The sequence below is a fragment of the Salmo salar genome, chromosome ssa04 (assembly GCF_905237065.1).
Source record: "Salmo salar chromosome ssa04, Ssal_v3.1, whole genome shotgun sequence".
In the NCBI taxonomy this organism is placed as follows: domain Eukaryota; kingdom Metazoa; phylum Chordata; class Actinopteri; order Salmoniformes; family Salmonidae; genus Salmo; species Salmo salar.
Window position 1 is genome coordinate 71,267,289 of NC_059445.1, and position 72,089 is coordinate 71,339,377.

Genomic DNA, 72,089 nt, shown 5'->3' on the forward strand with positions numbered 1-72,089 from the left:
ATGCTAACTGGGTCTCATTAATATGGAACAATCAATCAGGCTTCAGAGTGAAGTTTCCCCTAGGTGCAGATGTAGGACCAGCTTCCTTTCCCCCAATCCTATTACTTAACCATTAGTGGGGAAAATGCAAAACTGACCCAATATCAGCGCTTAGGGGCACATTCAATCTACTCATAGAAGGATGCCATTAACAGCAAAAAACAAACTATAACGACACAGTGCAACATTTTCTACACACGTGCCTCATTCCTTGACCTGATGATGGACAAGTTGAATTTGACTGACTCCCAGAATACATCAATTATTAGATCATCTGTCTGCATTCACTCAGGCTATGGAATCCACATAGAAGTTTTCACCCTGGGATATTCCATCTATTCCATGTTATCAATCAGTCATAAACCAAACCAACTACTATGAAGTTGAACTAATGTATCGTTCTTTTTCAAGCTTGAGAAGGGATTTAATGTAATGTTATTTGTAGAACACGTATAGTTATTGGTGCATGACTCACCTTGGCATGGACTCACACTCGTTGTAAATCATTTAACGGTTTTATTTACCTAAAATTGCTCTGTTTATGATTAGTAATCTGACTGGCATCTGTAGAGTTTGTGGCCTCGCCTCTAATACGCGTCATGTGTCAAACCCTGCCTCTTTCAGCGAAGAGCGTACAACAAAATCATTAGGGGTGTTTGTTGTAGCTTTCAGTGGCGTACACGTCGTTTCAGAGGGACGGACTTATTACACACTTTTATGTCTAGAAAAATTATGGGGAATAATACCATTCGAAGTTGACAATAAAGGGATCGCAATCAAGATTCGCCCAGAGCTCGAATAGCCTACAAATCAATCAATTGAATAACTCATCAATCGGCAGCGGCTGGGACTGATAATTGGATCAACGTTGTGAAGAAGCTGCCGAGATGACGGTCGTTCTTGATATCAAACCAGCGTTAACTTTGATGAAGTCCGAAAAATTCGATTGTAAGTAGCTTTGTCTATTTATTTGTATTACTGATATGACATCTAGGCATACTTTGAGTTTACACAGTCAGACAACCACCAATATTAACCCTATTGCAGACTATTTATGTTGAGTGCCATAAAAATGTGTAGCATCAAAATGCCGTTTCATTTGATAGCTTTTATTCCATTTAGCCTAAGTAAATGGAGAATACGACTTTATCATACATGCATATATATATTTTTTTTATAACGCAACATTTTATTTTAGCTATGCACATAAGTGATGATTTAGGCGCGTATCAGTAATTGTGCACAACATTGTGAGAGAAAGAAAATCCATTAATTACTGGCAGCGTTCGATTAAGATTAATCGGTGCACCGGTCTATCCCTGTGACAGTGACCTCAAATCGAACAGTATAATCTGCGCTGTTCGGTCAGGTTGTCAACAAGGCATCATGGTGCATCGTTCAGAAATCTGTTTTCCATAAAATATATGTTCAAATTAGTTTTCATTGGGAATGCAGATAAAGCGTTTTTATCAAAAGCAATACTTTTTGCATGTGAAAACACAGAATCCTACTCATTACTCCAGGTGCTTAACCTATGTCACTTTTGTTTTGAGCCGACTTTGCCGTCGGCCAGAGCTCACCTTGTTCACGCGCGGGAGGCAGCCCGGTTCCAAAACGAATGCTATCACTTTTCAGACGAAATAAACTCCTTCCACCGGGGCAACCCAGGTCGGATAATCGAATCCCCTCACTAGCTAAAATCGACATGGATTGGCTTGCCTATTTTCTCAGATACCCTTTTTAGCAAAGGTTACTGACTAGTTTACACGTTCTTACCTGTTTTTAGATGTACTTGTTAGTTTTCTCTCATCAGTGTTATGATATCTCTCACATTTCCATAGTTGCCCTATTTGTCACCCATAGACTCAGTTGTCAATAGGTTGCCAACACTTAAATATCAGATTATGTAGTTTGCTCCCTTTCATATTTATTTTTCATATTCTACTTTCATTGATATGATTCAAACTATATGACTTCTCAGATATTTTTGCTCAAGACTGTTGCTCTGTCAATGCAGACGACAGAAAACGTCATGGAAACTAGGCTAGTCAACACCACATTCACACATTCTTCAACCACATTAAAGATTCAAGTGTGAAAACAGAGTACCGCACGCACACACACACACACACACACACACACAATGTTCATGTGATCAGCAGAGTGTGAAAGTGCTGATAGTTGCAGCATTGTCTGCAAAAGCTTGCACCATCCTGCCAACTCTCCCAACAACCAGCCTCTTCACTCAAGGGGGAGAGTTCCCACACTGAGTAACACAACCATGATACTTTGGTCATGTACTTGCTTTATTACACTTGTGCTCAGTGACAATGGTATTGTAAAAAAGCACTATAAAATAAGATGGGAGAAATGAGTTAGAGGTTGAATGTTATGTCTATAAGCCCTAAATGTCTAATGACGTTTGTTGTGATGGGTTTAGTCTGTCACATCTTTCAAAGACGTGTCGGGCTGGTAAGGTTCTGGCAGGTGTTGGACATCTAGAGCCTTTTCCACCACTTGGCATTGAAGTGACACACGTTACCTCTCTGGTCCTGGAGATGTCTCACTTAGGATATGTACACTAGTCACTGATGGGAATCTGTGTCCCCATCTGATCACTGCCTGTGATCACTAGACTTCTGGAGAATGTCTTTGCTTGAAGTAAGCCGATCAGCCAGGTACATGATGACTGAAACATTAGCTATCAAAATAAAGCCAGCTACTGTGGATAGGGGCCACACCTGTGGAGGCCGTGTTTACCTTTTAGATACTTTTTTGGGCAGGATGCCCCTGAATCAAAATGCAAAAATGATTAGAATGTTACATTTGTTTAAATAAGGGGTTCATGCTGAGACCAAAGTCTCTTTCAGATGATCACTGTATACACATCAATATACTCTATACCAGGGGTATAGAGTATATTGTCGCCCGCAGGCCTGGTCTAAAAATAGCACAACTCACTAGTGAGCCGCTCTGAAATGTAATTGTATTCTGTTGCTATTCTTTTTAATCACACTTGCATTTATATATATTTAAAAATGACTATCTTCATTATACATGAGTTTAGGTGAACTCTGACCTACTCTAGTTCAAAGGTCAGTATTGTGCGCTCGAAAAAAACAGTGCTCGTGGAGAGTAAGCTAGCGGGCGCAGCGAAGATGGTAGCTGAATGCAGTTTCTGGCGAAGTGCAGCTGGTTTAGCATCCAGTGCGACGAGTCCGTGGATAGCAGCAGTATAGCGCAGCTGTTAGTTTTTATCCGGATGGTGTTTGAAGATTTCTCCACAAGAGAAGAACTCCTGGCACTACTGCCCTTAAAGACAACTACGAGGGGAGTTGATATTTATAATACGGTGAAGGAGTTTTTCGTGCAGAAAAAGGTACCATTGGAAAAGCTGGTAGCGGTGACTACCAGCTTGATCGGCCGACATTCAGGTTTCATCGCTCACTGTAAAAGTGACCCAGACTTCCCAAAATGTCTGCATTACCACTGCATCATTCACCAGCAGGCGTTATGTGCAAAAGTGATCGGCTTTGAGCACGTGATGACTCCCGTTGAAAAAATCATAAACAACATCCACTCCAAAGCAAAACAGCACAGGATTTTCAAGGTGCTATTGGAGGAGATGTCAGCTGAATATGGTGACCTGCTGCTACACACAGAAATCCGATGGCTCAGCAGAGGACGAGTTTTACTTCGTTTTTTGTCACTTTTGGGTGAAATCAGAGTTCAAGCAGTCCAAAGGCGAAGACGTCTCACTGCTAGAGGACACAGAGTGGACACTTGACCTTTCATTTTTGACGGACGTTACTGGGAAACTAAACGACTTGAACTGCAAGCTGCAAGGCAAAGGTAAGACTGTTGTTGATCTGATAAGTGCTTTAAATGCATTCAAAGCCAAGATGAACATTTTCTCTGAATTTACAGAAAAAAAGGTGCTGCACTTTCCCTCTGTGCAGTCGGTGCTGAAAGACAATGCTTCTACATCTGAGACATTTGACAAAGTTGCAGAAAAGTACTGTGAAGTCATAAACAGACTTGGGCAAGAGTTTGAGAAGAGGTTTTGTGACCTTCATCAGCTTGAGCCATGTGTGTCCTTCATTTCCAATCCTTTCATGAATGTGGACACAACATTCTTTGCTGAGCAACTAAGTGCCACGTTCAACTTGGATGCTGGACAGGTGGAGATTGAAATCGTAACATTGCAAAATGACCTCCACCTCTAAGCCTACCAGGCTGCACCAAACTTTTGGTGCCTTGTTGACACAGAGAAGTACAGTGGAGTATGCACAGCAGCTATGAAGGTTGCTAGCCTGTTTGGTTGAACCAATCTCTGTGAATCAGCGTTTTCTGACATGAACTTCATCAAGAACAAACACAGAACACGCCTCACTGATGCACATCTGAAAGACTCACTCACAATTGCAGTGTCAAGTTACACACCAGATTACAATACACTGGTGAACAGCATGCAATGCCAGTCTTCCCACTAACAGATACCAGATGTTGTCAGTGGCAACATGGCAGTGCCATGGCGAAGTTGAATTAAAATATTGAAGAATTGTGTTCAATTTAAGTGTTAAAAAATGCAGCAGATTTGGTCATTAGTTCAAAATGTGACAAGATTTATTTAAAAATAAGTAGATTTTTCTAACATTACATAATTGATAACTTTTTGAAACAGTGCAACATAGTTCATGATTTGATAAAAGGGTTTGTCAGTGGCTAGTGAAAATGTGAAATTTTTCCTATGAAATGTAGTGATGTAAGTGGTCATCTGAAAATTTAACAATTACTGAGATTAAAGTGCTGAATATTGATATCTGTTTCCCACCTTATTGTCATTGTTGATAATTATTGTGAGAAACTATTATCGTGATCAGTGTCTTCACATAGATGAGTATCATTAATCATTATTAATAACGTATAACTAAAGGCAAACTGAGCAAATTTGTTATTTCAGAAGAGCGTATCAAACTGGTAGCCCTTCGTATGACTCAGTACCCATGAAGTAGCTCTGTTTCAAAAAGGTTGGTGACCCCTGCTCTATACTAATCAACATACACCAATGCATGAAAAGAAAATCACAGAAAAACAAACACATTCTTCACCAAAAGGTTCCTTAATCAGCCTTTTGAATTGCCCTAGAGGCACCAGTTAATTCAACTTTAGAGAGCCTTTATCATTCCACAAGTAAGGTACAGAAAAACTAAAAGCAGATTTACCTAACGCAGTGCAGATCGAAGGGATCTACTAAGTTAGCCATCCCTGAGACTGGGTCTGGAATCTTGTACATCTGTAAGTAAACAATTAAGTTACAGCGGAAGTTTATGCAGGAGGGCTTTATAGACAAAAATAATGCAGTGCATCGATCTACGAGACTTAAGAGAACCAGCCTTCTTTTGAAAACAGTGGCAGCTGCATTCATATAGATAATATTGCCATAGTTTACAGATGTAGGATCTTAATTTGATCACTTTTGTTGCTGAGATTTTGTGCAGGAAATCCAAACTTGTATTTTATTCAAGCTTTAAAAAGGATTCTACATTTTTATTTCCACTTTAAAATGTTAGACTTGATTTGAACTAATGAAAAATGTATCAACCCCTACAAAAAATGTCCATTAATTATAATTCACGTTTCCTATTGCTGCAAGATTATTTTCCTGCTGTAGCAAACTGGCTCAAATTAAGATACTACATCTGTACAACGCTTATGAATGTCGACTGAATATTTTTTTCTTCTGCTATTTAATGAAAGGTATGACTTATTCCTGTAAAATAAGCCCATCTTAATTAGGGCTCGGAGTCACTGCAGGTAGCCTAGTGGTTAGAGCGTTGGGCCAGTAACCGAAAGGTTGCTGGATCGAATCCCCGAGCTGACAAGGTTAAAATGTCGTCCTGCCCCCCCTAACCCACTGTTCCCCGGTAGGCCGTCATTGTAAATAAGAATTTGTTCTTAACTGACTTGCCTAGTTAAGTAAATAAAAATACCAGTATCGCAATATAATTTTTTTCCATGGCAAAAAATTAAAACACCTTTTAAAAACCTGCTGTATGTAAAATATGATTTACTCTATCTTGGAAAATAAATAAATGTGACTTTGGATGACAACATAATGTTTGTTTCCAACATTAGGGCTGTTTTCCTAAGGAAGTTAAATCTGCTTCGTTTCTTTGCCATGATACTGGTATCGGCCCTAATTTTAATTTTCTTAAGTAACTCAACATGCTTTTTGAAAGAGAGCTTTTAGTCAATCCAAATAACCGGATATTTATAAGCGGGGACACGATCAATGAGGGCACCATCCAATGTACATATGGATAAATGATCAGATACATTTTTACATGATTTGGAAACAATGTTTAATTCAAAGTCAAACACAGATCTTGAGTGATATTATTGCAAGATAATTTGAGTTGAAGTGAGCTATTTTAAGTTGTTTTTAGGCTTTCCTACGTGCATTCCATGTATTGTTTACTTCACGGGGCTGTCCGTAGTGCTTGTATAGCAATTCTAGGACAGCCGCGTAACTCCTCTTGTGGTAAGAACACGCAAGTCGTCTGTTATACTGTGAAAGGTGGCAGTTAAATATGAAATGGCCATGCCTCTACAGCTTTGGGTATCGTAATGAATGCCAGAGTCAAAAGGTTCGGGCGGGCCGGCAATGTTTTTTTTATTTTTTATTATTTTGATATTTTTAGGACTTCGTCATGTGACCTAGTTAATTATACTGATAAAGTGACTTGATTAAATTTTTTTATAGAAAATAAAAAAAACTAGTCACACTTTGATGTGGAGTTCCAGGAGAGGAGGTAGAGGCATTGTCCGGCAAGGGTGGCTAGGTGAGTCATTCACGTGTCATGCGTGGAAGAGGGGGGGCTGCATTCCATTCCCTCTTGCTTGGCCCTCTTACACCCTGGCCTTGGTGTGCTCTATCCAAACAGTTTAGCTCTCTTGGCATGCCAGTGGATTGACTGGACTGCCTCATCCCGCCTTGTAACGCTTAGTCATAAAACACAGGGTGCGTCCCAAATTGGCATCCAAATCTCTATAAAGTGCACTTCTTTTGACTGAAGCCCTATGGGTTCTTTGCAATGTATAGGGTACCATTTGGGATGTAGCCACACTCCTAATCTGAGATATATTATCAGCTCTGAATGACAGCCATGCCAGAGAATGATTAGGGTTTAGAATGATCACAGAAACCCAAGCTGACTGGTAACTGGCATAATGGTTCTGTGTGATATTTTAACCAGACCACTGGGGTAACATGACTGTGTGTGGTTGAGGGTGTCACCTCAAGCAATACTCACAATGGGAGATCATTGCTCAGCCCATATATTGTGTGAGGGTGTGTTCTTGTTTCCCTCTCCCAGCACATGACACACGCGTGAGTCAGGCTTGGTGGTCCAAGAAATCCAGCAATGTCATAGAGGGGGTCAAACTAATTCAGTGTTTTTTTTCATTTTTTTCTCCTCCATCTCCCTAACCACTTATTCATGCTCTTTTGGATCTGTTTCATTTGAGTTTTTTTCCCCCAGAACGTCCTGAGGAAATGGTGGCTATCTTTAGAAACTAGATTTTCACCCCAAGTAATGTTATTATATGAAAGGTTTAATCAAAATGTAATACATTGCCTATATTGATTGATGCCCCTGACTCAAAATCTGTTTGACTCTGTCTTCTTCAGTATCCAAACAGACATCAGTATTTTTAAACAGAATTTATGATGTTTCTCGGCTAAATAATCTAAAACTGGTGATATCGCCCAACTTCGTTGACACATACAAAGAGAACAAAAGTCACAAGCTTTAGGCTAGTTTGCAATTCAAATTAACAGCATGTTTGAATGTGTCAGTAATGAGAAACTTCTTTAAACTAGGGCTGTGACAATGCCAGTATCCCAATTATTTTGTCAATAAAAAAATAAATACAATTTGGGGCAAAAAAGAAAACATGAAGCAGACCTAACTCTTTGGTCCTTTTAATAACCTGTATGTAAAATATTGTGTGCTTGGTAAATATAGCTTGGTAAATAAATGTGACTCTGGATGACAATATGAAGTTTGTTTCCAACATGAAGGCTGTTTTTCTAAAGAAGTTAAATCTGCTTCTTGTTTTGTGTCCTTGCCACGATACTAACTAGTATCTCTATACTGGTATCGTCCCGGCCCCAATATGAACCTACATGTTTTTAGCAGTCACCATCTCTGGTAGCATTCAAAACGAAAAATACACACCAACTAAATGAAGTTAGCAACTTTTTGGCAATTGAAACTATCTGCTTATTAGGTCATTGTTAATGATTTCCGGGCTAGTGCAGGCAGTGGTAATGTCCCAACAACTCTGACCAGGACTGTGTTGTACACCATGACTTGAGATTCCCACTTGGGCCCTTGTGACTTCCTGTGTCGCTGTTGGCAGACGGGCGGCCAGACTATCCCAGAGACATCATAGCAGGATATCCAACATGTGGTTCCCATTCCCTGTCTCTCCTTGCCACAGATTCCAGGAAATTTCCACAACTCTCTGAAAGAATATCGTAGGCTAGACTGGAGTGTTTGCCAGTGACATGTCTGGCTTTGATGGCTGCCCTTTTTACATTTTTTTTTAATCATGTTTTAGAACAGGAAGTTAAGGGAGGGACTGAATTGGATGGTGGGTGTTTTAGCAGTATGTGCGATGATTGGGATTTTCTGTATCAGGCAGGACAATAAAGTGTGCTGAGAGTACGATGAAACAAATCAACCTGCTCACAAACTTGATACTGAGGGGAAAAAACAAGTTCTCAGTGTAATTCTTCTCTCCTCAACCCTAGCCCATCAGGAACCAACCATGTGCTCTTCTGTTGGCAAGCCACAGAATGCAGATTTCACCCCCCCTGACCCCTGGTATGTTCAAAATGGAAACTGTTAATTATGTTCATGTTTTCGCTTGATGACTCTAGATAGACTGGCCATAGCCAGTGAGACTGACACTCATCAGTCTGACTGGTTTTAAGGAGGGTCTCTGGTGCATTTCTATCTACTGACATTAGTTTCAATGTCACCGGAGGGGATGGCTGCCGTTTAACCAGTTGTGCTATTGTGTTTTTCGCATTATTTGTCACTTATTTTGTATGTGGTATTTCTGCCACCGTCTCTTATGACCGAAAATAGCTTCTGGATATCAGGACAGTGATTACTCACCTCGTACTGGATGAAAATCCTTTTTTTTTTTTTTTTTCGGACGGAAAGGATTTACTTCAGACACCGGACAAGGTCCAAATCCCCGTCATTTGCATGAAGAAGAGACAGAGATATCGCGGAAGTAGGTCGGGGTGTCTTGTAAGGATCTGATGGCGAGTGAGTAATCCGGCTCTACCATCAGTCCTATTAGCCAACGTGCAATCATTGGATAATAAACTGGATGAGCTCCAATCAAGACTCCCAACGGGACATTAAAAACTGTAATATCTTATATTTCAGAGTCGTGGCTGAACGACGATATGGATAACCTACAGCTGGGTGGGTTTTCCGTGCATCGGCAAGATAGAACAGCTGCCTCTGGTAAGACAAGGAGTGGCGGTCTGTGTCTATTTGACAATAACAGCTGGTGCACTAAATCTAATTAAGGGACTCTAGGTTTTGCTTGCCTGAGGTATATTATCTCGTGATAAGCTGTAGGCCACACTATTTACCAAGAGTTTATCTATATTTTTCGTAGCTGTCTATTTACCAGCACAAACCGATGTTGGCACTAAGACCACACTCAACGAGCTATATAAGGCCATAAGCAAACAAGAAAACGCTCATCCAGAGGCGGCGCTCCTAGTGGCTGGGGACTTGAATGCAGGGCAACTTAAATCAGTTTTACCTCATTTCTACCAGCATGTTACATGTGCAACCAGAGTATAAAAAAACTTTACTTCACACACTGATGCGTACAAAGCTCTCCTCACCCTCCATTTGGCTAATCTGACCATAACGCTATCCTCCTGATTCCTGCTTGCCTCTCTGTTTATTATCTATGCATAGTCACTTTACCTACATGTACATATTACCTCAACATTAAATATATCCAAGATGGTGCTTCTGTCTCTCTGGTTTCGGGGACAGGGACAGGCACAGTGGTGCTCTCAAGCATCAGGGCAAGGCCCCTTTTCACACTGTTTGTGGTATAAACCACTGTGTTTGGGCCACGATGAGTCGCTGGAGAGGACATACTCGGGACGTTGTGACATACTAAACAAGTAGAACCGTCAATGCATTCATTTAACAATGTTTTGTTATTGTCTACTCTACTACTAATGTTGCCTGGAACCCAGTTTACAGTATAGTGTCAGATTGGTGACCAGGGTACTAGCATTGAGGCTGTGTGGGGCTGATTTGTCTTTTTTGTTTGTATTGGCAGATGTGGACTTCAGTGACGTGCCCCTGCTCACCCCGGGGAGCAGGGAGATGATGTCACAGGCCCTGAGGGCCACGTTTAGTGGCTTCACCAAGGAGCAACAGAGATTGGGCATGCCCAGAGGTAAGTCCACCCCCCCTGCACAGCATTCAGAAACACACTGCCTGTGGCACCCAAAAAAACAGGTCCCTGTTTAGGAGAGCACTACAAAGTTAAATGTTCAGGGCCCAAATTCAAAAAGCATCTGAGTTAGTTTGCTGATCTAGGATCAGTTTGCATCTAAAATCACTGCTATTCTGAGACGCTTTATGAATATGGGCCCAGATAGAAATTAATTGTGTAGAACAGATGTCTGTACATGAAGTACAGTGCTTTTGGAAAGTATTCAGACCCCTTAACTTTATCCACATTTTGTTACGTTTCAGCTTTATTCTAAAGTTGATTATATTGTTTTTTTCCTCATCAATCTACACACAATACTCCATAATGCCAAAGTAAGAACAGGTTTATAAATGTTTGCTATTTTATTACAAATAAAAAAACGGAAACATCACATTTACATAAGTATTCAGGCCCTTTACTCAGTACTTTGGCAGCGATTATAGTATCGAGTCTTCTTGGGTATGACACTACAAGCTCGGCACACCTGTATTTGGGGAGTTTCTCCCATTCTTTGCAGATCCTCAAGCTCTGTCAGGTTGGATGGGGAGTGTCGCTGCACAGCTATTTTCAAGTCTCTCCAGAGATGTTTGATCACTCCTGCATTGTCTTGGCTATGTGCTTAGGGTCGTTGTCCTGTTGGATGGTGAAACTTTTCCCTAGTCTGAGGTTCTGGGCGCTTTGGAGCAGGTTTTCATCAAAGATCTCTCCTTGATCCGTTCATCTTTGCCTCGATCCTGACTAGTCTCCCAGTCCCTGCCGCTGATAAACATCCCCAACGCATGACGCTGCCACCATGCTTCACCGTAGGGATGGTATCAGGTTTCCTCCAGACATGACGCTTGGCATTCAGGAGATAGTTCAATCTTGGTTTCATCAGACCAGAGAATCTTGTTTCTCATGGTCTGCGAGTCTTTAGGTGCATTTTGGCAAACTCCAAGTGGGCTGTCGTGCCTTTTACTGAGGAGTGGCTTTCATCTGGCCACTACCATAAAGGCCTGATTTGTGGAGCGCTGCAGAGATGGTTCTCCTTCTGGAAGGTTCTCCCATCCCCACAGAGGAACTCTGAGTGACCATCGGGTTCTTGGTCACCTCCCTGACCAAGGCCCTTCTCCCCCGATTGCTCAGTTTGGCTGGGCGGCCAGCTCTAGGAAGAGTCTTGGTGGTTCCAAACTTCTTCCATTTAAGAATTATGGAGACCCCTGTGTTCTTGGGCACCTTCAATGCTGCAGACATTTTTTGGTACCCTTCCTCAGATCTGTGCCACGACACAATCCTGTTTCGGAGCTCTACAGACAATTCCTCATGGCTTTGTTTTTGCTCTGACATGCACTGTCAACTGTGGGACTTTGTATAGATCGGTGTGTGTGGTTCCAAATCATGTCCAACCAATTTAATTTACCCAAGGTGGACTCCAAGTTGTTGAAACATCTCAAGGATGATCAATGGAAACAGGATGCACTTGTGCTCAATTTGAAATCTCATAGCAAAGGAATACCAATGTAAATAAGGTATTTCTGTTTAATTTTTTTTTTTTTTATCAATTTGCAGACATTTCTAAATGTGTTTTCTTTGTCATTATGGGGTATTCTGTGTAGATTAAGTTTTTGAATAATTAAAAAAACCTTATTCTAAAATTGATTTAACTTATCGAAATGTGGAAAGTTGAGGGGTCTGAATACTTTCTGAAGGGACTGTACAGTGAGGGAAAAAAGTGTTTGATCCCCTGCTGATTTTGTACGTTTGCCCACTGACAAAGAAATGATCAGTCTATAATTTTAATGGTAGGTTTATTTGAACAGTGCGAGATAGAATAACAACAAAAAAGTCAAGAAAAACACGTCAAAAATGTTATAAATTGATTTGCATTTTAATGAGGGAAATAAGTATTTGACCCCCTCTCAATCAGAAAGATTTCTGGCTCCCAGGTGTCTTTTATACAGGTAACGAGCTGAGATTAGGAGCACACTCTTAAAGGGAGTGCTCCTAATCTCAGCTTGTTACCTGTATAAAAGACACCTATCCACAGAAGCAATCAATCAGATTCCAAACTCTCCACCATGACCAAGACCAAAGAGCTCTCCATGGATGTCAGGGACAAGATTGTAGACCTACACAAGGCTGGAATGGCCTACAAGACCATCGCCAAGCAGTTTGGTGAGAAGGTGACAACAGTTGGCGCGATTATTCGCAAATGGAAGAAACGCAAAAGAACTGTCAATCTCCCTCGGCCTGGGGCTCCATGCAAGATCTCACCTCGTGGAGTTGCAATGATCATGAGAATGGTGAGGAATCAGCCCAGAACTACACGGGAGGATCTTGTCAATGATCTCAAGGCAGCTGGGACCCTAGTCATCAAGAAAACAATTGGTAACACACTACGCTGTGAAGGACTGAAATCCTGCAGCGCCCGCAAGGTCCCCCTGCTCAAGAAAGCACATATACATGCCCGTCTGAAGTTTGCCAATGAACATCTGAATGATTCAGAGGACAACTGGGTAAAAGTGTTGTGGTTAGATGAGACCAAAATGGAGCTCTTTGGCCTCAACTCGCCGTGTATGGAGGAGGAAGAATGCTGCCTATGACCCCAAGAACACCATCCCCACCGTCAAACATGGAGTTGGAAACATTATGCTTTGGGGGTGTTTTTCTGCTAAGTGGACAGGACAACTTCACCGCATCAAAGGGATGATGGACGGGGCCATGTACCGTCAAATCTTGGGTGAGAACCTCCTTCCCTCAGCCAGGGCATTGAAAATGGGTCGTGGATGGGTATTCCAGCATGACAATGACCCAAAACACACGGCCAAGGCAACAAAGGAGTAGCTCAAGAAGCACATTAAGGTCCTGGAGTGGCCTAGCCAGTCTCCAGAACTTAATCCCATAGAACATCTGTGGAGGGAGCTGAAGGTTCGAGTTGCCAAACGTCAGCCTCGAAACCTTAATGACTTGGAGAAGATCTGCAAAGAGGACTGGGACAAAATCCCTCCTGAGATGTGTGCAAACCTGGTGGCCAACTACAAGAAACGTCTGACCTCTGATTGCCAACAAGTACTAAGTCATGTTTTGCGGAGGGGTCAAATACTTATTTCCCTCATTAAAATGCAAATCAATTTATAACATTTTTGACATGCGTTTTTCTGGATTTTTTTGTTAATCTGTCTCGCACTGTTCAAATAAACCTACCATTAAAATTATAGACTGATCATTTCTTTGTCAGTGGGCAAACGTACAAAATCAGCAGGGGATCAAATACTTGTTTCCCTCACTGTATATGAATTGTGTCAATTTTATAAATTTCTGAAATGTTTTGCACATTTTACACACACACACACACACACACACACACACACACACACACACACACACACACCGGGTCAATCCAAGTTTTTGATGAAACAGAGCAATACCTGCCATATTTCTTTTTCTGAGGCAAATTTTTTGACCCAGCAGGAATGTGCTGCCTCAAGTGTTTACAACATGCCGGTGGCAGCTGTCTGTCAAAGCCAAGTTGGTTGCAGTGGTGTAAAGTACTTAAGTAGTACTTGAAAGTATTTTTACTTAAGTTGTTTTTTTGTGGTCTGTACTTTACTATTTATTTGACTACTTTTACTACACTACATTCCTAAAGAAAAGGATCTACTTTTTATTCCACACATTTTCCCTGACACCCAAAAGTACTCGTTACATTTTGAATGCTTAGCAGGACAGGAACATTGTAATTCACAAACTTATCAAGAGAACATCCATACTGCCTCTGCTCTGGTGGACTCACTAAACGCATGCTTCATTTGTAAAGGATGTCTGCATGTTGGATTGGATTTAAAATGAATTAGAAAATTTGTCTGTATGCTTTGCTTAATGTAAGGAAACATTATTTGTACTTTTACTCTTGATACTTAAGTATATTTTAGCAATTACATTTACTTTTGATACTTCAGTATATTTAAAACCAAGACCTTTACTCAAGTAGTATTTTACTGGGTGACTTTCACGTTTACTTGAGTCATTTTCTATTAAGTTATCTTTACTTTTACTCAAGTAGGACAGTTGGGTACTTTTTCCACCACTGGTTGGTTGTTAAACCAACTTGCAATATACCTCGACATGACAACCCATTCACTCCCTTCAGAGCAGGCATGAGACCATGTGACCTTGTGGGAGAGTTGGAGGAGCAGCCTGTTAAGAGTAAACAAACGTGTGTGGCGTGGATAGACAGTGAGTCACTCCGTCTAGGGGGTGTCTGTTAATAAGCGCCTATGAGTCTCGGCAGTTGCTGAGGAATTTTGGTGCAGGGAGTTAACTTTATCTGCCAAAAACTCTAAGGATTGGGATTCGGTGCGAGAGGGTTATAACATCTGCTAAACACCACACTATACACAAGTGTGTATATAATGCTCCTCAAACAGTTTTGAGAATACATTTTATTTTTGACTTAAAGCCGGAATCCCTATTTGTGAAACGGCTACATGCGTTTTAGGATGTTACAGCAACAAAGTTAGTTCAAACAAAACAGTTTTTTCCCCCTCAGACATCATTGCACGCGCTCTAGAACAGCAGAGTTTTTTAAATTTTTTTTTAATTTCACCTTTATTTAACCAGGTATGTACTGCGAATAGTTTTTTCCACAATGCTGGATGCCTGTTTCTCCAACAAAAACATGTGCTGGCACTGTTTCACTTATGCGGATTTCAGATTATGGTTGACCTGCTCCCAGTGTCAAACCGTTGCTGTCAGTGTTTTGTGGTATTTTGTACAAAAAATGTGTTATTTCAAGTTTTAAGCTGGATGTACACTATTGCTCCACAGATGATGCATTGTCATGAATGATGCACAATTTATCATTAATAATAGCAAAATGCTTTTATTTTATTTTGTCACTGTCCCAGCCTCTTGCTCTGTTTTGGCCCTTGGCAGAAATACTGTATTGATCCAACACTGTAGAGGGTAACTGTTAAGTAATCAACGTATCTGCATACACAGCGACATATGATCCAGATAGTTAGTGAATACACAGGGATCACACTAAGGAAGTTTTTGATGTTACACCCCTTCCTCCTCTGTGTCCAGACCCCAGGCACTGGTCAGAGAGCCAGGTGGGCCAGTGGCTGCTGTGGACAGTGAATGAGTTCAGCCTGAAGAGCGTGGACCTGCACCGCTTCCGTATGGCCGGGGTAAGCCTCTGTGCCCTGGGGAAGGAGTGCTTCTTGGACCTGGCGCCTGACTTTGTGGGGGACATCCTGTGGGAACACCTGGAGATGATGCAGAGAGGTAGGTAGCACCTATGTCATCGCTAGGATAGCAACAGATGGCTTTTTACATTTCTATTAGCATCATTACTAGGCCAGCAACATGCAGTAGCCTATGGCTATTCATAGCATTGCTAGGCCAGCAACATTTAGTTAGGCTATTAGCATCATTGCTAGGCCAGCAGCATACAGTAGTAGCTGTACAGTAGTAGCCTGTGGCTTTTAGTATCAATGTTAGGCCAACAACGTCCATTAAGGCTATTCGCTTCATTGCTAACCCAGCAACTTCTAGTAAGGCTATTAGCATCATTGCTAGAGTTATTAGCATCACTGCTAACCCAGCAACATCCAGTAAGGTTATGGGCACCATTATTATTTATTAAGGGTCAAAAGCTGAATAACATATGCACATCCAGGTACTTTCCGCAGGTGCTGGAGCAAACTCATGGAAAACACCTCACTGCTGCTCCACACCGCACACTGCTGCTCCATGCCTAATGAAGACATAAGGGTTGAAATGTTGTTATAAATAAATATCACATTTACATTTACATTTAAGTCATTTAGCAGACGCTCTTATCCAGAGCGACTTACAAATTGGTGCATTCACCTTATAATATCCAGTGGAACAACCACTTTACAATAGTGCATCTAAATCTTTTAAGGGGGGGTTAGAAGGATTACTTTATCCTATCCCAGGTATTCCTTGAAGAGGTGGGGTTTCAGGTGTCTCTGGAAGGTGGTGATTGACTCCGCTGTCCTGGCGTCGTGAGGGAGCTTGTTCCACCATTGGGGTGCCAGAGCAGCGAACAGTTTTGACTGGGCTGAGCGGGAACTGTGCTTCCTCAGAGGTAGGGAGGCGAGCAGGCCAGAGGTGGATGAACGGAGTGCCCTTGTTTGGGTGTAGGGCCTGATCAGAGCCTGAAGGTACGGAGGTGCCGTTCCCCTCACAGCTCCGTAGGCAAGCACCATGGTCTTGTAGCGGATGCGAGCTTCGACTGGAAGCCAGTGGAGAGAGCGGAGGAGCGGGGTGACGTGAGAGAACTTGGGAAGGTTGAACACCAGACGGGCTGCGGCGTTCTGGATGAGTTGTAGGGGTTTAATGGCACAGGCAGGGAGCCCAGCCAACAGCGAGTTGCAATAATCCGGACGGGAGATGACAAGTGCCTGGATTAGGACCTGCGCCGCTTCCTGTGTGAGGCAGGGTCGTACTCTGCGAATGTTGTAGAGCATGAACCTACAGGATCGGGTCACCGCCTTGATGTTGGTGGAGAACGACAGGGTGTTGTCCAGGGTCACGCCAAGGCTCTTAGCACTCTGGGAGGAGGACACAAGGGAGTTGTCAACCGTGATGGCGAGATCATGGAACGGGCAGTCCTTCCCCGGGAGGAAGAGCAGCTCCGTCTTGCCGAGGTTCAGCTTGAGGTGGTGATCCGTCATCCACACTGATATGTCTGCCAGACATGCAGAGATGCGATTCGCCACCTGGTTGTCAGAAGGGGGAAAGGAGAAGATTAATTGTGTGTCATCTGCATAGCAATGATATGAGAGACCATGTGAGGATATGACAGAGCCAAGTGACTTGGTGTATAGCGAGAATAGGAGTGGGCCAAGAACAGAGCCCTGGGGGACACCAGTGGTGAGAGCACGTGGTGCGGAGACAGATTCTCGCCACGCCACCTGGTAGGAGCGACCTGTCAGGTAGGACGCAATCCAAGCGTGGGCGGCGCCGGAGATGCCCAGCTCGGAGAGGGTGGAGAGGAGGATCTGATGGTTCACGGTATCAAAGGCAGCAGATAGGTCTAGAAGGATGAGAGCAGAGGAGAGAGAGTTAGCTTTAGCAGTGCGGAGAGCCTCCGTGACACAGAGAAGAGCAGTCTCAGTTGAATGCCCAGTCTTGAAACCTGACTGATTAGGATCAAGAAGGTCATTCTGAGAGAGATAGCAAGAGAGCTGGCCAAGGACGGCGCGTTCAAGAGTTTTGGAGAGAAAGGAAAGAAGGGATACTGGTCTGTAGTTGTTGACATCGGAGGGATCGAGTGTAGGTTTTTTTCAGAAGGGGTGCATCTCTCGCTCTCTTGAAGACGGAAGGGACGTAGCCAGCGGTCAAGGATGCGTTGATGAGCGAGGTGAGGTAGGGGAGAAGGTCTCCGGAAATGGTCTGGAGAAGAGAGGAGGGGATAGGGTCAAGTGGGCAGGTTGTTGGGCGGCCGGCCGTCACAAGACGCGAGATTTCATCTGGAGAGAGAGGGGAGAAAGAGGTCAAAGCACAGGGTAGGGCAGTGTGAGCAGGACCAGCGGTGTCGTTTGACTTAGCAAACGAGGATCGGATGTCGTCAACCTTCTTTTCAAAATGGTTGACGAAGTCATCCGCAGAGAGGGAGGAGGGGGGGGGGAGGGGGAGGAGGATTCAGGAGGGAGGAGAAGGTAGCAAAGAGCTTCCTAGGGTTAGAGGCAGATGCTTGGAGTTTAGAGTGGTAGAAAGTGGCTTTAGCAGCAGAGACAGAAGAGGAAAATGTAGAGAGGAGGGAGTGAAAGGATGCCAGGTCCGCAGGGAGGCGAGTTTTCCTCCATTTCCGCTCGGCTGCCCGGAGCCCTGTTCTGTGAGCTCGCAGTGAGTCGTCGAGCCACGGAGCAGGAGGGGAGGACCGAGCCGGCCTGGAGGATAGGGGACATCAAAGGATGCAGAGAGGGAGGAGAGGAGGGTTGAGGAGGCAGAATCAGGAGATAGGTTGGAGAAGGTTTGAGCAGAGGGAAGAGATGATAGGATGGAAGAGGAGAGAGTAGCGGGAGAGAGAGAGCGAAGGTTGGGACGGCGCAATACCATCCGAGTAGGGGGAGAGTGAGAAGTGTTGGATGAGAGCGAGAGGGAAAAGGATACAAGGTAGTGGTCGGAGACTTGGAGGGGAGTTGCAATGAGATTAGTGGAAGAACAGCATCTAGTAAAGATGAGGTCAAGCGTATTGCCTGCCTTGTGAGTAGGGGGGGAGGGTGAGAGGGTGAGGTCGAAAGAGGAGAGGAGTGGAAAGAAGGAGGCAGAGAGGAATGAGTCGAAGGTAGACGTGGGGAGGTTAAAGTCACCCAGAACTGTGAGAGGTGAGCCATCCTCAGGAAAGGAACTTATCAAGGCGTCAAGCTCATTGATGAACTCTCCAAGGGAACCTGGAGGGCTATAAATGATAAGGATGTTAAGCTTGAAAGGGCTGGTAACTGTGACAGCATGGAATTCAAATGAGGAGATGGACAGATGGGTCAGGGGAGAAAGAGAGAATGTCCACTTGGGAGAGATGAGGATTCCAGTGCCACCACCCCGCTGGCTCGATGCTCTAGGGGTATGCGAGAACACGTAGTCAGACGAGGAGAGAGCAGTAGGAGTAGCAGTGTTATCTGTGGTGATCCATGTTTCCGTCAGCGCCAGGAAGTCTAGGGACTGGAGGGTAGCATAGGCTGAGATGAACTCAGCCTTGTTGGCCGCAGACCGGCAGTTCCAGAGGCTGCCGGAGACCTGGAACTCCACTTGGGTCGTGCGCGCTGGGACCACCAGGTTAGAGTGGCAGCGGCCTGGGCAGCAGCTACACTTCCTGGGGTCCAGCAACATTAGGGTGGTTAAATACAATTTAAAGATATTAGATGACATTCATCGCCATTTACCCATTGTTGTCTTAGCTCTCCCGATCAACACCTGTGATTGCTTTATGCCTCTCTGTCAATATGCCTTGTCTACTGCTGTCTCGGCTAGTTCTTATTGTTTTATTTCACTGTAGAGCCCTCAGTCCTGCCAACATGCCTTAGATGGCTCTTTTGTCCCACCCCACACACATGCGGAGACCTCACCTGGCTTAACTGGTGCCGCCAGAGATGAAACCTCTCATCGTCACTCAACACCTAGGTTTACCTCCACTGTACTCACATCCTACCATACCATCATGCATGTTAACATCAGAAGCCTCCTCCCTAAGTTTGTTTTAGTCACTGCTTTAGCACACTCCGCCAACCCTGATGTCCTAGCCGTGTCTGAATCCTGGCTTAGGAAGGCCACCAAAAATTCTGAAATTTCCATCCCCAAGTACATTTTCCACCAAGATAGAACTGCCAAAGGGGGTGGAGTTAGTTTGCAGAGTTCTGTCATGCTATCCAGGTCTGTGCCCAAACAATTCGAGCTTCTACTTTTAAAAATCCACCTTTCCAGAAATAAGTCTCTCACTGTTGCCGCTTGTTATAGACCCCCCTCAGCCCCCAGCTGTGAATGAATTGTCCCCCACTTATCTTCAGAGTTTGTACTGTCAGGTGACCTAAACTGGGATATGCTTAACACCCCGGCCTTCCTACAATCTAAGCTAGATGCCCTCAATCTCACACAAATTATCAAGGAACCTACCAGGTACAACTGTAAATACGGGCACCCTCCTAGATATCATCCTGACCAACCTGCCCTCTAAATACACTTCTGCTGTCTTCAACCAAGATCTGTCATCACTTCCTCATTGCCTGCGTCCGTGGTCAAACGACCACCTCTCATCACTGTCAAACGCTCCCGAAAAAACTTCAGCGAGCAGGCCTTTCTAATCGACTTGGCCCGGGTATCCTGGAAGGATATTGACCTCATTCCGTCAGTAGAGGATGCCTGGTTATTCTTTAAAAGTGCTATCCTCACCATCTTAAATAAGCATGCCCCATTCAAAAAATGTAGAACTAAGAACAGATATAGCCCTTGGTTCACTCCAGACTTGACTGTCCTTGACCAGCACAAAAACATCCTGTGGCGTACTGCATTAGCATCGAATAGCCCCCGCGATATGCAACTTTTCAGGGAAGTCAGGAACCAATAGATTCAGTTAGGAAAGCTAAGGCTAGCTTTTTCAAACAGAAATTTGCGTCCTGTAGCACTAACTCAAAAAAGTTTTGGGACACTGAAGTCCATGGAGAATAAGAGCACCTCCTCCCAGCTGTCCACTGCACTGAGGCTAGGAAACACTTACCACCGATAAGATAATCGATAATTTCAATAAGCATTTTTCTACGGCTGGCCATGCTTTCCACCTGGCCACCCCTACCCCGGCCAACAGCTCTGCACCCCCCCGCAGGAACTTGCCCAAGCCCCCACCCCACTGCTCCTTCACCTAAATAGCTGATGTTCTGAAAGAGCTGCAAAATCTTGACCCCCTACAAATCAGCTGGGCTAGACAATCTGCACCCTCGTTCTAAAATTATCCGCCGCAATTGTTGCAACCCCTATTACTAGCCTGTTCAACCTCTTTCGTATTGTTGGAGATCCCTACAAATTGGAAAGCTGCCACGGTCATCCACCTCTTCAAAGGGGGAGACACTCTAGATCCAAACTGTTACAGACCTATATCTATCTTGCCCTGCCTTTCTAAAGTCTTCGAAAGCCAAGTTAACAAACAGATCACCAAACATTTCAAATCCCACCGTACCTTCTCCGCTATGCAATCTGGTTTCCGAGCTGGTCATGGGTGCACCTCAGCCACGCTGAAGGTCCTAAACGATATCATAACCGCCATCGATAAAAGACAGTACTGTGCAGCCGTCTTCATCGATCTGGCCAAGGCTTTCGACTCTTGTCAATCACCGCATTCGTATCGGCAGACTCAATAGCCTTGGTTTCTCAAATGACTGCCTCGCCTGGTTCACCAACTACTTCTCTGATAGAGTTCAGTGTGTCAAATCGGAGGGCCTGATGACCAGCACTCTGGCAGTCTCTATGGGTGTGCCACAGGGTTCAACTCTCAGGCCGACTCTTTTCTCTGTATATATCAATGATGTTGCTCTTGCTGCTGGTGATTCTCTGATCCACCTCTATGCAGACGACACAATTCTGTGTACATCTGGCCCTTCTTTGGACACTTATCAAACCTCCAGACAAGCTTCAATGCCATACAACACTCCTTCCGTAGCCTCCAACTGCTCTTAAATGCAAGAAACTAAATGCATGCTCTTCAACCGCTCGCTGCCCGCACGCGCCCGACTAGCATCACTACTCTGGACGGTTCTCACAGAGAATATGTGGACAACTACAAATACCTAGGTGTCTGGTTAGACTGTAAACTCTCCTTCCAGACTCACATTAAGCATCTCCAATCCAAAATTAATTCTAGAATTGGCTTCCTATTTTGCAACAAATCCTCCTTCACTCATGCTGCCAAACATACCCTCGTAAAACTGACTATCCCACCGATCCTCGACTTCGGCGACGTCATTTACAAAATAGCCTCCAACACTCTACTCAACAAATTGGATGCAGTCTATCACAGTGCCATCTGTTTTGTCACCAAAGCCCCATATACTACCCACCACTGCGACCTGTATGCTCTCGTTGGCTGGCCCTCACTACATATTCGTCGCCAAACCCACTGGCTCCAGGTCATCTATGTCTATGCTAGGTAAAGCCCCGCCTTATCTCAGCTCCCTGGTCACCATAGCAACACCCACCCGTAGCATGCGCTATAGCAGGTATATTTCACAGGTCACCCCCAAAGCCGACCCTTCCTTTGGCCGCCTTTGCTTCCAGTTCTCTGCTGCCAATGACTGGAACAATTTGCAAAAATCTCTGAAGCTGGAGATTCATATCTCCCAGTCTAACTTTAAGCATCAGCTGTCAGAGCAGCTTACCGATCACTGTACCCGTTTCCACAGCCAATCTGTAAATAGCCCACCCAACTACCTCATCCCAATGTTATTTGTTTTTGCTATTTTGCACCCCAGTATCTCTACTTGCACATCATCATCTGCACATCTATCACTCCAGTGTTAATGCTTAACTGTAATTATTTCGCCACTATGGCCTATTATTGTCTTACCTCCCTAATCTTACTACATTTGCACACACTGTATATACATTTTTTTTCTATTGTGTTGACTTTGTTTGTTTATCCCATGTGGAGCTCTGCTGTTTTTGTCGCACTGCTTTGGTTTATCTTGGCCAAGTCACAGTTGTAAATGAGAACTTGTTCTCAACTGGCCTACCTGGTGAAATAAAATTGAAAAAACATTACATTTCAGTACACTTTTCACAACACATTGTGTTCCCTCAGGCCACTACTCTATTACTGCATGTCTACAATACAAAATCTGTGTCTTGTCATGTGTATGTGTGTGCCTGTGTCTTCACAGTCCCCGCTGTTCCATAAGGTGTATTTTTATCAGTTTCTTTTATAAATATGATTCTACTGCTTGCATCAGTTACCTGATGTGGTACTCTGCGCCTCTATAGTCTGTTCTGGACTTCGGGATTGTGAAGAGACCTCTGGTGACATGTCTTGTGGGATATACATGGGTTTTAAACGGACAGCTTGGTGCATTCAGCATGTCAATACTTCTTACAAAAACAAGTAGTGATGAAGCCAATCTCTCTACTTTGAGCCATGAGAGATTGACATGCATATTATTCATGATCTCTTTGTGTATATTTAAGGGCCAGCCGTGCTGCCCTGTTCTGAGCCAATTCAAATTTTCCTGGCACCTGACCACACAACTGGACAGTAGCCCAGGTGTGATAAAACTAGGGCCTGTAGGACCTTCCTTGTTGATAGTGTTAAGGTAGAGCAGCGCTTTATTATGGACAGACTCCTAGCTACTGTTGCATCAACATGTTTTGACATGACAGTTTACAATCTAGGGTTACTGCAAGCAGTTTAGTCTCCTCAACTTACTCAATTTCCACATTATTCATTATAATATTTGTCCCAAATACAATTCGTTTAGTTTTATAAATATTTAGGACTAACTTATTTCATGCCACCCATTCTGAAACTGACTGCAGCTCTTAAGTGTTGCAGTGATTTAACTCACTAGTAGCTGACGTTTAGCTACCACGGCAGCAGCAACATTTATTGCCTACTTTGTCTATATTAACAATTGCCAGCTATATTAGCATAATTGCTAGGCTATCGAGAGACTACGGCTATCATCAGCGCAAAATAGTTTAACGGACATCAACCTATTGTATAAAACGTGTTAGCATTCGATCCCACAAACATTGATATTTTACTGTGGCATTGTTTAGTTGGTGTGTATATATATATATATATATATAATTTTTTTGTGTTAAAGCAGAGATGGGGGGGGGAAAGGGTACCATCATAACTAACATGTCTTTCTTGGTAAAGATGTGAGGAATTTCCCCGTCAATGGCTTGATGTCCACATTCCAGGAGTCTCGGTTCACTTATGACTACTTTGCCAGTGAGTATAGCTTCTCTGCCTCTGCCCAAAACACAAGAGACACAACTATTGTCCAAATCATACTGTCCATTTTATAATGGCGAGAAATATCATTACTCCCTTTTTTGGGAGAGAGAGATGATGTTTCTCCCCCCAATTCTTCTCCATAGACTATGGTACTGAACGTGCCCAGTGCATCCTTCCATCGGACACCTCAGAGCCAGGCTTCATCACAGAGTCCTATCAGACACTTCTACCAACCACCTGTGAGGACCTGCTGTCAATCAAGATTGAGAACGGAGATTCTATTGGCCCATTGGGTCCTAAGCAGGGGGACTACCTCACAATCAAACAGGAAGTGGTCTCCCATGACAACATGTGCATGGGGCATGTCATTCGAGGTAAGACCACAGTCAAGTAATATATTAACATATGCCATTTGGCAGATGCTTTTGTCCAAAGATATTTACGTGCGTACATACATTTTTATTTTTATTTAACCAGGTAGGCTAGTTGAAAACAAGTTCTCATTTGCAACTGCGACCTGACCAAGATAAAGCAAAGCAGTTCGACACATACAACAGAGTTACACATGGAATAAACAAATATATATATATATATATATATATATAACAGGCCATGGTGGTGAATTACAATATAGCAATTAAACACTGGAATGGTAGAATGTGCAGAAGATGAATGTGCAAGTAGAGATACTGGGGTGCAAAGGAGTAAGATAAATAAATAAATACAGTATGGAGATGAGGTAGATTGGATGGGCTATTTACAGATGAGCGATGTACAGGTGCAGTGATCTGTGAGCTGCTCTGACAGCTGGTGCTTAAAGCTAGTGAGGGAGGTAAGAGTCGAGGATCGGTAGGATGGTCAGTTTTACGAAAGTTATACATGCATGCATACATTTTATTTTATTGACCTCAGTGGAAATCAACCCACGACCCTGATGTTGCAAACACCATTTTCTACCAATTCAACCACATTCTCCTCCAACTTAAATGCTATAGAAGACATCATGGGAGAATGTTTGTGTGCTATATGTAATATTCTCTCGGACATTGAATGTATGACATTTTAGCCTGGTAGATTCAGATTTAGCAAGGAGATCATTAAGGACATTGTGTGAATGGATATTCTTCACTGTGATGCAAATGAACATATTCAGTTTTATGATCCTCATTATAAATACCTGGTGGTTCAGTATTGCACACGGTAGCAAATATTTTGCAGCAGAATATTTAAAAAAAATAATTGGTTCAGGTAGTGCCTCCATGCTTCACTTTCAAAATGTTTTCCACCAACTGAACATGGCCGTGGTGTTCCACTCTTTCATCCCAGGTAAAATTGGGGGCCAAGAATCCTTTGAGAGTGTGGAGAGCCTAGAGGCTTGTGAGAGTCTCACCCAGTCCTGGGGCAGCCACTCCCACTTCTGCAGCCTGCAGCGCGTGCCCTCCTACAACAGCTTTGACTCTGACGACTATCCGGCCACGCTGCGTGGCCACCCGGCCAAAGGCACCTTCAAAGACTATGTGAAGGCACGAATGGGCCCGACCAAAGACAAGTCTGTCATACTGGCGGCGGCTCTTGCGGGATACACAGGTGTGTGTTTATGTAACCCAAGAATGCATAACAATTGCTGACTACCTGGTAGAAAAAGGTGACCATGGTATTTAATTGAATCTCAAAGAAACAAACAAGTAATAAACTGTAAGGTTCCTTGGTTGTGCTTCCACAGGAAGTGGTCCGATCCAGCTGTGGCAATTTCTGTTGGAGCTTCTGACCGACACTTCCTGTCAGTCGGTCATCAGCTGGACGGGAGATGGCTGGGAATTCAAATTGACCAATCCCGATGAGGTGAGAACATCCCTTCTGCTTAGGCAACCAGGGAAGTGTCAAGCAACACTTGATTTGATCATCACTTTATTCTATATCCAGCTACTAATTCACATTGACAACACCTAATGGAATAGACAAAGTTAAAAGTGTTTGCTTGATCTTGCCATAGGAGATTGGGGATGAGGTGGATCAAGATAATTTGACCGTCTCCCACCTTCCGTCCTCACTCCTCCCCTCCAGGTGGCTAGGCGCTGGGGCCAGAGGAAGAACAAGCCCAAGATGAACTATGAGAAGCTGAGCCGCGGCCTGCGCTACTACTACGACAAGAACATAATCCACAAGACGTCTGGCAAGCGATATGTCTACCGCTTTGTCTGCGACCTGAACGGCCTTCTGGGATACAGCGCAGAGGAGATTCACGCCATGCTTGACATTAAGCCGGACACAGGAGAGTGATGTGTGTGTGTGTGGTCTGGCACCACCAGGTAACATACATGCTTGTGTAGGACAGGGGTTGCCAACAGGTGGCCTGTGGGCCCAAAACCGGCCCTCAAGTGATTTTATTTTTCTCCCCAAAGTTGAGTTTTTAGAGGGATTTTAGTTTTTGGTCAAAAAAGCCAAATCACCAGGAATTCAGCAAAAAAAGTTAAATTTAGGAAATCTGTTCCCAAGAATTCCATTTAAAAAAATGTGATTGTGTCTCAATGTAATCAAAGTAGGAAAGGATTATTTTCAAATACTCTTTTTATTAGAATTATGTTCTGGCAAAAATCATCCCAAGGTTGAATCTAGTTGCCTACCGCTATTGTTGGAGATCATGATGAAAGCAATTACAATCTGAAAAAAAACATAATGCAAATACAATCAGACTCCTGTCAAGTTGCTGAAGACAATGGAAGCGAGTTACTTGGACATGGCCATCACCCAAGGAGGTTAGAACATTTTATTCAAATGGAGCACATGGTTAAAAAATGTACCCTTTGGGACCAAAGACTGGTGTTATTCCTGTGTTCAGTATTGTTCTTTGGAAACCACATTGACACAAAAGGCCAATGCTTGGCTGCTAAAATGGCTGTCAGTCTCAAAGCAATGACTCTACTCTTACACAAGGGGCTACTGAAGTCCTTTTGAATGAATGATTTGTTTGAGGACTGCTACAGACATCCAGGGTATGGAGGGCAACACTAGTGCTCTATATATCTATCAAAGCCACCACTGTCATGTTTCCACCTGCCAAAAATGTCCAATTTGTCATATTTCCCTGACCAAAGACATGCCTTTTTTTTATACTGCACAAGCCATAATTCACTGTCTCGACATGCTTTGTCGTGAGTTCCCCTAAATGTAGCAAGAGCTTTCACATTTCTACTGTTACCCTGGGTTGTATTCACTAGAAAATAAATGGAAGAAAACAGACCGAAATGGGAGGGACTACCTGAACCTGTCCCATAAAGTCATTTGTGTTGCAAATTCTTTTGCTACAGGTTGTTGTGGTGTGCCCTATTGAATACGAATATGGTTAGAAAGGTGTGAATTGCTCTCATATTTGAGGGAACCAAACCCTACAACCAAATGCTATCGCAAGGTCTAGAAACAGAAGTTCAGAATTATTTTACAGCATTTGTGTATCATTTTATAATGTAACGGAAAGTTTTATTTAAAAAACAGTATCAAATATATCTTATGACTTTTAAAATGACAGACAGCTGGTCCTATGTGTGGGTCTGGATTCATAAAGCATCCCTGAGTAGGAGTGCTGATCTAGGATCAGCTTTTCCCTTTTTTTAAGTTATTATGAAGATTACATTGAAAGAGGGGCTGGCTGGCTGATCCTATATCAACTCTTAGTCTGAGACACTTTGTGAATACGGGCCCAGGATTAAAAAAAAGGCGGCAGTATCCTCTTTCTTGCTTTATACAAACACAAGATTTCTTGGGCTGAGCCTGGCCCATCGCTGAACATTAAGAGCAGAGCTTTTATTATGATTGTACATGAGAATGTTGTATACCAAACAGTATAAACAAAACTAACTTGTGTGGGTCTCCTATTTTTACTCCTTGCATACACATAAATGCCCACGCGACACACACACAGAGCTATACATAGCAACAGTTGAGTAGCGGCTAGACAGACATCACTGCCAAACGTGGGGCTGCTGGACTGGAAATTCCACCTGATCATGTGTTTAACTTAGTTGTGAATAAAGAAGTGATGTATTGTCCATTGTTTTGCCCCTTGCCCTCTGGATTACATGCTTAGGCCTAGTATGTCACATGGGCTAAAACTAAGGTGTAAAATTCTCCCAGGGTCAGCTTGATGAGTTGAAACAGGAGAAAGGCAAGATGACAGCAATCTAAGTCATTGAGAGAGGATATCAGTTCTGTGTGTGAATCCATGATAACAATAACAGATAAATTGAGGGACAATCAAGGCGGAACATGGTTGTGGACGGAATTGCGGAATCTTTACATGAGACCTGGACGGTATCTGAAGACAAAGTGAGGGAAATGGTCTCTGAGCTGGACCATAGGAAGATCGAGGTGGAGCACGCCCACAGGACTGGAAAACCCACCCCTGGCCCAGGTGATAGGCCGATAGTGGTCAAGTTCCTGAGGTTCAAGGACAAGGTAGCTGTTCTGGAAAGAGCCAAGAACTTGAGAGGAATGTATATCTTCCTCAACGAGGACTATCCTGAAGCTGTGCGCCAGAAGAGGAAAGAACTCATTCCAGCAAATTGAGAAATTATGTGACTAAACTCAACAAAAAGAAACTGTTTTATGAAGCCTTAAATGAAACTTTAAATGAAATTATGGGGAGAAAGACAAATACTCCATCTTTCATTGAATCAGATGACTTATCACAAAACCATTTGATGTTGCCAATTATTTTAATGATTATTTCATTGGCAAAGTGGGCAAACATAGGCAGCAAATGCCAACAACGAACAGTGAGCAATTGTATTCATGCATTAAAAAAAACAAATAATGAAAGAAAAGCATTGCAGGTTTGAATTTTGTAAAGTGTATGTGGGGAGAGGTAGAAAAATTATCAATCAATAATGACAAACCTCCTGGCGTTGACAACTTCGATGGAACGCTACTGAGGATGGTAACTGACTATAGCCACTCCTATCTGTCTTATTTTTAATCTGAGCCTAGAGGAAAGTCTTTGTCCTCAGGCCTGGAGGGAAGCCAAAGTCTTTCCGCTACCCAAGAGTGGTAAAGCGGCCTTTACTGGTTCTAACAGCATACCTATAAGCTTGCTGCCAGCTCCTAGCAAACTGTTGGAAAAAATTATGTTTGACCAAATACAATGCTAGTTCTCTATAAACAACAGACTTTCAGCATGCTTATAGAGAAGGGCAGTCAACATGTACTGCACCAGAAATGCCACCAGGGGTCCTTTCAGTCCCCAGGTCCAGAACAAATTCCATTAAACTTAGTATTATACAGAGCCATGAGTGCATGGAATTCCCTTCCATCTTACATAGCGCAAAGTGAACAGCAAACCTGGTTTCAAAAACAAAATCAAAACCTGAAACGAGGCCAAATCTAAACCGGAGTTGCTTACCAAGATCGTTTTTTTTTATTCACGAGTACAATGGCAATGAGTATTCATCATTGTTGGCATTTCCTGCCTAAGTTTGCCCACTTTGCCAAAAAAGTCATCATAATTGGCAACATCAAATGGTTTTGTGATGAATACGTCATCTGATTCGATGAAAGAAGGAGTTGAATTTATCTTGTTGTCCATAATTTCATTTACTCATTCTTTATATCATTGATCTTGGCAGTTTCTTCTTTTTGTTGAGGTTAGTCACATCATTTCTCAATTTGCAGATGTGCAGCCAGACTTACTGCCATTCCTTTTGCCCCTTCTCTTTCAACCATACAGGTTTTCAATTCCTCATCAATCCATGGAGCCTCAACAGTTCAAACAGCCAGTATCTTAACAGGTGCATGTTTATCAATAATTTGAAGAAGCAATTTCATAGATTCATCAAGTGCAGCATTTGGATGCTCCTTATTAATCACATCAGACCAACAAATATTTAACATCCTCCACATAAGAGTCATAGCAAAATCTTTAGATGATCTCTAATACACTATATTAGGTCTAGCTTTTGGGAACTGTCTTTTCTGGATATAAACACTATATTGTGATCACTGCATCCAATGGGTAAGGATACAGCTTTAGAACAAAGCTCTACAGTATTAGTAAAAATGTGATCAATACATGTGGATGATCTTGTTCCTGTAGTGGTTGTAAACACCCTGGTAGGTTGATTAATAACCTGAACCAGATTACAGGCACTGGTTACAGTGAGATGCTTCCTCTTGAGTGAACAACTTCATGAAAACCAGTCAATATTCAGGTCCCCAAGAAAGTAGACCTATGTTTATATCACATACACTATCAAGCATTTCACACATATTATTTAGATACTCACTGATAGCACTTGGTGTTCAATAACAACCAACCAAAAAAAGGCTTTAGCTGTGCCAGGTGAACCTGCAACCACAACACTTCAATAACACTTGACATAAGATATTCTCTAAGCATTACAGGGATATGGCTCTGAATATATACAGCAACACCTCCCTCATAACCATTCCTGTCTCTTCTATAGATGTTATATCCCTGTATTGCTACTGCTGTATCATCAAATGAATTATCTAAGTGAGTCAACAAAACATTGCTAATATATGAATGTTATCTGATGTTAGCAAGTTGTTGATTTCATGAACCTTTTTTACTAAGGCTACATATATTAATATGGGCTATTGTAAGCCCAGGTTGTTGTCTTGCTAAAAGATTAATTAATCTCCCAGTGTCCACTGGAAAGCAGACTGAACCATGTTTTCCTCTAGGATTTTGCCTGTGCTTAGCGCCATACCGTTTATTTTTTATCCTGAAAAACTCCCCATTCCAAGCAACTTATGTGACTTGTTAATCAAGGGGGGGGGGAGTCAAGGGGTGTGAATAGTTTCTGTAGACACTCTATACAAGGACCTTGAGCATTCCCTCCAGTAGCAAACTTATCGGGCAAGGGCTCTATATTAAATCAAATTATTAGCTAATCACACCCTTTTAGTACATCATAAATTTGAAGATTCTGTTGATCATTTGGTGTGTCTAAATAAAGTGTCATTGATGTTACTCAATTTAATAAAAGGGAAATTACATTGTGTGCTAAATTATTAATCATATCGCTTTAGTAAATATTTTTTAAAGGGTTAATGACATTATATTTGAGCATCTGTGGCCTCCATTTAATAAAATCTTTAATAACCTAAAGCCATTGGTGTTACTAGTCCTACCTGTGGCACAATGTTATAATAATGGTACAAATGATTTAAAGTCACTGAGCTGCCATATTAGTTGATTTAGAATGGAAAGATGTACCCAAATACATTTAGATAAAAGCATATAGAAAAATGTACTTCATTTTTTCCAAAAGGCCTGCCCAAATGCCACCGCAATTCAAGAATGACCCAATAATTGAAAGTACAATGAATAAAGGCAGACAATTGACTATACAGTGCCTTGCAAAAGTATTCATCCCCCTTGGCGTTTTCCTATTTTGTTGCATTACAACCTGTAATTTAAATGGATTTTTATTTGGAATTCATGTAGTGGACATACACAAAATAGTAAAAATTGGTGAAGTGAAAAAAAAAATTGTTTCAAAAAATTCTCAAAAATAAAAAACGGAAAAGTGGTGTGTGCATATGTAGTCACCCCCTTTGCTATGAAGCCCCTAAATAAGATCTGGTGCAACCAATTACCTTCAGAAGGCACATAATTAGTTAAATAAAGTCCACCTGTGTGCAATCTAAGTGTCACATGATCTTAATATATATACACAACTGTTTTGAAAGGCCCCAGAGTCTGCAACACCACTAAGCAAGGGGCACCATGAAGACCAAGGAGCTCTCCAAACAGGTCAGGGGCAAAGTTGTGGAGAAGTACAGATCAGGGTTGGGTTATACAAAAATATCAGAAACGTTGAACATCCCATGGAGCACAATTAAATCCATTGTTAAAAAATGGCAAGAAAATGGCACCACAACAAACCTGCCAAGAGAGGGCCACACACCAAAACTCACGGACCAGGCAAGGAGGGCATTAACCAGAGAAGCAACAAAGAGGCCAAAGATAACCCTGAAGGAGCTGCAAAGCGAAGCGGAGATTGGAGTATCTGTTCATAGGACTGCTTTAAGCCGTACACTCCACAGAGCTGGGCTTTACGGAAGAGTGACCAGAAAAAAAGCCATTGCTTAAAGAAAAGAAATAAGCAAACACGTTTGGTGTTGCCCAAAAGGCATGTGGGAGACTCCCCACACATATGGAAGAAGGTACTCTGGTCAGATGAGACAAAAATTGTGCTTTTTGGCCATAAAGGAAAATGCTATATCTAGCGCAAACTCAACACCTCTCATCACCCCGAGAACACCATCCCCATAGTGAAGCATTGTGGTGGCAGCATCATGCTGTGGGGATGTTTTTCATCAGCAGGGACTGGGAAACTGGTCAGAATTGAAGGAATGATGAATGGCGCTATATACAGGGAAATTCTTGAGGGAAACCTGTTTCAGTCTTCCAGAGATTTGAGACTGGGACGGAGGTTCACCTTCCAGCAGGACAATGACCCTAAGCATACTGCTAAAGCAATACTCGAGTGGTTTAAGGGGAAACATTTACATGTCTTGGAATGGCCTAGTCAAATCCCAGACCTCAATCCATTTGAGAATCTGTGGTATGACTTAGATTGCTGTACACCAATGGAACCCCTCCAACTTGAAGGAGCTGGAGCAGTTTTGCCTTGAAGAATGTGCAAAAATTCCAGGGGCTAGATGTGCCAAGCTTATAGAGACATACCCCAAGACCCTTGCAGCTGTAATTCCTGCAAAAGGTGGCTCTACAAAGTATAGACTTGGGGGGTGAATAGTTATGCACTCTCAAGTTTTCAGTTTTTTGTCTTATTTCTTGTTTGTTTCACAATATAAAAATATTTCGCATTTTCAAAGTGGTAGGCATGTTGTGTAATCAAATGATACAACCCCCCCCCCCCAAAATCTATTTTAATTCCAGGTTGTAAGGCAACAAAATAGGAAAAATGCCAAGGGGGTGATTACTTTCGCAAGCCACGGTATGTCTGCATCATGAGAAATGCCAACATGAGGGCTACTTAATGACAGTAGAACTTGTGTGCTCATACTGTGAAATGCTAACTAGGATGTTATACTGTAGTTCAGTGTGTGCCACTGTGTGAGTTGTGGTAGGCTATACTGTAGGTATACTGATCTACAAAAGAACCACAATCCACCTCTGCAAGTAAACTAAACATGATGCATTTATTTGCATCTCTCTTGCGGTAACCTGAATTGAGAATGTTCAAGTGGATGTCACACATTGCCTGCTCACACTTGTCTTAATGGTGTTCTGTGATAACTGCAACTATACTGAACAAAAATATAAATGTAACATGCAAAAATGTCAAAGATTTTACTGAGTTACAGTTCAATAACGGAATCAGTCCATTTAAATAAATAAATCAGGCCCTAATCAATTGATTTCACATGACTGGGCAGGGGTGCAGCCATAGGTGGGCCTTGGAAGGCATAGGCCCACCCACATGAGAACCAGACCCAGCCAATCAGAATGAATTGTTCTTCACAAAAAAGGGCTTTATTACAGACAGAAATACTCCTCAGCACCACCCCCACCTGTGGTCTCAGACGATCCCACAGGTGAAGAAGCTGGATGTGGAGGTCCTGGGCTGGCATGGTTACATGTTTTCTGCGGTTGTGAGACAGGTTGGAAGTACTGCCAAATTCTCTAAAACGACGTTGGAGGCAGCTGATGGTAGAGAAATTAACTTTCAATTATCTGGCAACAGCTCTGGTGGACATTCCTGCAGTCAGCATGCAAATTGCACACTCCCTCAAAACTAGAGACATCTGTGGCATTGTGTTGTGTGACAAAACTGCACATTTTAAAGTGGCCTTTTATTGTCCCAGGCACAAGGTGCACCTGTGTAATGATCATGCTGTTTAATCAGCTTCTTGATATGCCACACTTTTTAGGTGGATAGATTATCTTGGCTAAGGAGAAATGCTCACTAACAGGAATTGAAACACATTTCTGCACACAATTTGAGAGAAATAAATATTTTTTTGTGCATATGGAAAATTGAGAGATGTTTTATTTCAGCTCATGAAACATAGGACCAACACTTTACATGTTGCGTTTATATTTTTGTGTACAAAAGACAAAAGAGCCAATTTGAAATCAATTGATTTCTTCCACATGGATACTAACACAGAAAGCCCTTATGCTGTGATAACTTCTTCTCAGCTCTGCACTTACTCATCAAACTAAAATTATGATAATTGCTTCCACTTTGCCTACTCCCTTTCCAGTAACCTTCGCATTGTTTGGGCTTGTTGCTAGGCAAGCGAAGGGTATGTGGTAAAATGCTATCAGTATTACACCTTACTCTGAGGTAGTAGGTATGTGGATGTTCTGCAGTCACATGGCTTTTGATAAGTAAAACATATACTATACTTTGAACCTCTCCTTTGTTTATACATAACAATGTCAATTAGATAATGGTAGGAGTTACAGCAGAATGTCACAGTGGTGTCATAGGGTCATTGAGTTAATTAATTTGATATAACCTGATAAAGGCACTTTTCTTTTAAAATAATCCCCAATGCTTCTGATGCACAGCCCCCCTGACATCTGGGGAGAAATCTGAGAGGCTGTTAAAACAAGATGTTTGAGTCTGATAAATATACATGGAGATTAGCGTCAGTTTTAGTTTCAATACTCCGCTTTAATGGATACAGATGAGTCAGTTACTTGGCTCTCTGTTACTGGGTCTTTCCTAATATGGACTATAACAGTGACACACCTCCACATGGTGTGTTTCCTCCATACTCATTGTTTGGCTTGACAAGGACAGCAATGGAGTTAGCAAGAGCACAACAAGATCTGGGACCAGGCAAGGTCAGACCAGTAACACACTGAATAAGATGTACCAATGCACTGAAGTCAGAGTATCATGTTCTGAATAACACATATAAACACAATGAGGGTGAAAGGTCCCAGTTAGGCCACAAACCGCAAACTGCCCAGGCCATGACCTCAACTCCATTTAACTACAAACATCCCAGGGGGTTTCTAACAGGGACCGTATGATCTGTGCATATAAATGGTAACCTCGGATGCATTGGCCAGTAAGGATAAACTAAATTAATTGGTTGCATCAGATCATTATGACACCAAAAAACTATTTTCTTTTTCTGTTCCACACCACAGTAAACAGCAATAAAAAACGTATTCTAAAAACTGAGGTTGTCCTAATATGGACACCATGCAGATGTCTGTTTTCCAAATGTGTGTGCGACACCACTATGTTAAATTATATACGATTGGCCAGTATTGTAGTACTCGAGACTGGTCTCGGTCTCGAGTCTGGTCTCAAGACCACATATTGAGTTTCTTGGTCTTCTCTCAGTTCTCAACTGGTTTTGGCATGGAACAGCTCACAGAAGAATGACATTGGTAGCCGATAAGGTATGATATCTACCAGTAAATGCTAACTAAGGCAACAATAGGTATGCAAACCAGCTATTGAAAGAGTTTGGTCTGAAGTGTTGGTTAGTAAGCTATTTGTGAAGGGCAATTGTCGTCACACGCTGTTTGCATCGGGGGGAATACATGGATGGGCCTGAGTGGATAGAGGCCCACCCAATGGGGAGCAAGGCCCTGATAGGCCCACCCAATCATATCGATAGGGTTTAAGCATTGTTGTGGACATAGACCATCACACAGGGTGCCTTTCCTTCGCTGGGCAGGCCGTTTGGGAACTTTTTGGCAAAATTATGACTTCCCATTCCAAAAAACATTTAATGATTATTAGCACACAAAGTAACTGGTGACCTAAAGTTTAAAGTGGAACTGACAGCATTTTAACTACTTTACAGATATGAAACAAACAGATAATCATAATATCAGTCCAAAATATCAAATTCCCAGTTTATGCTACAAAACCAACTTTACAAGAGGTTTTAAAAATAGGTTCTATTTGACTCAACATTCCATGACATACACTAAATCATTGTTGGCAGAATAGATGGATTCAGTTCAATGCATGATTAATATAATTCATCAATACATTTCTTGGTAGTCCAAAAAATATTGCTATCACGTTATAAATCACAGCTGCCCTGGAACATTGTTTGCTGCCTCCATTCGATATGCACTGTTTCAGTTATAATGACTCTGGACAAAAACGGACGAATGTAACTAAGGTTGGAAATGTCAATACAATCAAAATGGCAAGGGCAATGATCACAAGTCAGTCATAACCTGGCTAATTGGCTGGCGTATCTATACTGCTCAAAAAAATAAAGGGAACACTTAAACAACACAATGTAACTCTAAGTCAATCACACTTCTGTGAAATCAAACCGTCCACTTAGGAAGCAACACTGATTGACAATACATTTCACATGCTGTTGTGCAAATGGAATAGACAACAGGTGGAAATTATAGGCAATAAGCAACACACCCCCAATAAAGGAGTGGTTCAGCAGGTGGAGACCACAGACCACTTCTCAGTTCCTATGCTTCCTGGCTGATGTTTTGGTCACTTTTGAATGCTGGCGGTGCTTTCACTCTACTGGTAGCATGAGACGGAGTCTACAACCCACACAAGTGGCTCAGGTAGTGCAGCTCATCCAGGATGGCACATCAATGCGAGCTGTGGCAAGAAGGTTTGCTGTGTCTGTCAGCGTAGTGTCCAGAGCATGGAGGCGCTACCAGGAGACAGGCCAGTACATCAGGAGAAGTGGAGGAGGCCGTAGGAGGGCAACAACCCAGCAGCAGGACCGCTACCGCCGCCTTTGTGCAAGGAGGAGCAGGAGGAGCACTGCCAGAGCCCTGCAAAATGACCTCCAGCAGGCCACAAATGTGCATGTGTCTGCTCAAACGGTCAGAAACAGACTCCATGAGGGTGGTATGAGGGCCCGACGTCCACAGGTGGGGGTTGTGCTTACAGCCCAACACCGTGCAGGTCGTTTGGCATTTGCCAGAGAACACCAAGATTGGCAAATTCGCCACTGGCGCCCTGTGCTCTTCACAGATGAAAGCAGGTTCACACTGAGCACGTGACAGACGTGACAGAGTCTGGAGATGCCGTGGAGAACGTTCTGCTGCCTGCAACATCCTCCAGCATGACCGGTTTGGCGGTGGGTCAGTCATGGTGTGGGGTGGCATTTCTTTGGGGGGCCGCACAGCCCTCCATGTGCTCGCCAGAGGTAGCCTGACTGCCATTAGGTACCGAGATGAGATCCTCAGACCCCTTGTGAGACCATATGCTGGTGCGGTTGGCCCTGGGTTCCTCCTAATGCAAAACAATGCTAGACCTCATGTGGCTGGAGTGTGTCAGCAGTTCCTGCAAGAGGAAGGCATTGATGCTATGGACTGGCCCGCCCGTTCCCCAAACCTGAATCCAATTGAGCACATCTGGGACATCATGTCTCGCTTCATCCACCAACGCCACGTTGCACCACAGACTGTCCAGGAGTTGGCGGATGCTTTAGTCCAGGTCTGGGAGGAGATCCCTCAGGAGACCATCCGCCACCTCATCAGGAGCATGCCCAGGCGTTGTAGGGAGTTCATACAGGCACGTGGAGGCCACACACACTACTGAGCCTCATTTTGACTTGTTTTAAGGACATTACATCAAAGTTGGATCAGCATGTAGTGTGGTTTTCCACTTTAATTTTGAGTGTGACTCCAAATCCAGACCTCCATGGGTTGATAAATTGGATTTCCATTGATTATTTTTGTGTGATTTTGTTGTCAGCACATTCAACTATGTAAAGAAAAAAGTATTTAATAAGATTATTTCTTTCATTCAGATCTAGGTTGTGTTGTTTAAGTGTTCCCTTTATTTTTTTGAGCAGTGTATTTATGTAGCAAGCTAAAAACACGGATTGGGTGAGTGATCTTTTCCCCTCATATCGTTTTTGCTTTGATTATACACAGCTAAAGATGCAAGTGTCATTCGGTTAGTTAGAAAGAACTAGAACGACTGTTATACAGTTAGCATATCTCTTGGATTCACCTGATTAATTTACGAATGCGCAACACCTGCTGAATAAGACCGATGTCATTAAACGTATGGAAAAAAGTAATAGTTAGTCAAGAACGCTCTAGATAATATGTAAACAGCCTAACCAGCTCTGCTACGGCGAGTAAAATGGTCAGAGTGAGGTGTTCTCTCATTTGTGTAGCTAAACTCAGCAAAAAAGAAACGTGCTCTCACTGTCAACTGCGTTTATTTTCAGCAAACTTAACATGTGTAAATATTTGTATGAGCATAACAAGATTCAACAACTGAGACATAAACTGAACAAGTTCCACAGACATGTGACTAACAGAAAATTAATAATGTGTCCCTGAAAAAAGTGGGGCGGGGGGGTATCAAAATCAAAAGTAACAGTCAGTATCTGGTGTGGCCACCAGCTACATTAAGCACTGCAGTGCATCTCCTCCTTGTGGACTGTACCAGATTTGCCAGTTGTTGCTGTGAGATGTTACCGCACTCTTCCACCAAGGCACCTGCATGTTCCTGGACATTTCTGGGAGGAATAGCCCTAGCCCTCACCCTCCTATCCAACAGGTCCCAGACATGCTCAATGGGATTGAGATCCAGGCTCTTCGCTGGCCATGGCAGAACACTGACATTCCTGTCTTGCAGGAAATCACGCACAGAACGAGCAGTATGGCTGGTGGCATTGTCATGCTGGAGGGTCAGGATGAGCCTGCAGGAAGGGTACCACATGAGGGAGGAGGATGTCTTCCCTGTAACGCACAGCGTTGAGATTGCTTGCAATGACAACAAGCTCAGTCCGATGATGCTGTGACACACCGCCCCAGACCATGACGGACCCTCCACCTCCAAATCGATCCCGCTCCAGAGTACAGGCCTCGGTGTTTATCAGTGCAAATTTTATTTAAAAAAAAATTCTCCCCAATTTCATGGTATCCAATTAGTAGTAGTTACAGTCTTGTCTCATCGCTGCAACTCCCGTATGGACTCAGGAGAGGCGAAGGTCGAGAGCCATGCGTCCTCCGAAACACAACCCAACCAAGCCGCACTGCTTCTTGACACAATGCCCATCCAACCCGGAAGCCAGCCGCACCAATGTGTCGGAGGAAACACTGTACACCGGGCGACCGTGTCAGCGTGCACTGCGCCCGGCCCGCCACAGGAGTCGCTAGTGCGCGATGAGACAAGGATATCCCTGCCGGCCAAACCCTCCCTAACCCGGACGACGCTGGGCCAATTGTGCGCCGCCCCATGGGCCTCCCAGTCGCGGCTGGCTGCAACAGAGCCTGGACTCGAACCCAGAATCTCTAGTGGCACAGCTAGCAGTGCAATTTTTACGGCCAACTAGCTGAAATGTTCCTTCTTTAGATTTTAGCTCATCTAGCTCTAGCTACCATTAGTTGTTGATATTGTTGTTGTGGGCTGGCAGGTAGCCTAGCAGTTGGAGCATTGGCCTAGTAACCAAAAGGTTGCTGGATTGAATCCCCGAGCTGACAAGGTAAAAAATCTGTCATTCTACCCCTGAACAAAGCAGTTAACCCACTGTTCCCCGGTAGGCTGTCGTTGTAAATAAGAATTTGTTCTCTAACTGACTTGCCTAGTTAAATAAAGGTTACATTTTTTTTGTTGCATAACTGAGGTATAGAGAGCCTGGTTTTCCATGGTTGTTTGATCAATAGGACTGTAAAGTTCCCAAATGTAAGAGGACTCCCGTGGTGTTTACATATTTGCAGAAATTCACTCAGGTGTCTTTTGGCGAATGCGTTCTAATGATCTAAAGTCATGCTTTTGCAACTGCCTGTAAACACACAGTCCAGTTCAAAGTCAATGATGGCAGGCCCGTGTGCCAAATGGCTTGTTTGTATAAAGGTCTACTGTAGCTCTGATTTGGCTATAGCATTCCAGTCTTTGTAGACTCCGGTCCTGGACAAGACAAATGTCTTTATTTGGTTTTATTTACTGCAGTGTCTATTAATTGTCCAAACGCACGGCCAACTTCCCACTCTATATTGCTATAGAGTTTTCACAAATGCCTTAGTATACATAATTCCCAAACATTCTAAGAATTTCTGAAAAAGTGAAAATGACCAAGGGGTAGCATGTCAGATTTTATAAAAATATTTTAAAGGGTCATTCTTCCTGGGGTTGTATAGATACAGATTTTAATAAGATTTAATGTTGCTAAAATGCTGTCAATTCCATTGTAAATACAACAATGTTTCCCAACATAAGTTATTTTGAAAGAGATGGCTAAAGAAGACAATTGTATTTTATCGACGGCAATTTCAATGCACAGGGATACCGTCATGAGATCCTGAGGCCCATTGTCGTGCCATTTATCCGCCGCTATCACCTCATGTTTCATTATGATGATGCATGGCCCCATTTCGCAAGGATCTGTACATAATTCCTGGAAGCTGAAAATGTCCCAGTTCTTCCATGGCCTGCATACTCACCAGACATGCCACCCATTGAGCATGTTTGGGATGCTCTGGATCTACAGCGTGTTCCAGTTCTTGCCAATATCCAGAAACTTTGCAAAGCAATTTAAGAGGAGTGGGACAACATTCCACAGGCCTCAATCAACAGCCTGATCAACGCTATGCGAAGGAGATGTGTTGCTCTGCATGAGACAAATGGTGGTCACTTCAGATACTGACTGGTTTTCTGATCCACGCCCCTATCTCCTATCTTTTTTGTTAAGGTGACCGATGCATATCTATATTTCCAGTCATATGAAATTAGGGCCTAATTTATTTATTTTGAGAGGCTGACATCCTTATATGAACTGTAATTCAGTAAAATTGTTGAAATTGTTGCATGTTGTGTTTGAATTCTTGTTCAGTGTATAAACAAGCGTACATTCCTAACTGCATTGTGGTAGACCTACGCTTACGTGTGGTAATGACATGGTTTTAGAATTGGATTGGAACTGGGAGTTCCCAGATTGTGACAGCAATGAGTTATAATCTCATTAACCAAGTCCAGTCTGAGGACTCCTTAGGGAGATCAGATGTACGCACAACCACAGACCACACAGTGAGACATGGCTGTGTGTGTGTGTGTGCGTGTGTACGTGTCTGCACTCTGTCATCTGCTCATTCCCACCATGCAACAGCAGTTTATCATTAGGACCATAATCACTGTTCTCCATCATTTATTAGCAGGAGTCTAACTGCAGGGCGAGATCAGAGATTTAGTGAGGAAGGAAGGGGCATAAATTGGCAGGAGACTGTGGTGCAACGTGCAAAACAAATATAGCATATGCAGGTGTAATACTGATCTCACATGCTTCTTTTATTATTCTAGACCTTTTACAAATTTGCCAAACTTTTGAAAGTAAAATTTTAAATGGTACTGGTAAAATGCCCTCCCTTTGCAACACTACACATGCTATAATGAGATTCTTCTTCTTTTGATTAATCTGGATTGGGGTACCATGCGAAAGCAAACATCTAGATGTGGTGACGTATAGATAGAGTTCTTGGTGTGGTTGATGTCTGCTTTTTTGAGGAAGGTTTTACTTTCAATTACTGTGATATGTGGTTGTCTTACCTTGATTGAATGCACCAACTATAAGTCACTCTGGTTAAGAACATCTGCCAATTTACCAAGTGTGGGTATGTTTTCTACCAGAGGGCACAGTTTTGTTCAATCTGTTCAGTTGTAGATCAGGGTTCAGACTTCATACTTTAATGAGGCTATACTGCCACCTTGTGACAAAGTCAGCATTCCACACACGCATACATTTCAAATCAAAATGTATTTGTCATATGCTGTGTAAACAGGTGTAGACTAACAGTGAAATGCTTACTTACGGGCCGGGCCCTTTTCCAACAAAGCAGAGAGAGGAAAAAAAATAAAAAGAATACTATGATGAATAAATACACAATGAGTGTATAACTTGGCCACAATTTATGCCATTAGCTAATGCAATGGCATAAATCAATTGACAACTTGATTAGATAGCTAGCTATGTAGCTGGTAGGAGGATGTCATGCCATTGGAGGTGTGGGGGAGTGACTGGGGGAGTGACTGACTTTTCCCCCTCATATTGTTTTTCATTGGCTATACACAGATAGAGATGCAGGTGTAATTTGGTTAGCTAGCAAGAACTTGAACGACTGTTATACAGTTAGCGTACAGTGCATTTGGAAAGTATTCAGACCCCTTGACATTTTCCATATTTTCTTACATTTCAGCCTTACTCTAAAATGGATTTGAAAAAATGTTGCTCATCAATCTACACACAATACCCCATAATGATAAAGCAAAAGCAGATTTAAGAAATGTCTGCAAAAAAAAAGCATTCAGACCCTTTACTCAGTACTTTGTTGAAGCGCATGTGGCAGCGATTACAGCCTCAAGTCTTCTTGGGTATGACCCTACGAGCTTGTCACACCTGTATTTGGGGAGTTTCTGCCATTCTTCTCTGCAGATCCTCTCAAGCTCTGTCAGGTTGGATTGGGAGCGTCGCTGCACAACTATTTTCAGGTCTCTCCAGAGATGTTCAATCGGTTTGAAGTCATGGCTCTGGCTGGGCCATTCAAGGACATTGAATGGCCCAGCCAGAGGAGGAGTGGCTTCCGTCTGGCCACTCTACCATAAAGGCCTGATTGATGGAGTGCTGCAGAGATGGTTGTCCTTCTGGAAGGTTCTCCCATCTCCACAGAGGAACTCTGGAGCTCTGTCAGAGTGACCATCGGGTTCTTGGTCACCTCCCTGACCAAGGCCCTTCTCCCCAGATTGCTCAGTTTGGCCAGACAGCCAGCTCTAGGAAGAGTCTTGGTGGTTCTAAACACCTTCCATGTTCTTGGGGACCTTCAATGCTGCAGAAATCTCCAGATCTGTGCCTCGACACAATCCTGTCTCGGAGCTCTACGGACAATTCCTTCGACCCCATGGCTTGGTTTTTGCTCTGACATGCACAGTCAACTGTGGGACCTTATATAGACAGGTGTGTGCCTTTCCAAATCATATCCAATCAATTGCATTTACCACAGGTGGATTCCAATTAAATTGTAGAAACATCTCAAGGATGATCAATGGAAATACGATGCGCCTGAGCTCAATTTTGAGTCTCATAGCAAAGGGTCTGAATAAATATGCAAATAAGGTGTTTCTGTTTTTTTTTATATACATTTGCAAACCTGTTTTCACTTTGTCATTATGGGGTATTGTGAGTAGATTGATGAGGAACATTTTTTATTGAATCCATTTTAAAATAATGCTGTTTTGTAGAAAATGTGGTTAAAAGTCAAGGGGTCTGAATACTTCCCGGATGCACGGTAACTCTTGCCTTCGCAAATTCACTCTGGCCATCTACTCCGATTTCAGAGCATTCTCATCTGAATGTGCCAGAGTGCAGAACAACTAATGATTTTACGAATGCACAACGCCTGCTGAATATGACTAGTGTCAGTAAACGTAGGCAAAAAAAGTAATAGTTAGTCAAGGACGCTCTAGTTAACATGTAAACAGCCTAACCAGCTCTGCTACGGCAAGTAAAATGGTCAGAGTGATGTGTTCTCTCATTTGTGTCTAGAAGTATCTAGCTAGCAAGCTAGCCAACTTTAGCCAGTTTGCTTGTCCCAACCAAGCACCCAAGCTTTCATTGATAGGCAAGCTTTAGAAGGACGAGGAGGCTCCAATTCCCCATCGTTTATCAGTGCAATTTTGATGGCCAACTAGCTGAACAAGTTTGAGGGTTTATCTAATGTTCCTTCGTTAGATTTTAGCTCATCTTGCCCTTGCTAGCATTCGTTGTTAATCTTGTTGTTGTTGATGTGCATAACTCAGGGAGAGAGAGAGACTACCTTTTCATGGTTGTTTGATCAATAGGATTGTACATTTCCTAAATGTAAGAGGACTCCTGTGGTGTTTACATATTTTCTTAAAATCCTTTCAGGTGTATTTTGTGGCTTTTGGCAAATGCGTTCTAATGACTTAAATTCACGCTGTTGCTACTGCCTGTAAACACACACAGTCCAGTTCAAAGTGAATGATGGCAGGCCCGTGTGGCAAATGGCTTGTTTGTATAAAGGCCTACTGTAGCTCTGACTGGCTATAGCGCACTGGTCTGTGTAGACTCCAGTCCTGAACAAGACATATGTTTTTATTCAGTTTTATTTACTGCAGTGTCTATTAATTGTCCAAACACACGGCCGCTTTCCCACTCTATATTGCTATACAATTTTCACAAATGCCTTAGTATACATAATTCCCAATCATTCTAAGAATGAATGAAAACATGCTGTCAGTTCCATTTTAAATGCAATAATGCTTCACACAAATAAGTTATTTTCAAAAGAGATGGCTAACAACAGCAAGCACACTGCAATAAAAAAACACAGTCCCACTCACCAGATGATGATCATTTGAAACTTAGCTTATTGTTGAAAGTTATTATTGAAAAGGGAGAAGCTCACAGATTAGCAACAACATATTCTTTGATAAGACCTCCTGCAGCTGCTGCAAACTAGCCGACAACAAAAGCTAGCTAGCAAGACTGTGGGAAAACTACTGCTCACTATTGCACAGTGACCTGTTGGCCTTCAAGAAGGCAGAAGTTCCCATTCGGTTTTGTAAAAACGGTCCCACTCATTAAGTCAAAATGCGATTCGTTGATTCCGCGTGCACTCAAAAATGTTGCCTTAATACAGTTGAATGGCTGATACCTTTATCTAGCTTTTTATGGTCTAGCTAGCCAATGGCTGACTTAGCTAGCTAGATTGATTTCCCTAGAGAAACCAAAGAAAAATCCTGATTGGATATTTTTTTCTCTTTAGTGTTAACCCGTTCCTTTCCAACCAAAACTGAAGAGATTGAATCAGAACATCATTGAAAATAATATAATTGTCATTATTATAATATTATAATAATCATTATTTAATAAATCCATAGCCCTTCTCTGAAGGTGTAGAAGGCCCATTGTTTGGGTCACTAATAATTCATAGAGTAGCTCTATTTTCCCTCAGAATGCATTTTTTCACTATTCTGAATGTCTAAAAAATCCATATGTTGTCCTGAAATATGAACACAGAACTACTGGACATTTTGAACCCTTATTATGGTGGTGATTTGACAAAATTACAATCATGGTCTTAAATTGGACTCACATTCTTCTGGTCTCGGTCTTAACTCGGTCTCGGACCCGTTGTCCCCCTCCAAGTCTTGGTCTTGAATTGGTCTCGCCCCCCCTCCAGTCTTTGTCTTGACTCGGGCTCGATTTGCTCTAGTCTTGGTGTTGAATCAGTCTCACTTTAGGTGGTCTGGAACAAATCACAGTGTAACTGACATGTAACTTTAGCTAATGTTTCATCCCCTCTCGACTAAAGTTCTGTCTGAAGAGAATGAACTAGCTAGCTAGTAGCTACTACAGCTAGTTCGGCTCTAGCCTTTAGCTATCTATCAGTCAGCAGTATCTAACAGCTGTTGTGTGTATGGAAATGTTTTGTAGCCTTTTTGTCCCATTTCAACAGAAGTAAATTCACTTGGATGTTCCATGCAATTAGGGCTCTATTAAATACTGTACGCTTTCTTTAATTTGTTCTGGATTTGGGGACTGTGAAAAGACCCCTGGTGGCATGTCTGGTGGGATAAGTGTGTGTGTCAGAGCTGTGTGTATGTTGACTATGAAAACAATTTGGGATTTAATCAAGACAATAATCAAGATTAGACTAAACTAGAGCCTGCAGAACTTTCTTTTTGGAGTGTGGTGTCAAAAAAGCAGAGCATCTCTTTATTACGGGCCAGACCTCTCCCCATCTTTACAACCATTGAATCTATATGTTTTCACCATGACAGTTTACAATCTAAAGTAACGCCAAGTAATTTAGTCTCCTCAACTTGTTCAACAGCCACACCATTCATTACCAGATTCGGCTGAGGTCTAGAACTTAAGGAATGATTTGTACCAAATACAATGCTCTTAGTTTTAAAGATGTTCAGGACAAGTTTATTACTGGCCACCCATTCCAAAACAGACTGCAACTCTTTCTTAAGGGTTTTAGTGACTTCATTAGCTGTGTTTGCTGGTGCGTACATGGTTGAATCATCAGCATGCATGGACACACATGCTTTGTTTAATGCCAGTGGCAGGTCATTGGTAAAAATACAAAAAGAGTGGAGGGCCTAGAGAACTGCCCTGCGGTGCACCACATTTTACACGTTTGACATTAGAGAAGCTTCCATTAAAGAAAACCCTTTGAGTTCTATTAGATAGATAGCTCTGAATCCACGATATGGCAGAGGTTGAAAAGCCATAACACATCCGTTTTTTCAACAACAGGTTATGGTCAATAATATCAAAGGCTGCACTGAAATCTAACAGTGCAGCTCCCACAATCTTCTTGTTATCAATTTATTTCAACAAATCATCAGTCCTTTGTGTCAGTGCAGTACACGTTGAGTGCCCTTCTCTATAAGCATGCTGAAAGTCTGTTGTTAATTTGTTTACAGAGAAATAGCATTGTATTTTGTCAAACACAATTATTTCCAACAGTTTGCTAAGAGCTGGCAGCAAGCTTATAGGTATGCTGTTAGAACCAGTAAAGGCCACTTGGGTAGCGGAATTACTTTGGCTTCCCTCCAGGCCTGAGGACAAAAACTTTCCTCTAGGCTCAGATTACAAATAAAACAGATAGGAGGGGCTTTAGTCAGCTACCATCCGCAGTAGCTTTCCATCTTTTTTTAACATTTATTTAACTAGGCAAGTCAGTTAAGAACAAATTCTTATTTACAATGACAGCCTACCAGGGAACAGTGGGTTAACTGCCTTGTTCAGGGGCAGAACAACATATTTTTACCTTGTCAACTCAGGGAATCAATCTAGCAACCTTTCAGTTACTGTCCCAACGCTCTAACCACTAGGCTACCTGCCGCCCCAAATCTAAGTTGTCAATGCCAGGAGGTTTGTCATTATTGATCGATAACAATAATTTTTACACTTCTCCCACACTAACTTTACAAAATTCAAACTTGCAATGCTTTTCTTTCATTATTAGTTTTTTTATGCATGAATACAATTGCACACTGTTCGTTGTTGACATTTGCTGCCTAAGTTTGCCCACTTTGCCAATGAAATAATCATTAAAATATTTGGCAACATCAAATGGTTTCGTGATGAATAAGCCATCAGATTTGCTGAAAAATGTTGTTGTATTCATCTTTCTGCCCATCATTTCATTTAAATTACTCCAAAGTTTTTTTCCATCATTCTTTATATCATTGATATTGGCTTCATAATACAGTGTCTTCTTCTTTTTGTTGAGTTTAGTCACATAATTTCTCAATTTACAGTAAGTAAGCCAGTCAGATGTGCAGCCAGACTTATTAGCCACTCCTTTTGCCCCATCTCTTTCAACTTTACAGTTTTTCAATTACTCATCAATCCATGGAGCATTAACAGTTCTAACAGTCAGTTTCACAGGTGCATGTTTATCAATAATTGGAAGAAGCAATTTCATAAATTCAACAAGTGCAGCATCTGGATTCTCCTCATTAATCACATCAGAACAACAAATATTTTTAGCATCATCCACAATAGAGTCACAGCAAAATATTTTGTATGATCTCTTATTCACTATTTTAGGCCCAGCTTTTGGAATATTTGGCTTTCTGTAACGTCTGCTTCCAAATCACACTCTCAAACACGTAGATCCCCTGAATGCAGCTCACTTTCCAGCCCACTTTCCAGCTCACACTCTCAAACACATAGTTCCCTGAACACAGCTCACTCTCCAGATCCCAATCACCTGAATTCTGATCACCTGTTCACACACCTGTATTTCATTATCACACACTACTTAGTTCCATTCTTTCCAATACCCCATCATTGTGAGGTATTGTGTCTTTTGTGACCCACTTCTATTCGGGGCGCTGGGATTCCAGTGATTTAATCCTCCCGTGTATGATAGTTTTGGCCTGCCTCACTAACGACGCCTATTACCTGCCTGTACTTTAGCCTATCGGATTTCCTGTTATCAACCTATTGCCTGATCTCTCGGATGACGTTACTAGCCTTTTCCCTGCCTGTACTGTTGCCTTTTTAGACCCCCTGTGTATGACCTGCTGCCTGCCCCTGGACCCAGCTACCTGCCTCCTCCTGTGGTCCTGTACAAATAAACACCTGCTGCGCCCTGCGCTTGAAACCAGCTCTCTGTCTCTCCCATCGTGTTCAATACACTTTCCTGGCTATAGCCACTATATTGTGATCACTGCATCCAATGGGTACGGATATAGATTTAGAACAAAGTTCTACAGTATTAGTAAAAATGTGATCAATACATGTGGATGATCTTGTTCCTGTAATGTTTGTTAACACCCTGGTAGGTTGATTAATAACCTGAACCAGATTACAGGCACTGGTTATAGTGAGAAGCTTCCTCTTGAGTGGACAGCTTGATGAAAACCAGTCAATATTCAGGTCCCCAAGAAAGTAGACCTCTCCGTTTACATCACATACACGATCAAGCATTTTACACATATTATTTAGATACTGACTGTTAGCACTTGGTGGCCTATAGCATCAGAAAAGGCTTTAGATGTGCAAAGTGAACCTGCAACCACAACACTTCAATAACACTTGACATAAGATCTTCTCTAAGCATTACAGGGATATGGCTCTGAATATATACAGCAACACCTCCCCCATAAGCATTTCTGTCTCTTCCATAGATGTTATATCCGTGTATTGCTACTGCTGTATCATCAAATGAATTATCTAAGTGAGTCTCAGAAATGGCTAATATATGAATGTTATCTGATGTTAGCAAGTTATTGATTTCATGAACCTTATTTCTAAGGTTACATATATTTAATATGGGCTATTTTCAGCCCTTTCCTGGGTAGCTTATCAAAGATAGACATAATACTAGAAATAGCAAACAAAGCAAGAGAAAAAAATATACTTTCAGCAGTCCATTAATCAATTGGTGTGTGTGTGTGTGTGTGTGTGTGTGTGTGTGTGTGTGTGTGTGTGTGTGTGCGTGCGTGCGCGCCCGCCCGCCCGCTGCGGGGTTGAAGCTACGAACCCATAGGCTTGACTCTCTCATCCCTTCCAGGCTTCTGGGAGGGAGGGTGTACAGTGAGTAGGGAATTAGCTAGTTTTTATTTGAGTCTGTATAGGCTGGCTGACATTAGCTAACTTTCTCACTAACTTTAGATATTATTATGGCCTCAATCACACTAGACCTGAATTAAATGATTATCAAACGATTGAAGACTGATATTGTCAAATTTTTTGACAGAGCAATGTGAGTTTTTATTAGAGTCAGTTTAGCAATGTCATGTTATTGATCTGTCAGTTTGCCTAGCTAATTCCCTACTTTTCACACTGACATGGTTTAAACAGCTCTACAGGCTACAATTTCATGGTGCACCATCAGTACACAACACTACGCTCATTATGTTTTAGCAGGATCAGATGGTGACAGGTGTCCTATCAGTGTCGGAAAGCCAGGGAAGACCAGTCTACGGAGCTCAGGTGAATTTTGCGGTATATTATAACAATCAGTGAATGGATACAAAGTTCCATCTTGAGTTGATGGGTAGGCTACAGTCTGGGATATGGGAATAATGGTAATTTCAATTATTGAACCATTGATTCTGTTATTGGATAATATAATGTACACCAAGGTAATTATTTGTCATGCCTCATCTGAGCAGGATCACATGGTGACAGGGGTCTCGGCAGGATCAGGCATCCAATGAAGACCAGTCTGTGACGGTGCCGTGGTGAACTTTTGCAGATACAACAGCAGTTATTCTCTCTGTGCAGCAAAAACTGGACAAGCCAGAAGCTTCAAAGATTGAAACTATTTGAAGGCAGTCTGACAAACCTTTAAAGTTGATTTCCAAACTGAATCAAGGGTTGATATAGGCTTTTCCCGATGATATAAAACATGTCAAACAAAAAGACGTGGGACACTATATTGATGATGATGATGAATGGATACAGATATGTTTGAATGCCCAGTCATGTTCATATAATCTCAGATATAAAATACTGCAGTTTAAGATCATCTGTAGAACATACTATATGTCAGTGAAACTGAATGTCATGCACTCAGAAATGTCGTTCCTCTGCTGGAAGTGTAAAACACAAAACGGGACATATTTGCATATGTTATGATCTTGTGAAGGCTAGCTGAATTCTGGCAGAGTATGTTCTTTTATCTCTGCATGTATACAGATTCTCCCTTCTCCCTGTTTTTGTTTCCTTGAAAATGTTGATGTTGGAGCCTGTTATCAGAAGAAAATGTGTAACCTAGCATTTATATCGGCTAAGAAATGCATAGCGATTCATTGGAAGGTTGGTTATAATCCCATAATGTTACAATGGTGGCATAAATGTAAAGTTATGTATCACTATATTTGATTTATTACAAGATGAAGGTATACTGTGCAACTTTCATAAGGTCAGGGTGCCTTACATGGAACACTGTATGACAAAAGGGGTCTGTATTGAAAACATGAGATATTTTTAGTCGAGCAGTTGCAAATAGATACAACATATTCATGGCACACTAGACACCATAAGCCCATAAGCAAACAAGAAAATGCTCATCCAGAAGCAGTGCTCCTAGTGGCCAGGGACATGAATGCAGGCAAACTAATCCATTTTACCTAATTTCTACCAGCATGTCACATGTGCAACCAGAGGGAAAAAAAACTTGACCACCTTTACTCCACACACAAAGACGCATACAAAGCTCTCCCTCACCCTCTATTTGACAAATCTGACCATAATTATGTCCTGATTCCTGCTTACAAGCAAAAACTAGAGCAGGAAGTACCAGTGACTCGCTCAATACGGACGTGGGCAGATGAGTCGGATGCTACGCTAGAGGAATGTTTTGCTAGCACAGACAGGAATATGTTCCGGGATTCATCCAATGGCATTGAGGAGTATACCACCTCAGTCACCAGCATCATCAATAAGTACATCGACGACGTCTTCCCCACAGTGACCGTACGTACATATCCCAACCAGAAGCCATGTATTACAGGCAACAACCGCAGCAAGCTAAAGGCTAGAGCTGGCGCTTTCAAGGAGGGGGGGGGGCACTAATCCGGTCGCTTATAAGACATCCCGCTATACCCTTAGACCAGGCCTGGGCAACTCCAGTCCTTGGGGGCCTGATTGATGTCACACTTTTGCCCCAGTCCCAGCTAACACACCCGACTCCAATAATCAACTAATCATTATCTTCAGTTTAGAATGGAATTAGTTTAAATCAGCTGTGTTTGCTGAGAATGGCTTGACACCAATCAGGCCCCCGAGGACTGGAATTGCCCAGGCCTGCCTTAGACGAACCAACAAACAGGAAAAGCATCAATATAAGACTAAGAAGACTAAGAATCCTAATACACCGGCTCTGACGCTTGTCGGATGTGGCAGGGCTTGCAAACTATTATGGACTACAAAGGGAAAGCTACCCGAGAGCTGCCCAGTGACACGAGCCTACCAGACAAGCTAAATAACTGCTATGCTCGCTTCGAGGCAAGTAACACTGAAACATGCATGAGAGCATCAGCTGTTCCGGACGACTGTGTGATCACGCTCTCGGCAACCGATGTAAGACCTTTAAACAGGTCAACATTCACAAGGCCGCAGGGCCAGACGGATAACCAGGTCGTGTACTCCGAGCATGCACTGACCAACTGGCAAGTGTCTTCACTGACATTTTCAACCTCTCCCTGTCTGAGTCTGTAATACCAACATGTTTCAAGCAGACCCCCATAATCCCTGTGCCCAAGAACACTAAGGTAACCTGCCTAAATGAATACCGACCCATAGCACTCATGTCTGTAGCCATGTAATGCTTTAAAAGGCTGGTCATGGCTCACATCAACACCATTATCCCAGAAACTCTAGACCCACTCCAATTTGCATACCGCACCACCAGATCCACAGATGATGCAATCTCTATTGCACTCCACACTGCCCTTTCACACCTGGACAAAAGGAACACCTATGTAAGAATGCTATTCATTGACTACAGCTCAGCGTTCAACACCATAGTGCCCTCAAAGCTCATCACTAAGCTAAGAACCCTGGGACTAAACATCTCCCTCTGCAACTAGATCCTGGACTTCCTGATGGGCCAGGCACGACTCCAACCATCATTACGTTTGCTGATGACACAACAGTGGTAGGCCTGATCACCAACAATGTTGAGACAGCCTATAGGGAGGAGGTCAGAGACCTGACCGTGTGGTTCAATGACAAATATTTGACATGGGTCCCTAGATGCTCAAAAGGTTCTACAGCTGCACCATTGAGAGCATCCTGACCGGCTGCATCACTGCCAGGTATGGCAAATACTCGGCCTCCGACCGTAAGGCATTACAGAGGGTAGTGCGTTCGGCCCATTACATTACCGGGGCCAAGCTTCCTGCCATCCAGGACCTCTATACCAGACGGTGTCAGAGGAAGGCCCTAAAAATTGTCAAAGACTCCAGCCACCCTAGTCATAGACTGTTCTCTCTGCTACCGCATGGCAAGCGGTACCAGAGCGCCAAGTCTAGGTCCAAGAGGCTTCTAAACAGCTTCTACCCCCAAGCCATAAGACTCCTGAACAGCTAATCAAATGGCTACCCAGACTATTTACATTGACAGCCACCCCCCACCACTTTGTTCTTACTTTTTTTGTTGGTATTTTCTTAAAACTGCATTGTTGGTTAAGGGCTTGTAAGTAAGCATTTCACTGTAAGGTCTACACCAGTTGTATTCGGCGCATGTGACAAATCAAATTTGATTTGATTTGAGGCGCTACAGAGGGTAGTGCATACGGCACAGTACATCACAGGGGCCAAGTTTCCTGCCATCCAGGACCTATAGGCGGTGTCAGAGGAAGGCCCAAAAAATTGTCAAAGACTCCAGTCACCCATCATTGACTGTTCTCTCTGCTACCGCATGACAAGCGGTACCGTAGCCCCAAGTCTAGGTCCAAAAGGCTCCTTAACAGCTTCTACCCCCAATCCATAAGGCTGCTGAACAATTAATCAAATGGCCACCCAGACTATTTACATTGACAGCCACCCCCCACCACTTTGTTTTTACACTTTCATGTGCCTTAATAACAAACTTGTATGCCATCTGTAAATACAATAAAATTGTTAAATTATGAGCCTAGTTGGTTTAGCCACGGAAGAAGTCAGCAACCTCCCCACTAGCCATGATTGGCTGAGATAATGAGTGGGCTGGACATGCAGAGAGATGAGTTCGGATTGGTCTGCCATGTAGCAAGGTTCTGTCTATAACATGAGCTGGTTGGCTCGCTAGCTAATGTTACATGTATGATCTGTGTAGTAATATTATTTGTAGCTCAGAGCCATTTCCATTGCTAGCTACAGCCTAATGTTAGGTAGCTAACAATGATCTGGTTGGTTAGCTACCTGCAGATTCATGCAGGGTAGTAACATTATGAGTTGGGATTATGGTTCATTGTTTAGCTATCTAGATAGACTCCAGTATGCAAGTAACCATTTCAATAGAATGTTCATGATGTCACTGCGACAACTGTCAATAAACTTAGCTGGTTAATTCACTCTGGCTATCTACTCCGATTTAAGAGTGCAGAATAACTTACAAATTTACGAACGCTCAACAGCCGTTGAATATGGCCGTGTCAGTAAACGTTGGCAAAAAAGCGTAATCAAATTGTTGCCAACAGTACAGTTGCAGTCACCAACACTCTGGATAACATAAAAACAGCCTAACCAGCTCTGCTAGGGCAAGTAAAATGGTCAGAGTGAGCTATTCTCTCATTTGTGTCTGGAAGTAGCTAGCAATCTAGCCAATGTTAGCCAGTTAGCTTGGGTGCTTCACTGCTCTTATTACGTCAGAATGCTCGAATCAACCCTACTCCTTGGCCAGAGCATCCAGTGTGCACTCTTAACGCTCAGAGAGTGAAACACTCGAACGGATAATCTGACAATGCTCTGAGTTTACAAATGCCCAGAAAACACAATAAAATTTACGAACACACCCGTAATATAAACCAGCCTTTTGTCTTGAAATCTTTGGTTGTTTAGTACATGGCCTCACATGTGAATCCTTAAAGAGATGGGTGGGGCTAAAGCTTAAGAGGGTGTGAATGATGCTGAATGGCTGTTGACAAAGAAGACCTCTCCAGTATATGTACCAAAACATTCTAGGGCCATTTTCTCAAAAGTGATTTTACAAGTTTATCAACTTTCAAAGCAGAATTACTTTCCCATTGTTCCTCAACTGTAGTGTATGATATACCATTTTCTAGCTCTGAGTCTCTACTTTTATCCAATGTAAGAAACATAATTTCAAATTTTGCTATGCAAGACCGAATCTAGCCAGTCGGTCACAAATGGGAAAGTTTGTGACTGCTGGTATAGCCTATTACTGGCAACTTCAGAAGCGTAAGGGCAGAATCTGCGAAGGCCAGCAGCAGTGGGAGAAGGAGGGTAGGAAACTTTTTTTATTATTCTGGCTAGGCTATCTTGATCTCTGGCTTCCTCTTGAGTCATTTGTGTGTCTTAATTTAATCAAACAGCATCAGACAAGTTCAGGACATATAGTTGATTTTATTAAAACACATAGGGTGTGTCTATATATGGAAAAATACACTTTTTAAAATGTAGACCCATCGATTGGTCCAAAGAAAAGACTACTCTTGGTGGACTAATATTTTTGTTATTGTTGGAGACAGCCCTAGTAGAAATGCAGGAAATAAGCTTTTGATGACCCCCCAGAAATCTGAGGGAAGACCCCCTGACAATTTATGTCCCCCCCACTTCTAAAACCAAAGTTGTGCCCCTTTCTATATTATTCTATTCTAACATGAGGAGGATTGCGGTGAGTCATACCTCCCCCTCTGTACAAAGATGTCAGTCTGCTGTTCTTATATTTACTGTTCTAATCTCTTCTCTCTTGCCTTCTTAAAACCTGTTGGGGATAGGGGGCAGTATTTGCACGGCCGGATAAAAAACGTACCCAATTTAATCTGGTTACTACTCCTGCCCAGTAACTAGAATATGCATATAATTGTTTGATTTGGATAGAAAACACCCTAAAGTTTCTAAAACTGTTTGAATGGTGTCTGTGAGTATAACAGAACTCATATGGCAGTCAAAACCCTGAGACAAATCCTGACAGGAAACTGAAATCTGATGTGTGGATATCACTTCAAACATTTGCCATTGAAACACACAGGGGGTTATGAATCATTTAGCACTTCCTAAGGCTTCTACTAGATGTCCCCAGTCTTTACAAAGTTGTTTGAGTCTCCTACTATCAAAACTGACTGAAAGAGAGGCTGTGGAAAGTGGTCACAGGTGGAGGGCCATTTACCATTATGACGCCGCCGCCCATGGCTACCCTCCCCTTTCGAAACGTTTTGAAAGACAATGCAAATGTCCCCATGGAATATTACTGAAGCTCTGGTTGAAAAAGGCCCGAAAGATTTATGTTATACAACGTTTGACATGTTTGAACGAACTTAAAAAAGAAAAAATTGTACATTCGTGACGACAAGTCCTACTCAGCACGGTACATTTTCAATAGCCTTCGGAGCGCGCTAACAATTGGGACATAAATGATTAACTTTTTCGAACAAAACTACATTTGTTATGGACCTGGGATTCTTGGAAGTGCTTTCTGATAAAGATAATCAAAGGTAAGGTTTTATTTACAATAGTATTTTTGATGGTTGATCATTCCAAGATGGCTCCAACATGTATAGCCTAGCCTATTTTGCTGGGTATACCACGTCGTTTATTGCAAAGTGTGATTTCCCAGTAAAGTTATTTTTAAATCTGGCAAAGCAGTGGCATTCAAGACATGTTAATCCATAAGTCTTTGAATGACAATATTACATTTTAACAATGTTTTCGAATAGTAATTTTGTAAATTGTAGCGCTGACTTATCGGAAGCATTTGAGGGAAAAGATTTTCTGAATGTCACGCGCCGATGTAAAATGCTGTTTTTATATATAAATATGAACTTTATCGAACAAAAAATGCATGTATTGTGTAACATGATGTCCTAAGATTGTCATCTGATGAAGATTGTCAAAGGTTAGTGCTGCATTTAGCTGTGTTTTGGGTATTTGTGATGCATGCTAGTTGCTTTGAAAATGGCTGTGTGATTATTTCTGGCTGGGTTCTCTCCTAACATAATCTAATGTTTTGCTTTTGCTGTAAAGCCTTTTTGAAATCGGACAACGTGGTTCGATTCAGGAGAGGTGTATCTATAAAACGGTGTAAAATAGTCATATGTTTGAGAAATTGAAGTTATAGCATTTATGAGGTTTTGCATTTCGCGCGACACGATTCCACTGGCTGTTGATTAGGGTGGGACGCAAGCGTCCCACTGGCCCAGACAGGTTAAAAAGGCAACATGAGCTCCCATTCCTGGTGCTTTTTTTACTTAAACATAAAGACATATTGTAGACATATCTTCTGCAGCTCCTATGCTGAATGCTATCTCAACATATCGTGTATAAAATACTAAATGCTATGTTAGCATAGATTGTATAAGCACATGTTAGAATTGCTAAAAGTAAAACTTTGAAATAGACATGTATTCACATAACATTTCATTTTACCCCTACCTAACTATATAGCTACCATTACAGGTATTAAAGCAAGCTTGATAGGGCAGCAAGAACATACATGGCATATTTAACTTTAGCATGTTGATAGGTACTACAGAAAGCAGCTGAAGTTGTTGGAGGAAGAGTGGAATAATGCCTATGTTCATTTCAGGTAGTCGGTTGAAAGGACAGATTGTATCTGGAAAAGTTCCCCCTAGGCACAGATCTAGGATCTCCTCCCCCAATCCTAACCTTAGCCATTAGTGGGGAAATTCAAAACTGACCCGAGGTCAGCATCTTGGAGCAACGTCACGCTACTCCATACTGGAGGGACTCTGCTATAAAAGAGAGCAGCCCAGGCCACCTTTCCGCCGGCACTTGAGCAGCTTGAGGAAGGTCTCCATCTTGTGGGTGTCTTTTTTGAAGCAGGCCAGTAAGGTATAGTCCCTGAGCACCGATTCTAACATGTCAAAATGCACAGGGTAGTCTGCCAGGCTCTTGTTGTTCTGCTCCAGCATCACAGCACCCTCACCCAGCATCTGCAAAAAAAGATAAGGAACGTTCATTAGCTTTAAAACAAACCAAAACAGCTATATTTGGAGAGAGAGAAAATACTGTACTGCTGTATTTTGTAAAACATACTTCCAAAAGTGTTTGAGACACTATTTGTTAGGATATCTCATGAAAGCAGTGTGTTGTATGCACATCTGTTTGCAACAGTGATATGACCTATGACTCGCCTTTTGGATGAGGATGGTCACTCCTTGTGCCAGGTTCATCAGCTTGCCTGATATCCATTTGGTTTTGTTGATCAGTGCCATGGGGGCATTGTCATAGCGATCCAACGAAGTCTGCAGCTTGACCAGGGGATCAATCCAGAACTTAATTAGGAACAGAATGGAGTGCAAAAGCCACTTGTCCTGAAACAAGAGAGGACCAAATAGAGAAACAATGGCATCAAGCTCTTTCAGTCAACACAAAAACCCATCATATGCAGAGGATATTATGAGCAATAGGCATTGAACAATTTTATTTTGAAGTTAAAACAACAGCTTGCAATATAAACACAGCGTTTGCCTCTCTGTCAGTTCTACGCCCGCTTACAGAGTTTTCTTGGACCTCACTTCTGGAAGTGGGGATGGATAAGGTGCTGGTGGTGCACGCGTTCCCTGTTTGAGTCAACGGAATTCGAACATGGAAGGGAATAAACATCTCCTCCTACACGGAGCCAGAGAGGGAGAAATGGATCAAAGTAAGAAGAAAACACTAACAGAGACTGGCGCATAGCAAGACCCTCCCAGCATAAGCCATCTGTTGACAAGAAACACATTTGTGTTCTGATCTGTTTTGACCTACGGAGTTCACAAACCTCACTTCCCTACCGCACAAACCATACTGAGCTTTCCAAACAGGACATTTTAAAGGATATTTTAACAGCAACAACTTATGTTAGTCTTTTTTTTATAAGTGCACACACTTCATATCATTCTACACCGGATAAAACAGATTTTCAAGTTCTCACTGGTATCTTGAAAGACGTGCAGTTGGATTCAGGCATTAGTAACAGTAATAGGTTTATACATCTAGCACTTCTCAGAAAGTACTATAGTTATGAACATTCAAGTTTGAATAAAGTTATGAAGACATTTGGCATGAGCTCCGTCTCTGCATGATCGATCCATATACAATGGAGTAATCCAATCGATCAAAATCAAGAGAAGGTTTGAATGAAAGAAGACAGACCACGACAGATGTGAAATTACCTGATCATCTGTTTACAATACATTTTAAATGTATTTAGAAACAAAAAATGCACTCCAAACTAGCTTTTCATGTGTTTTTGAAAGCAAAGGAAAAATACATTTTTTTACGTGTTACAATTAAATTTGTGCTACAATAAAAAAACATAATTATTGTATTTCCAACCCATGTTTAACATACATTTCCGGTAGGGTGTACTCACAAACAAGGTTAGAGACTCCTCTGAGACCAGGTAGATGAGCTCAGCATGTTGGATGGCCCGGTCCAGGAGTTTCTCCAGGGAGATGGTGCATTGAGTGCTACCAGGATCCTGACACTCCGCCATAGACCCCGTAGTGCCTTGGAAGGGCCAGAGTAGTAGCAACACACAGCCATGCAGAGCTGGGGAGCACACGGCAGACAAAAGGTACACAAACACAGGTCATGGTTAGCATACAGGATGTTCTCTTTTTTTAACAAATGTTTTCTCATTCTCAAGGACTACAAGGTGACACATCTATAGACTCTCCAGCGGTGTCTGTGTTTTGATGCTGTGGCTAGGGTTAACAGACAACAACACTTTAAAGCGCAGGTGAGTCATATTTTGGGCTAATTTAGCAGAGAGTCATTCAAAGTACATTTGTGTGATTCGGAGGTCACTTTGGGTTTGTTGTTATTTCTGTAGCATTTAAGAGGATAGACTACCTTTGTTGTTGTTCATTTTGCTGGTTTTGAGGTAAAAACTACACTCTGGATAACCTACCTTGTTTTGACTGAAGGTTTCCATGGTCTTCTTATACTATTCAGGTGTTATGAATGGTCATGAGGGGTCGTGTGGCTCCAACGTAAGAGGGGCCGAGTTGATCTTTAAAGACCATTTCCCTTTCTTGTTTTTATGCATCGTCTTCTCCTGGAAGGAAAAAGAGAACCATGAATAACAATTTTACTGAGCAGGAATAAATAAATGAGGAAGAAAGATTATTGCTTTAATGTATGGTGTGTGGGTGGGAAAAACACTTTGAATGGAATAAACATGAACCAGTTCTCCACCATGAGATAAAATAAGATACTTTATTAGTCCACGAGAGATAGAAATGTGTCTTCTGATTTTATCCAATCCCCCACCCTGATACGCACACAAACACGCACACACACACACACACATACACACACACACTGGCCATCAGATGGACAAGTGTGGTTCACAGGTGATGCTAAGCTGTCCCCAGATAGCACATTTGGTTCCTTGGAAGTTGTGGGAAAGTACATCTTTGGTTTTCCATTGGTTCTGGGAACAAAGCCATACGTTATGAGAACAGAAATGAAAAATGTGTCTGTTCTGGGAATGTTTATTTTTAGGTTGTAGGGAGGTTCTGAGAACGTTTTACTTTGGTTCCTTGAAAGTTTTACTGGGAAGTTTTATTAACGCTCTGAGAATGTAAACTATAGGTTATTTTTGTGGTTTTTGAATAACTTTACCTTTCACTGAATGTTTATTTTGGGGGTATTTTCTTTCTTCTGTTGCAAAAGCAGCAGCTACAGTGATCCTCCTTTAAAAGTTGTGTCAGACTGCAGCACACCTTGCGTTCTGCCGCAGCATTCTGTGGCACATCATTTAATTGTCAGCCATTTTTTCTGTTACTGCACGTTAGTGCTAGTTTGACCACCAGAGGGCATCTTTGAGAAGCATTTGATAGTCTTCCATATTGGTATTACCAGAGATGGGGCGGGCACGCAGGAGACTGGGGTTCAATTCCCTGACAGGGAGGAATGAGTAGGCTGTCCTTGTAAATAAGAATTTGTTCTTAACTGATTCCATATGTGTTATTTCATAGTTCTGATGTCTTCACTACTATTCTACAATGTAGAAAATAGTAAAAATAAAGAAAAATCCTGGAATGAGTAGGTGTGTCCAGACTTTTGACTGGTACTTGCTTAATTCATTTGATTAATATTATGGTGTTCCTATCCATGAAAAACAAAAAACCCTCTTGGTTTCTCTTAGGATTGAACGGAAAATATGGCACTGTACAACGTGACGCTCATAAATTGAGAACGTTGTCAGATTGTCAGTTTGTGAATTCAGATCGTTTCACTCCCATGTTGTAGGGTTGATTTGAGCGTTCTGGTCCTACAACGGCAGTCAAGCACCAAAGCTAACATTGGCTAGCTTGCTAGCTACTTCCAGACACAAATGAGACCACTCTGACCATTTTACTCGCCCTAGCAGAGCTGGTTAGGCAGTTTTCGTGTTAACCAGAGTGTTGGTGACTGTAACTGTGCTGCTGGAAACAATTTATTTATGTTTTTTTGCCGATGTTTACTGACACCGGCCATGTTCAACGGGTGTTGAGTGCTCATAATGTATTATTCTGCGCTCTGGTACTCAGACGAGAGTGCTCTGAAATCGGTGTAGATAGCCAGAGCAAATTTACGAAAGCACCGGAATGTCCATTGAGAATGCTCAACGACTATACCATTTAGCCAAGCTAAGAATGACGGGAATAATCAAGTCAATAAACGTTGGGTAGTTAGCCTATAGTTAATATACTGTCAAGTTTGATGTATAACTCCTAATGTTAGGTAGATAACTAACATACTGCTGTAATGATATGCTATGTGGTTCGGTAGGACAGCGTAGCTAACAAATTGTCAGCCAACATAACGTGTAAGGTAACTTATTTGAAAGTCATTACTTTATTACATTGAGTAGCAAGCTACCATGAGGACGCGCTCTATCGACTCTGTGGCTTGAGCATGCTTTTGGTGCACAGTCGATAGAGCGCTGGACATCGGGCAAGAAGGTTGAGGGATCGAAACCTGCTCCCTGCTTGTTTCATTTGAAGTCGTGCACAATTATCAGTTTATTATTTGGTTTATATTGCCCAGTCATTGTCAGTTAGAGACACAGTAATGCATTGGGACCCAAAGGCGATAATCAGTGCTCTAACTCCCCCTTGGTTGTTAGGGCAAATCTGGTCTGTGATAGGAGGGGGGGTTCTCACACCTAGCTCGGCTGTTAGACTATTCTTTAGTAAAAGTTGACTAGTCTATTGTTCAGCTATTAGCCCCTCTCCCCAACTTGCAACAAATGGATGTATTTTTGTTGAGAGCAAACTATTTTATTTTCAATCAAAAATAATTTTTCTGAAAGCAAAAACGAGGCTTCAAAGTAAAAAAAACATTTTTGCAATTAAATATTTTGTAATAGAGTGCAAAAGTTGATGCATTTTGTTCTCCAAAAATATTTAGAGAACAAAAAAAGTACTTGAATACAAAACTCCATTTCATTTCGCTATCAACCACCCTCCATTTTTGCCATTTTTTGAGTTTCAGTTTGGCTACAACCAACACTGTTCAGCCTTTCTTTCCGACACAAAGGAAGTCATAGCGGACACCTATGAAGAAGGACTGTGTGATGATGGCATCCCAGGTAAGCAGCACTGGGCGTTCTTCCGTCCAACTTTTACATAGCTAGTAGTTAGCTCCTACAATTCACTGTCAGTTCATAACATTGTACTATATTACATACCGTAGAATGATAAATCATGCAATTATTATTCTCAAGCTAACCAAAAGCATTTAGCTACAAACGCCTGTACTCGCCATTTTCAGTTGAATTAACCTGTTAGGGCTAGGGGGCAGTATTGACACGGCTGGATAAAAAACGTACCCGATTTAATCTGGTTACTACTCCTGCCCAGTAACTAGAATATGCATATAATTATTGGCTTTGGATAGAAAACACCCTAAAGTTTCTAAAACTGTTTGAATGGTGTCTGTGAGTATAACAGAACTCCTATGGCAGGCCAAAACCTGAGAAGATTTCAAGCAGGAAGTGGCCTGTCTGAGAAGTAGTGTTTCATCTTGGCTCTTTTTATTGAAGACTCAGGATCTGTGCAATAATGTGACACTTCCTACGGCTTCCATAGGGTCTCAGAGCCCGGGAAAAAGTTGAACGATATCGAGGCAGGCTCTGGCTGAAACACTTTATCGCTTTTGGCAAGTGGCCACTCAGAGTACTATGGGCTTAGGCGCGTGCCCGCTTCGACCGAATGCTTTCTTTTCCTTTGTCTGTTTATCTAAACGCAGATTCCCGGTCGGAATATTATCGCTTTTTTATGAGAAAAATGGCATAAAAATTTATTTTAAACAGCGGTTGACATGCTTCGAAGTACGGTAATGGAATATTTAGAATTCTTTTGTCACGAATTGCGCCATGCTCGCCACCCTTATTTACCCTTTAGGATAGTGTCTAGAACGCACGAACAAAACGCCGCTGTTTGGATATAACAATGGATTATTTTGGACCAAACCAACATTTGTTATTAAAGTAGAAGTCCTGGGAGTGCATTCTGACGAAGACAACAAAGGTAATAACATTTTTCTTATAGTAAATCTGTCACGTCCTGGCCAGTATAAGGGTTAATTGTTATTGTAGTTTGGTCAGGACGTGGCAGAGGGTATTTGTTTTATGTGGTTCAGGGTGGTGTGTTAGTTAGGAGGGCGTTTGATTTATTATTTCCGGGTTTTGAGTTATAGTCTGTTTATGTATTTCTATGTGTAGTCTAGTGAGTGTGTTTCTATGTTGAGTTAATTGGGGTGGACTTCCAATTGAAGGCAGCTGTTTGGTGTTGCCTTTGATTGGAAGTCCTATATTAGTTGGATGTGTTTGTCTTGTATTTGTGGGAGATTGTTCTTGGATTGCTGTGTTGCCTTCAAGACTGTTATTTTGTCGTTCATCGTTTTGTTTATTTTTGTATACGTGTTTGTTTGGTTTTTTCCTTCTTTTCCCGTAAATAAAGAAGATGAGTATACACATACCTGCTGCGTTTTGGTCCTCCATTTCTAACGACAAGCGTGACAAAATCTGACTTTGATGAGTGCTAAACTTGCTGGGTGTCTAAATAGCTAGCCCTGTGATGCCGGGCTATCTACTGAGAATATTGCAAAATGTGCTTTCACCGAAAAGCTATTTTAAAATCGGACATATCGAGTGCATAGAGGAGTTCTGTATCTATAATTCTTAAAATAATTGTTATGCTTTTTGTGAACGTTTATCGTGAGTAATTTAGTAAATTCACCGGCAGTGTTCGGTGGGAATGCTAGTCACATGCTAGTCACATGCTAATGTAAAAAGCTGGTTTTTGATATAAATATGAACTTGATTGAACAAAACATGCATGTATTGTATAACATAATGTCCTAGGGTTGTCATCTGATGAAGATCATCAAAGGTTAGTGCTGCATTTAGCTGTGGATTTGTTTTTTGTGACATTATATGCTAGCTTGAAAAATGGGTGTCTGATTATTTCTGGCTGGGTAGGTGGGATGAAATCGTCCCACTGGCCCTAGAGAAGTTACATTTTCTGTGCTCTATTGACGTATCCTGAAAATGACATCTGCTGCTTTAAATTGAACGATCATATCTCAGTTGTTTTCATATATACAAAAAATAAGCTATTTTCTTTACTTTCAGAGTGTGAGCTGATCAAGGGGTCGAAAATGTAGACATTGCCAGATGTTCACTGTCCGAGGAACAGGCCGTAGAAGCTTTACTGCTGGCAAAGTGTCCATAACCAGAGGTAATTAAACTGTTCTGTGTTATTTTTCTCTCTTCCTCTCTGCCTGTCTTGTTGTACATGAACCTGTCTCACATGCACAGTTTGGAGGAAGAAGAATACCTTGTCCTGTCGAATTCTATCCAAATCTTCTGTGTGGGATATGTGTTCCTACCTCGTCTGTGGGCAGATCTGCAGCATTTCACAGAGTTGGAATAATCACCCTTTAAGTACAGAGCCGAACCTGACACCTCACCAGCTGTGGCATATTGGAATGCTCCAAACACGTGTGCACATTTTTGTTTTTGCCTTAGCACTACACAGCTGATTCAAATGATCAAGTCATCATCAAGCTTCAAGTGGTATTTATGTCTAATAATGACATTATCTTCTATTGTTTGTCCTCATGTGTCTGTTTTTCAGCATAAAGTAATCTGTAGCCACTTAGTGTGGACACCAGGTGAGACCACACATCCACAATAAGACTCTTTCCTTCACTTCATCCCTCTCCCCCTTCTCCCTAAATCCTCTAGGTTGTATCAGCTGTGTTGGTGAATCCCTCCCGCATCTGAACTGGCTGACACAGGGGGTACAGCGTGATCATAAGTGAGAGGTCACTTGGTCGGGTCAACAGGAAGTATTATTATAGAGATGCTTTACATTGAAATACAGATAGAGATGTAGTAGTCCCAGAGTTAATGATCCAAGGTCAGTTTTGCATTTCACCTCCTGATGATTATGATGACTGACCATGTTAGAATAAAAAAAGCAAGGTTTAATCATGCTCTCTCTCTATACATCTGTCTCTCATCTGCAGGTATGTTTTGATGTGAGAGAGGAAGCCAGTCCCGTCATCGCCACCTCACCCGCTCTTAAGATAACCTTTGGTCCAACTGGGGGCCCAAGGCTGGTTAGGAGACACCCCTAGAAACACTGTAATTGTGATGAACTGAGAAAATATTAGGGTAGCACTGTAATTCATTAATCATATGCTGTCTGCATCTGTTCTTACCTCTTTCCCTTTCTGTCTTCTACACCTCTCTCACCACCTCGTCTTTCTTCCTTGTTTTATAATGCACACCATATGTGCATGGAAGTACAGATCGAACTTGTATTTATAATATAATATTACAATTATCATAATTATAATGCATGTATTATGTATTTATAACACCTGGATAATGAACTTCTTTCAATAAAGCGTTTAACATTCTCCACTGGTTGAAATTAAGTATCTCATTGAAATACTATGCTGTGTCCTCAGATTAATGCAGATGAAGGGAGTTAGATATGCATAGGTTTTTTTTTCTTTCTGTATATATATGAATTACAAATCAGCCTTTACTTAAATCATGTTTCTAGTCTATTGCATAGTTACAATGTGTAATCATTTATGTCCCAGGAACAGGAGTGGTAAACACTGTTGAAGTGTATAATTGTAATACATACATGCAGACACAGCATCATTCAAAGAATGGAGTTTGATACACCTGGTATTGGATATGACTGAAAAAGAATGTCTCACAGAGATTCATACCTGAACCACACCTTTATTTGCCAAGGAAGAGTACATGATCAGTGAATATATTCAACGTATAGGCTACAATGTGGGGATCTCATGCGTGGTATGAACTACAGTACATGTATATAGGACTTGCATCCTTGGCACAATAAAGTTATTATATTCCACTCAATCCATAGGCTTCATTAATGCCATTCAGACTTGAAGTTGATACAACAACTATGATAGCTGACTATGATAACTATAACTATAGATTGGTATGAATATTAGTTCAGAACCTAACGTTTTAGGGTCCATAGGGTCCATACTGTAGCTAGCTACACATCCATAGGCATACAGTGATTTTTATCCTCCACTACACAATAAGCAAGTAAATAGTTAGCGAGCTATGTTTCTTCAGCTGCATTGCACGGCAAGGCAAACTTACACAATTGTACATTCAATTTGCAGTAAAAGCTTTAGCTAGCTAGATTCTTTACATCCACTGTTTCCCAAGATGACAGCCTGGTTTGCTGGTTTTCTTAGGATTCCCTAAAACATTAAACAACACAAATTACAATGTCATACTCATGTCATTGCACCAGCTAGCTAGCTGGCTAATGCTAGCTAGTCAGCTAACTTGCTAAATAGCGATTTTCATAAATTAACTTTATGACAAAAGAATATGCACAATCGTTTGTCTCTACATTAACTAACATATTCCTCTCAATTGTACATTTTTAGCTTGACTCGTTATGATGTTATAACTACTTACGTTTGCTTCCCCCGTAATGTTTCGTCAGCCATATTTCCTGAAGAAGGTCACCAGGGACGGGTGGCTCGTGTCAAATTCGTCATTGGAACCACTCGATATGATTGGTCATATAAAAACCTTGGGACCCAAATGCATAATGAGTGCTCGAACTCCCCCTTGCTGTGGTCTGGAGCAATGAAGACACAAAACATGAAACATAATACAGAACATCAATAGACAAGAACAGCTGAAGGACATAACTACATACATTTTTAAAAAGGCACATATCAATGCATACACACAAACTATGTAGGTCAAATAGGGGAGAGGCGTTGTGCCGTGAGGTGTTGCTTTATCTGATTTTTTAAAACAGGTTTCCTGTTTATTTGAGCAATATGACATGGAAGGACATTCCATGCAATAAGGGCTCTATATAATACTGTATGCTTTCTTTAATTATTTTCTGGATTTGGGGACTGTGAAAAGATCCCTGGTGGCATGTCTGGTGGGATACGTGTGTGTGTTAGAGCTGTGTGTAAGTTAACTATGCAAACAATTTGGGATTTTCAACACATGAATGTTTCTTATAAAAAGAAGAAGTGATGCAGTCAGTCTCTCCTCATCTCTTAGCCAAGAAAGACTGGCTTGCAAAGTATTTATATCAGCCCTCTGATTACAATGAAGAGCAAAATGTGCCGCTCTGTTCTGGGCCCGTTGCAGCTTAACTAGGTCTTTCCTTGCAGCACTGGACCACACGACTGGACAATAATCAAAACTAGAGCCTGCAGAACTTGCTTTTTGGAGTGTGGTGTCAAAAAAGTACAGAATCTCTTTATTATGGCCAGACCTCTCCCCATCTTTACAACCATTGAATTTATATGTTTTGACCATGACAGTTTACAATCTAAAGTAACGTCAAGTAATTTAGTCTCCTCAACTTGTTCAACAGCCACACCATTCATTACCAGATTCAGCTGGTCTAGAACTTAAGGAATGATTTGTACCAAATACAATGCTCTTAGTTTTAGAGCAGTTCAGGACCAGTTTATTCCTGGTCACCCATTCCAAAACAGACTGCAACACTTTGTTAAGGGTTTTAGTAACTTCATTAGCTGTGTTTGCTGATGCGTATATGGTTGAATCATCAGCATACATGGACACACATGCTGTGTTTAATGCCAGTGGCAGGTCATTGGTAAAAATAGAAAAGAGTAGAGGGCCTAGAGAGCTGCCTTGCAGTAAACCAGACTTTACATGTTTGACATTAGAGAAGCTTCCATTAAAGAAAACCCGTTGAGTTCTATTAGATAGATAGCTCTGAATCCATGATATGGCAGAGGTTGAAAAGCCATAACACATACGTTTTTTCAACAACAGGTTATGGTCAATAATATCAAAGGCTGCACTGAAATCTAATAGTACAGCTGCCACAGTCTTCTTATCAATTTCTTTCAACCAATCATCCGTCCTTTGTGTCAGTGCAGTACACGTTGAGTGTCCTTCTCTATAAGCATGCTGAAAGTCGGTTGTTAATTTGTTTACAGAGAAATAGCATTGTATTTGGTCAAACACATTGTTTTCCAACAGTTTGCTAAGAGCTGGCAGCAAGCTTATAGGTATGCTGTTAGAACCAGTAAAGGCCACTTTACCACTCTTGGATAGCGGAATTACTTGAGGACAAAGACTTTCCTCTAGGCTCAGATTAAAAATAAGACAGATAGGAGTGGCTATAGAGTCAGCTACCATCCTCAGTAGCTTTCCATCTAAGTTGTCAATGCCAGGAGGTTGGTCATTATTGATCGATAACAATATTTCCACCTCTCCCACAATAACTTTACAAAATTCAATCTTGCAATGCTTTTCTTTCATTATATATATTTTTTTATGCATGAATACAATTGCTCACTGTTCATTGTTGGCATTTGCTGCCTAAGTTTTTCCACTTTGCCAATGAAATAATCATTAAAATATTTGGCAACATCAAATGGTCTCGTGAATTTGTCTTTCTGCCCATAATGTAATTTACAGTACTCCAAAAAATGTTTTCCATCATTCTTTATTTCATGGTGGCTTCATAATACAGTTTCTTCTTCTTTTTGTTGAGTTTAGTCCCATCATTTCTCAATTTGCAGTAAGTAAGCCAGTCAGATGTGCAGCCAGACTTATTAGCCACTCCTTTTGCCCCATCGCTTTCAACCATACAGTTTTCAATTCCCCATCAATCCATGGAGCCTTAACAGTTCTAACAGTCAGTTTCTGAACAGGTGCATGTTTATCAATAATTGTAAGAAGCAATTTTATAAATTCATCAAGTGCAGCGTCTGGCTGCTCCTCATTAATCACACCAGACTGTTGTGTCTTTGCTATGCCGGATTACGTGATATGACATGCCATTTTATAAAATAATTTCTCTGTAATTAATATTACCTGATTAAGCTAATCATGTAAATGTAATTAACTAGAAACTCGGGGCACCACGGAATAATATTTATAGAGCTGTTGTCTTCCAAATAAACTCTTAAAGACCTGGCAGTCTTTTATATCAATAGCAGTCAATTATTAATCATCACCTTATTCAGCCTCATCTGAACATCGTAAAATTCTTGATTATCTTCATGAACCCTGGATAACAAGTTGAATCAGCAATACAACATTTGGTTTAATTATTTATTTACTAAATACCTAAATAATCACACAGAATTACATATAGACAGGATGGATCATGCATTGATTACTAATTATGTCATACAAGAAAACGTCCCTAGCGGACGGAACCGATATGACTTCTGGTTACACAAAGAAAGGGGGTTGGGTTTGAATGAAAGCATGTGAAGACTGAGTAACAAAAGGATTGGGTCTCTATCGGACCTTATGAAGCTATGCTATCGTAAATATAGAATCTTATGCATTCTAAATAACCGCCCATTTGGAAAAAGAAAATGTAAGAAATATTTACTCTGAGCTGGCTTCGATAGATTGGTCGTAGATGGAAGGCTGGGTTGCCCAGCAGAGATCTCTCTTGTCTTTTGAAGAATATGTCTTGTGGTAGAACGGATACGTTGTAGTACTGTCGTCGTGTGGTAGAACGGATACGTTGTAGTACCTTGTCTTTCTGAAGAGATTGTCTGTCCTTTCCTAGCCCACGTTTACAGCTGCTGCTGCTTACTCGACGTCTAGGAAGTATCACTTCTTTAGTGAATAAGAGTTCAAAGTTCATACCAAGTTGCCATACTATAAGCTCATGCTATATTCTAGCTGGTGGAGTCGAAATTCATCCTTCCAGTGTATCGATCGTCACCTCCACGTTGAAATTCACCCTTTTAAACGTATGGACATCAGTCCTCACGTCACCGGGAACACAATATTAATTTCGTTAGGTTATAGTCGTTCAACCATTCGCAACCAGAGCTCACGCTGAGGTTGGCTTAGGTCTGTACAGTAGTTGATATTAGCCCTTTTAAACGTATGGACAGCAGTCCACACGTCATCTGGAACACGAAGGTTGACTTTTCCTCAACAGGCTTTTGTAGTGGTGGAGAGAAGGGTGTGTTTCATAGTTTACAACCAATATCTGTTCACTTGGGCGGGGCCACTGAGTGAGCAGTTTACTTTATGAAAACAATTCTCTCATTTAGAAGCTAAAATTACATTTCATTTTTTCACAAATAGTTTCAAATTTAAACATTTAAATTGCACAACAATTCCATGTGAATCTGATAACTAAAATGTGTAGACTTTCCAAGATACAGTTTGTCATCCTATCATCAGTAATAATGTCTCAGACGACAACTGATCTGACATCATATTCTTTAAGTACCAAAGGACGCTAGTTGGATTACCGAAATACGGTTCCGTTCCCCACCCTTTTGATGTTACCAGACTCTCTCTATGTAAACAAAGGGCTTTCCAAGAGTCAAATCTGTAGAGTAGAGAGAGGAAAGGGTCAAAGGTATTTATGGGGGTCATAAACCTCACCAACAGGGCAACGACATGACAAGACCAACAATTTTATTTAACATCATCCACATAAGAGCTACAGCAAAATCTTTTGTATGATCTCTTATACAGTATTTTAGATCCAGCTGTTGGAACTTTGGCTTTCCTGGATATACCCACTATATTGTGATCACTGCATCCAATGTGTAAGGAAACAGCTTCAGAACAAAGTTCTTCAGAATTAGTAAAAATGTGATCGATACATGTGGATGATCTTGTTCCTGTAGTGTTTGTAAACACCCTGGTAGGTTGATTAATAACCTAAACCAGATTACACGCACTGGTTACAGTAAGAAGCTTCCCCTTGAGTGGACAGCTTGATGAAAACCAGTCAATATTCAGGTCCCCAAGGAAGTAGACCTCTGTTTACATCACATACACTATCAAGCATTTCACACATATTCTTTAGATACTGACTGTTAGCACTTGGTGGCCTATAGCAGGTATTCCCAACCAGGGGTACGCGCAATGCCGTCGGGGGTACGCCAAATAAAAAACGTGATTCACATGTAACTTTTTTCTTCACATTTTCAAACAGTCTGTTTATATTTTCCAACGGGGCTATACATTTGGGTGAGGTTTTTTTCTCGCCTGAGTAGCCTCGTTTCACTGCCAAAAATAAAATAAAATCATCAAGAGTTCAGCGAAATAACAACACAATGTCAAATACAGGTAGCCCCGTCAAATAATTAGCATCCAATCACATTAATCTTTACTCTCTCGCGGGAATTCCACTAACAGGCCATATGTAGCAAAACGTGGCTGCTGCTCATGTTGGTATATGTACTAATGGCACAAAAGCCATGACAGGGAGACATAGTGGAGTAATAACGTGCGTGCAAGCAGTTGGTCCCAACGCCACTTGGGTACACTGCAGCATCCACCGAAAGGTTTTGCTGCAAAGGGAATGCCTGACAGCTTGAAAGACATTTGGACACTACAGTGAAAATGGTTAACTTTGTTAAAGCATGGCCCCTGAACTCTTGTATATTTTCTGCACTATGCAATGACATGGGCAGCGACCATGTAATGCTTTTACAACATACAGAAGTGTGCTGTTTATCATGGGGCAAAGTATTGACACGTTTTTTTTATCTGAGAGATGAGCTTAAAGTTTTCTTTACTGACCATAATTGTCATTTGTCTGACCGCTTGCATGATGACGAGTTTCTCACACGGCTGGGCTATCTGGGTGATGTTTTTTCTCGCCAGAATGATCTGAATCTAGGATTAAAGGGACTCTCCGCAACTATATTCAATGTGCGGGACAAAATTGAGGCTATGATTAAGAAGTTGGAGCTCTTCTCTGTCTGCATTAACAAGGTCAACACACAGGTCTTTCCATCATTGTATGATTTTTTTTGTGTGCAAATGAACTCAATCTTACAGACATTGTCAAATGTGATATAGCGAAGCACCTAAGTGAGCTGGGTGCGCAATTATGCAGGTACTTTCCCAAAACAGATGACACAAACAACTGAATTCGCTATCTCTTTCATGCCCTGCCTCCAGTCCACTTAACGATATCTGAACAAGAAAGCCTCATCGAAATTGCAACAAGCGGTTCTGTGAAAAGGTTATTTAATCATTTCCACTGCCAGGTATCTGGATTGGGCTGCGCTCAGAGTATTCTGCCTTAGCAAATCGCGCTGTTAAGACACTGATGCCCTTTGCAACCACGTACCTATGTGAGAGTGGATTCTCGGCCCTCACTAGCATGAAAACTAAATATAGGCACAGACTGTGTGTGGAAAATTATTTAAGACTGAGACTCTCTCCAATACAACCCAACATTGCAGAGTTATGTGCATCCTTTCAAGCACACCCTTCTCATTAACCTGTGGTGAGTTATTCACAATTTTCAATAAACAAATAAGGTTTTATATGTAAGATGGTAAAATAAAGAGCAAAATTATTGATTATTATTATATTATTATTTGCGCCCTGGTCCTATAAGAGC

The 72,089-nt window shown here is 41.9% G+C and overlaps 2 protein-coding genes across 6 annotated transcripts; one reads left to right on the forward strand and one right to left on the reverse strand.

The window, feature by feature from the left end:
• Positions 1-682: 682 nt before the first annotated feature.
• LOC106603766 (protein c-ets-1-B) lies at positions 683-27,906 on the forward strand. Of its 5 annotated transcripts, none has more exons than XM_014197824.2 (11): positions 700-987; positions 8,861-8,933; positions 9,279-9,386; positions 9,510-9,590; positions 10,435-10,554; positions 15,661-15,861; positions 23,966-24,040; positions 24,190-24,420; positions 25,373-25,633; positions 25,770-25,888; positions 26,040-27,906. In XM_014197824.2, the coding sequence occupies exons 3-11, from the start codon at positions 9,380-9,382 to the stop codon at positions 26,151-26,153; spliced, it is 1,209 nt and encodes a 402-aa protein (XP_014053299.1). In that variant the 5' UTR covers positions 700-987; positions 8,861-8,933; positions 9,279-9,379; the 3' UTR covers positions 26,154-27,906. The 5 variants fall into 5 exon arrangements, with proteins under 5 accessions (XP_014053297.1, XP_014053299.1, XP_014053296.1 ...); XM_014197821.2 differs by having other exon boundaries at positions 26,111-27,906; XM_045717298.1 differs by lacking the exon at positions 8,861-8,933 and having other exon boundaries at positions 719-987; positions 26,111-27,906.
• Positions 27,907-56,391: 28,485 nt separating this feature from the next.
• smtlb (somatolactin beta) lies at positions 56,392-59,083 on the reverse strand. Its single transcript, NM_001141618.2, has 5 exons — positions 59,023-59,083; positions 58,541-58,719; positions 57,682-57,795; positions 57,318-57,497; positions 56,392-57,116 (listed from the first exon to the last, which is right to left on the reverse strand). Exons 1-5 carry the CDS (start codon positions 59,036-59,038, stop codon positions 56,916-56,918), a joined length of 690 nt encoding a protein of 229 aa, NP_001135090.1. The 5' UTR covers positions 59,039-59,083; the 3' UTR covers positions 56,392-56,915.
• Between the last annotated feature and the right edge of the window lie 13,006 nt (positions 59,084-72,089).

Coding starts and splice junctions, on each gene's coding strand:
- LOC106603766 (XM_014197821.2), top strand. Junction 10,555..15,660: donor GAGATTGGGCATGCCCAGAG/GTAAGTCCACCC, acceptor CTCTGTGTCCAG/ACCCCAGGCACTGGTCAGAG. Junction 25,889..26,110: donor AATTGACCAATCCCGATGAG/GTGAGAACATCC, acceptor CCTCCCCTCCAG/GTGGCTAGGCGCTGGGGCCA.
- smtlb (NM_001141618.2), bottom strand. Junction 57,796..58,540: donor AGGAGTCTCTAACCTTGTTT/GTGAGTACACCC, acceptor GGCTCCGTGTAG/GAGGAGATGTTTATTCCCTT. Junction 57,117..57,317: donor TGACCATCCTCATCCAAAAG/GCGAGTCATAGG, acceptor CTTTTTTTGCAG/ATGCTGGGTGAGGGTGCTGT.